At 46.6% G+C, this 71,720-nt stretch overlaps 1 protein-coding gene across 1 annotated transcript; it reads right to left on the bottom strand.

Annotated features, from left to right (window-relative positions):
* Positions 1-17,388: 17,388 nt before the first annotated feature.
* On the bottom strand, positions 17,389-53,203 carry Gypc (glycophorin C (Gerbich blood group)). The gene is made up of 3 exons (XM_060377503.1): positions 52,864-53,203; positions 22,432-22,482; positions 17,389-19,233 (listed from the first exon to the last, which is right to left on the bottom strand). Exons 1-3 carry the CDS (start codon positions 52,901-52,903, stop codon positions 19,040-19,042), a joined length of 285 nt encoding a protein of 94 aa, XP_060233486.1. The 5' UTR covers positions 52,904-53,203; the 3' UTR covers positions 17,389-19,039.
* Between the last annotated feature and the right edge of the window lie 18,517 nt (positions 53,204-71,720).

The raw sequence follows: 71,720 nt of genomic DNA, 5'->3' as shown, positions 1-71,720 counted from the left end.
TTTGCATTTCTCTGATGATTAATGATGTTGAGCATTTCTTTAAGTGTTTTTCTCTTAATGGTGACACCTTGCTCCCTACATGCTTCCCACAGCTCCAGTGTCCTGCTGGTAAGTGCTTCTTATTCTCATGATTCACTCACTCAACAGCTGCTGAGCTCTTTCCTAGCAGTCGCCATAGGTCAAGCACTGCAGAAACAGAGGACCCAGTTTAAGGCCCAAGGAGAAACACACTAATGTTGACCTCCATCTTGGGAACAGAGTCCAAAGATGAAGGGGGCCACATTGGAGTCATAGGCAGAGCACACTCAACCAAGCAAGGATCGAGAAGCCAGGGAATCTTCTCACAGTTCATCTCATTGAGTCCAGAATGGAAGTGAAGGGAGGTGGCTGGAGAGATGGCTTAGGGGTAAATGGGCTTGCTACCAAACGTGGCAACCTGAGTTAAACCTCCAGGATTCACACTGTGAAAGGAGAAGCAGATTTTTGCAAGTTGTCCTCTGACCTCCACCTGTAAGTGCATGTGAGCACACACACACACACACACACGCACACAAATATAATAACCCCTTAAAGCAGGGAAAAGGAAAACAGTTCCCCTTGCTCTGGAAGGCACAAAGCTGGCCTGTGGCTTCATGTCATTTTTGGTGGGCTCTGTAGGTGCTGTGGCTGGACCTGCAGTTTATTCTCCCTGCTAGCCCTCCTGCCTTATGAACATCCACAATTCATTACCCATTCTGGATCCAGGGACCCAGGGTTGTTCCCAGTTTGTAGTGAACACGTTTGGAGACAGCATTTGGCACGTGTGTGCACACACTTCTGTTGAGAGGGTACTGGGGGACAGAGTGAGCATTGGCAGCTTCCAGAGGTGCCCCCAAGCCATGGTCCCAAATATTTCACTTATTCGTCTGTCTGTGCTAGTGGGGAAGGAAGACAAATTTCTCCAATAAACTGTGCTTTCGCTGGCACTGTGGCACAATCTCAACCCTCTGATGGTCTCTGGGATGCTCCCTGCCAGTTTGCGTTTGCTACTTACGGATTGTGAAGCCCTAAGTGTGTGATTGCCGATGCTGTTTCAACATGTTACCTGGAGCTAGCACTGTCACGCCAAGCAACCCAATGAAGTAGTGTGCCCAGCACATACCGGTGTGCATGGTGCTGTCAGTAATGTAATGATTTATGCAGGTGGTGACAGGGCATAAGAAGGATTCAGTTCAGAGTCAGAGCTATAAGCTTGCATGCAGACAAAGCTTCTTTTGCAGTGCTGCGCACTAATTCGCTTGCGGGTTGCACGTGGTTGCAAAGATTTGGCGCAAGCCTGTGAAAGGAACACCTGTGGCGTGGGCTCTAAGTGTCTCAACTCTCTATCCACTCAACTAACTGTTGTGGCTTTAATAAACAACAGATGGAAATGGCCGCTTCTCATCAACATCTGTCTAAACACGAGCGGCTCTTTGAAGCAACCAGCCAGTCTTCACACCAATGCCCGGGGCAGGCACCCAGCGTGTGGCATCTGGCTTGTTATGTTTCCAAAGATCTTCTGGGAAAAGAAGCTTGCATCCTGCTAGAGATGGCGCAGTCAACCCACAGACATGAGCTATGCTCTGTACAGGAGAACCCAGGCAGCCCAGCTATGATGGGCCAAGCTGGAGCCTTTCTTGCAAGCATTTGCCAATGCCTAGCGTGCTCCCCACATGCAGTTCCTACGGACAAGGTGGGTGGAGACGGAAAATGCTGCAGTAGTTCTGGAGGCCACTGAGGATGGGCATTTTAGGGCTCTGCTCAGGCAGAGAAAAAAAGGTGATTTTATCGGAGGAGAGGGGAATGGAATCTGTCTTTGTCCCTGTGTGGAGAAATGACGTCTTGATTGGTCTTAAAGCTTACAGAATTGTATACTTATTGTTGCCTCTTTTTGAAAGAGTTGACTTATGGGGCTGGAGAAATGGCTCAGTGGTCAAGGTCCCTTCCTGCTCTTGCAGAGATTTGGTTCCCACCACCCACAGAGCAACACATACCTTCCTATAACTCCAATTCCAGGGGAGCCCATGTTCTCTCCTGGCCTCAACAGGCACTGCCTACACATGGCATAAATACACACATGTGGATAAAACATTCATACACTTAAACAAAAATAGACATCTTTAACAAGGAGTTAACTTAGTTGGACCTGTCTACCACTCAGCCAAGAGAGCATCCCTTAAGAAGGCTGATTTACCTAAAGCCATGTTAAAGACACAGGAGAAATAGTTATCTCCTTAATGAGACAATATACTTTTCTGTCATTTTTTCAGTCCTGCTTCCCCGTCAGCTGGAGTTTTGGGTGGGATTTCCAGAGACTGATGTCATAGTCAAAGCCCAAAGGGACTTCATGAGCGCAGGAGCCAGTCAACATTGGGGTGTTACTTCCTATAGAAGAATGACAGACATGGCCCAAGACTACCAGCACGGGGGACCGTGTGAGGGCTGAAAGGAGGCAGCTTCCCCTCCCCTCTCCTCCAGGTTCAGTCCTGGAAGAGGCTTCCAGGAAGAGTCTTCAAGCCTTCACCTAGGGGAGGCAGCTCCTGGAAAACCATCTACCACAGCTTTCGAGAGACTCTTGGTGAGACCCAAGACCCAGTGGTTTCGTTAAAGGGGCCAGTTGGGGAACCCCAGGATTCACCTGTATGCATCTCACAGTGTTGTGATCACAAGCACGTGGCACCATACTTGACTTTTTTTTTTTTTTTTTCACGTGGGTTATAAGGAATTAAACTCAGGTCCCCATGCATGTGTGGCGCGCCCTGTTTTAACTGAGCTATCTCATAGCCCCAAGGCACACTGTTTCTTAAGGAACTGCTTCCGTCCTGCCATTATATGCCTGTCTCTGGTCCAATTCCTAGTTCTAGGACACAAGAGTCTGAAAGTCCCAGCGGGAGTCTTTTTATAACACTGAGCCTGGGGAGGGAATGATGCTTGTCAGCCTGGCTTCTACCCTTGGTGTTTCTCATGCTTCTGGGCCATTGTGGGCTTGCCAGGGCCCCAAATCCAGTGAACTGCAAAGGCAGTTCACTAGGTAGCTTCTTTGAGAAAGCAGTGATGCTGGGCGCATATGCTAAACATTTTCACACTCCAGAGAGGGGGGGAACCAGGGTCTTTCTTTAATCATATGACACTGAGCTGACTGCTGGGCATCCTGGCAGGAATGCGGAGCCTCCCTACTGGCTTGCTGATCACGTTTTCTGAGGAAGCAGAAGCCTTTCAAGTCATTTCTGTGAATGGCCTGGGTGAGGGTGACTCAAGACACTGATGTAACAAGGGAAGTGCAATCAGGCCTCACGTGGCAGATCCTCTGTCCATCCACATGCCTGGGGGACGCGATCCCTCTTTATCAGAATTCTTGGATGCTCAAGTGCTTGTACAGCATGGCATATAACCTGAATACATTCTCCCATGTGCCTGGTATACTCAATAAAACACGAGCGCGATCCCTCTTTATCAGAATTCTTGGATGCTCAAGTGCTTGTACAGCATGGCATATAACCTGAATACATTCTCCCATGTGCCTGGTATACTCAATAAAACACGAGCATCAGGTAGATAGTTGTCAGGCCACGTTACTGAGGGAATCACGACAAGAGAAGGTGTTCATTTTCAGCACAGATGGCCCCATCTTTGGATGCTGCATGGTCCATGGCAAGTCCTGATGTGACTAACACTGCAACAATGGGTACTGAGGAGAGCTGAAACATGGGTGACTTAGTGGGACAGTGGTAAAAATCCTCTGTCCCACTTCCTTTAGTGGGCTGCTTGGAACAAGGACTCTCTGTGGCAATGCTTATTGAGCTTGATCCTGTGTGCGTGCATATGTGTGTGTGTGTGTGTGTGTGTATGTGTGTGTTCATATGTGTGTATGCGTGTGAGCAGGCTCAGACACTAACAGTGTGTGTTTTCCTCAGTTGCTGTCCATCTTAATGTTCGAGACAGGGTCTCTCACTGACCGTGGAGCACTCTGATTTCACCAGGACTGGGTGGTCAGCGAGCCTCAGGGATCTACCTGCCTCTACTTTCCCAGTCCTGGGGAAGTGCAGGGCACCCAGGCTTTTAGTGTATTTTTTGAGGCTCAGTCTCAGGTCCTCGTGTTTACATGGTGAGGATTTTACCAACGGAGCCACCTCCCCACCTGCACTTGACCTTGAAGATACTTTGTTAGTTAGAGGAGCAGAAAGTTATGTGAAGATCCAGATACCGGATGAAAGGGTCAACAGCCATTCAGCAATGATGATTTGCTAGCTTTAAAAAGAAGTATCTAGGTGTCCTGAGAGGAAAGGAGAGACAAGTGATACTCCCAGCATACCTGTGGGAGAACTCTAGACCGAGGAGGAACCAGTGTTGGAGGATGAGGGAGAACAGCCAGAGATGGCAGATGCAAAGGTCCCGAGACAGAAAGGAGATTTATGTCTGTGGGAAGAGAAGAACAAAGGTGTCCCATGGCCTCTGTGAGCTAGTGTCTACTCACTTACTAAAGGAGGAAATGACATATCCTACACAGTTAATATTAGGCTTAAAGAAATGGCATATTTTTAGCTCACACTATGATATGCAATTTATTCTTTGCTTGCACTGAACATGAGATGAAGATCCATTATCACATTTCTCTGTCTTCTGGAATCTCAACCACCTCTACGTCCTCTGCTCCCAGGCAGTGAGTGGAATGTACCAGGCTGCATGAGAGGGAAAGGTTATAAGACTTTTTATAAAATGGCTTGCTTGGAACAGAAAGACACAGGATGGCAGATGAAAACTGAGCTACTAAATTCCATTTTTCTTTTCTTTGGTTAGATACCATGAGAAGTCATGTTTAAGACACCAGCCCAATACTGTCAGGTAACTAACACACAGGATTTACCTTTCATGTTCTCCCAGACTCTGCCAGCGAAAACATGCATTTTGGGCTCTTTCTGGAGAAATTACATTTCTATTAGTTGGAGTATTCAGCTATTGGAAGAGTGAGGAATCTGACACTGCTGTGGCTGGACAGTACCCTGACAAAAGAACTCCAGGGAGCCTTGAAGGGTTTGGAGTGGCTCCCGTTTAAGAAGAGATCCAGTATCTACATGTAGAAAAATGCAAATAGAGCCACACTTATCACCTTGCACAAAAGCAAAGTCCAAGTGGATCAAAGATCTCAACATAAAAAAAGACACACCAAACCTCGTAGAAGAAAAAGTGGGGAAGAGCCTTGAACTCATTGGCACAGAATACAACTTTCTGAACAGAACACCAACAGCACAGGCTCTAAGATCAACAATCAATAAATGGGACCTCATGAAACTGAAAAGCTTCTGTAAAGCAAAGGACACTGTCGTCAGAACACTCTGCACTCTGCCCAAAGTTTGGCTTTGAGTCTTAGCATCTGCCTTGATACCCTGCAGGGTAGAGCCTTTCAGAGGCCCTCTGTGGTAGGCTCCTGTCCTGTTCCCTGTTTTCTTTCTCCTCCGACATCCATCCTCTTTGTCTTTCTGAATGGGGATTGAGTATTTTAGCCAGAGTCCTCTTTCTTGATTAGCTTCCTTAGGTGTACAGATTTTAGTATGTTTATCCTATATTATATGTCTAATATCCACTTATGAGTGAGTATATACCCTGTGTGTCTTTCTGCTTCTGGGATAGCTCACTCAGGATGATCTTTTCCAGTTCCCACCATGTACCTGCAAATTTCATGATTTCCTTGTTTTTTTATTGCTGAGTAGTATTCCATTGTGTAAATGTACCACAATTTCTGTATCCACTCCTCAACTGAGGGGCATCTGGGTTGTTTCCAGCTTCTGGCTATTACAAATAAAGCTGCTACAAACATGGTTGGGCAAATGTCCTTGTTGTGTACTTGAGCATCTTTTGGATATATGCCTAGGAGTGGTATGGCTGGATCTTGAGGAAGTGCTATTCCTAATTTTCTGAGAAAGTGCCAGATTGATTTCCAAAGTGGTTGTACAAGTTTATATTCTTTTAAGGAGCAACTTAACCATGCCTGGTAGGTGGAACACCTGGCAGGCTACACATGATGACATCATAGTTGCTAGGTAACCCAGAAGCAGGATGCCTAAATACTAATATCCCTCCCTTTTTCCATAATTAAAAAATGAGGAGCTTGGGCTGCTTCTCATGTAAGGCAAGTTAAAGTATATAATGTAGGTTCATTGGAAGCAGCTCTTGGTTGCCATGCAAGGGGGTAACAACAAAATGTTCAGATTACATGGTCAAGAGGAAGAGGGGAAGTCCCTGCCCTGGAAAGTTCAGAGTAGAGGGTTGCTGTTAGAGCATTGCCAGCCACACAAGGCAGCAGGTAGGGACTGAGGATTGCTGGGAGAACCTGGAACTACTTGTCCTGGGCCTGAAGCACACCATTCCAGCCTTTTGTTAATAATAAGTGAATAAAAGGCGTAGATTCTCTTCTGGTTACTTCCTGCTGGCACTGGGGGTGCTGTAGGGAGGTCAAAGGCTGAAATGCTGGGCCAAGTCCAGGAAGAACAGGCTGTTTCAATGCTATCCAGGGACTGTAAGAACATCCATGGTTGTGAGGGAAAGTGCAGGTCCAGCTTGATGGAAGTCTGTGAGGTCAGACTGGAACACTTGTGGTTTGGTGCTGTTGTGGATATAGGAAACACCTGGGTCTGGCAGGATACTGGAACATGTTTATGGCAGAAGACAAAGTTAAGTAGATTATGGAGAGAATTCTTTTATGTGTACATTTAAAACTTTTGGGAGAACAAACAGAGGTGAAAGGGTGTAGGAATGTAACAATCGGTAGCCAGGAATTGATGCCAACCAGAAGCGAAGACTCACCAGTCATCTGGTGTTGGATATAGGCATGTAGCAATCAGTAGCCAAGAAAGGGAAGTCAACAAAACCAGGGAAAAGGGAGTATCTCTCACCCTCTGAGATAGTCAATAGGTGCAGTATTTATCTGGAGCCCAATTGACCTGAGAGGTGAATTCAGGTGGATTTCCTGCAGCTTACAAGAACTACTTTTAAGTTTTACAAAGGAGATAAAACTTTAGACATGTTAGCATCACAATTGTAATCTGCACTGAAATATAAATTGTAGAAAAGGCAGTAGACACACACATTTGTGTTAACAGCATGAACATTCTTTTAAGGTGAGCTCTGAAAAGGCAGAAGCCTTTCATGAAGTAGAAGGTACAAAAGCTTATTTGACCTTAACCTTTAGTATGATTACACATTACAGAGACTTAAAGGAGATTTAAAATCTTGAGCTTGGAACCAGGATAGTGGGTGGTATAGTGGAATGTTTTTGTATTAGAGTTAGATTAATAAATCAGAGCTCTGTTGATAAAGGTCAAAGCTCTGGATAGTCAATATAATAGTAGCGTAGCAACTGGAGGAAAAATTAAGCATTTTTACCCATTTAAAATACCTTAAATCACCTTAGACCTTGCCACCTTTTTACCAACCTTAAAACACTTTCTTAGATCCTCAAACAACATTTTTATTAGGCCTTTGTATCTAGTTATTTACCATGAGACATAGGTGAGACTGCTATGAACATTTATTGTCCTTTAGCTAAAGTGATGGTAAAAGGTTACACCTGAGGCCTATTTCTTGAGTCTGGCAACAAGGAATATTGTTTTGTTCCTGTTAAGTTGGAGTCTTAACATAGTCCATAAACATAGTCCATAGCTTATAAAAGTCTAAGGCTATACTATAGATTAATAATGTTATTATGTTTAGAAAATAAGACTAAGCGTGTTTTAACCTTTTGATAGTGAAGATATAGCACAATGACCAAGTTTTAACATAAATAAATGCCTCTAAAATTAATAGATCTTAATTTAGTGTATTAGTAAAAACTTGTACGTAGTAACCCCTGAGTTATGAGTTTTAAAACCAAAATTAGAGTAGAACAATATAAAGCAATTTTAAAATTACATTTGAATTTATTATAGCAAACCTATTAGCCAGAAAGCCTAGTGGTGAATCTGGATCATAGGTAGCTCATGGCAGGAGAAACAGCATTTATTAATTTAGGAATTGATAAAGACATAGGCAGTTAGATGTACATTTTAAATTAGCTAATTTGAATAGACCTTTATAATTTTGAAATCTTAGCATTATATCAAAATTATTTTGAACCAGGGCTGAATCATATATATTGTAAAATGTAACTTTGAATATTTATAAAAATCCATACCAACTTAAAATGAGGCTTGTTGCTGTCCTAGTCTAAAAGGGGATGAAATAAACAGAATTAATTATGATTAAAATTGTTCATACCACATGGTCACCTTAAGGTTTACAGCTTAATTTTAAGTATAAAAAAGAAACCACAGAGCATATTTAGTGAGACAGCAGGCAGAGAGAAACAGACAAGACTTTGAAAAAAGAGAAACAGGAAATTGTTTTTCACTTCACGGATCTCTCAGTGTTACTGGATATTACTGGATATTAGACATTTGAGTAGGGTAAATATAGGTGTAGAAGCCAGAGGTTTCCCTAAGAGGAGAGAATATGAAGAAGCCATTCCTGCAAAGGAGAAACGGGAAATGGAAATGGACCATGTGGCTAGAGGTTCATCAACTAAATAGCACGGCAGGTCATGGCCTTAGGCCAGCTAAGCCTGAGAACCTTGATGCCTGGTACCAGGGCTTTATTAACAGTAAGGCCAAGTTCTCATAGAGGGAAAGGACAGGGACAGATAGGCAGCTTTAGAATAGAGGTAGGAAGAAGAGCAGTGGCCTATTAGGGTCTGCAAGAGACTGCAGTTTTGCAGCTCCGAAAAGAGCGGGACAGAAACAAAGTAGTAAAAGCAGATGACAAGAGGGGGAAACCACAGAGTTTTTGTTTTGTTTTGTTTTTATAATCAAGATAGCTGCCAATCATGTGACTGCCCTTGATAGCCCTATGTTAAGACAGTGGTGAAACCATGTGCTTGCCCTTAGTGGAAATGGCAGTGAAGCCATGGCTCAACCCTCCTTATCCCAAATCAACATGGCAGCTAGCCATATGCTGTGCGTGGCCATAGTTGCATAGCGAGACCAGGTGCTTGCTGGTGGGATGGCTGTCCCGGCCCAGTTTGAAACTCTTTGCATGTGTGTGTCCAGAAGTCTGCACAACTGAATACCCTCCTCTGCAAGCCAGCCTCTTGTGGCAGGCTTTCAGGAGATTTAAAACCTCGCCATGGGGCCTGAGGCAGTGGTGCAATCTAAAGTCATCTGTGTGTGTGCAGGGTCTCCAGCAATTGCTTACCTGACAGCAATAGTTTAGAAACAGGCTGTGTCAGTGTCTGAAGTGGCAGTTTCAGCATCTGTCATAAGTGTTTTAGTTTCCCTTAGCTGATTTTGGTCCAGTGTGAGTGTCTGCCATGTCCCCAGTTCTCAGAGCATGTGGCAGGATACTGAGTCTGAGCAGCCATGAGCAGAGGGACAGGTGTGCACAGTAAAGGTAGGGAAGTTGAGAGAAAGTGCAGGTTTTAAGGCAGAGTAGAGTGGTTGAGTGGTGGTTAGGGATAGGTAGAACAGAAAAAAAATCTGTTGTAGGCATCAGATCAGGTGCTACCAGGAGAGCCCTTCCCGGCCAATGCACCAATGTTAGAACCAATGAAATGATGATGCACACAACAGATTTTATATGAAAGAGGTTTATTAGATGGGGATGAAGACAGAGACAGAAGGAGAGAGAGAGACATGATGGGGGAGTAAAGAGGGTACCCCAACAGAGAAAGGGGAGAGAGCAAGAGAGTAAGAGCAGAAGAGGGCAAGAGAGCAAGAGGGCAAGAGAGCAAGAGAGTAAGAGGGCAAAAGAGTGACAAAGTGATGTGCTGATCCTTTTAAGGAGCAAGTTAACCATGCCTGCCTGGTGTGACACTTGAAGGGTGACATATGATGACATCATAGGTTGCTAGGCAACCAAGAAGCAGGCTGCTCAAATAATAACAGCAAGTCCACTGTTTTTTGTCCAGATACCAGCAGTCCAGTCCAAATGCCAACACCAAACAGCAACATGATTCAGCAGAAACTGTAAGTCTCCACTGAATTGGAATGAGTCAGTGAAAGCTAAGATACTCAGTTGGATTTCCCCAAGAAGTTCTCTGGAATGTTTCTCTTTGTGAAGTGAAGTGTAGAAGAACCAAGATGATGTTGATCCAAAAAGTGTTGTTTCACTGTCTGTGGGCTTCTATATATCTCCTCTCCTCAGAGTCTACCCACAGATGTTTTCAGCTGGCCAAAATCACACCCCTTGTGCGAGACAGCTCACAGCAAAACATCTCATGTCCTCTCACAAGACAGCTTCTAGCAAAACATCACATGACACATCTGAGTCTTCAAAGAAACCAGAAACTTCCACTTCATTGGTGTACTTAAACAATTCCGAGTCTGGCAGTGGTGGCACACACCTTTAATCCCAACACTTAGGAGGCAGAGAAAGGTAGATCTCTGTGAGTTTAAGGCCAGCCTGGTCTACAACGTAAGTTCCGGGATAACCAGGTCTACACAAACCTGTCTTGAAGAAAAGAAAAGAAAAGAAAAGAAAAGAAAAGAAAAGAAAAGAAAAGAAAAGAAAAGAAAAGAAAAGAAAAGAAAAGAAAAGAAAAAGCAATTTTGGCAATGTTTTTGCTGTGTAAATCTCTCACCTTGGCCAGACTTGCAGTCTCCTTTCTCTGTTTAAATTATTTAAAATGTAACCTGGGCCTGGGACTTGCAGGGGATTTAAGGATGATACTGAATACCATTTTGGAAGTAGAGACCATGTCCTTAGCAGACACCAAACCCGGCAGTGTTTGGATTGACACTGGAGTCCCCAGGTACCAGAACTGTGATCAATTTCTGTTCCTGTTTAATTTATTTCATTATACCAGCAGAAACAAAAGTACAGCCATAAAAGACAAATCTTAAGGTTGGCATTCTGTGGAGAACATGGCCTGTCCTGAGAAAAATGAATTCAAGGTAGAACTTCTAGCTATCTATCTGCTGCCTTCTGGCTTCTTTGGCTGCAATGGGAAGTCATCCTTCAGGTCCATGTCTTTTCTTCAGGACCTTGCTGTGTTCCTCAGTGGTTTCTCTAGGCTTCATGGGGAGGTGTCGGTGTGGAGGTGTGGGCGGGAGGAATGGAGGTGTGAGTGTAATCTTGTTCTGTTCTCAGGAGGTCTAATTTCTCTGAGAATCGGGCTTTCTCAGTCAACTTTCTCCCCTTCCAGAAGGACACTCTAGCTTCCTGTTTCTGCTCATTGAGCTGGTGCCTCTTTGCCTTTTGGCTCTTTTTTCTGTCTCTGTATAAATGCCCACCTGGTGTTTGCAGCTTCCTCTTTAATCTTATAGCCATGTATCTAGGACAAAAAGGATGTATCTGAGACAGAATTTGCCTGGAGCCATTGTTTCTGAAAGAATATATAATAGCATAAAGTAAATGACAGGAGATTTCCTCCGAGACGGGATCTTTGGGCCTACCTTTGGTTTGTAAGCACCTGAGAGAAAGGATCGGCTGTGGGTGTTTCTGTGTGTGGATGCTGGTGTACTGTAGTTGAGTGGTTAAGGAGTCACTCGGGGCGATGAGTGTGAAGTATTGCTCTCTCTCTCAATCACAAGGTGATCTTGGACACAGAGGTTGAGTCTTCTCAACTTCGCTGACATTTTCCCAGTTGCATGCTTCTACATGTTCTGGTGATAGAAAACCAGTTAAAGCAACTGAAACCATGGTCATATTCCTCACACACTAGTAAGAGATGGAGAAGGCTTTGCTGGGAGGGAATTCTCCATGAGGTCTCACATTTTTGACACGTGGTAAGTGAAACAGGAAGTGCCCTTTGTTCTGGACCATCTTTCATATTTTCATGTATTTATATTTGCATATTCTCTTTGTCTCTGTCTCTATCTCTCTGACTGTCTGTCTCTCCGTGTGTGTGTGTGGGGGGGGTGTTCATGCATGTATGTGAATGTGCAAGTTTGTGTTGCTACATGTCTGTGCATATTCGTAGACAGGCCAGAGGTTTCACTGGCCTGGAGCTCTGCAAACAGGCTAGTGTGGGTGTTCAGAATTGCCCAGGGATCCTTTCTTCCGCATCCTCAATGCTAGATCTACGGGCATGTACCACCTTGTACAGTTTTTTTTTACGTGGGTTCCAGCGGTGGAACTCAGGTACTCACTCCAGCATGGCAAGTGCTTTAGTGACTGGGCTAACTCCCCAGCCCTCCAAATGGAAGGCAGAGCCAGTGCTTCCTCACGGGCAGAGGGCAGGTGTGCTTCCAGCCCAGCATACGGGACCTACCTTTCACGGTATTCCATTTCTGTGGTAGAGCCCAACCTCCTGTATGGGTGAACATTGTCTGGAATCACTTATGCCAGCCACAGGGGACATCCGATGACAGTCTGCTGATGCTCCTCTTACTGGGCTGCTGGTCAACTCTTTATCTTTGTCTCCTGTCACCTACCAATTTCCGTGAGGCCGTGCCAGGCTAACTGTAAACACTGACCTGAAGACAGGTAAAAATTCAGACCCATCACCATTCTTGACACACTTACATCCTTGTGCACAGAAACTATTAGGCTGGGGACGTGCCCCAGTCCATAAAAACACTTGCTGTGCAGACAGAAGGACCTGGATTGGATTCCCCATCACCCATATCAAAAGCCGGGCCCAGTGACACACATTGTCAACACAGGTGCTTGTGAGGTGAAGACAGGGGATCCAGAGGGTCCTAGCCTGACGGCCTCAAGCCAAAGGCAAACTTTCCTCAACAAAACAAGGATGACGTCTCAGCTTGTCTGACTTCTGACCTCCACACACACCTGTACACTTGTGCATGTACCTTCCTCACGCATGTACCTCACCCCTCCACCCCCACAGATGACATGTTCATGACCCCTAAAGTTCCAACACTTTGCTTTATTCTGGTTTGTCAGGAGAACCTGGAGTGTGTATGTGGTGGTGGGGAGGTCGGTCAAGTAATTCTTCCTCATCGTCGTAAAGAGTCAGAGCTTGAGGTGAGATATTTTTGTTGGACTCTGGCCTATACCAGGGCGATTCTCCTGCTTCAACACTACACTGATAAGCTAGTTCGCAAACTTGCAGATGCCTGCAGTTCTGTTCGTGGCACGGAGCCACCTAAAATCCCGTAGGCCCTGAGGCATTCCGATGCCCTGATGAGGAAATGTTCAGGAAAGGAGTGGAAAAACAACCAAGCAGCTTAAATAAGATAAAAGCGTCAGGAGTTCTTTCCAAGGAGATAAAGTTCTCCTCTGGGATTTACACAGGGCCTGGCTCTGAGCCCTGACCTACTGCCCTGCCTTTTGGAGAGGCTGAAATCCACACCTCACTTGACAGGATGGAATGAATACTGTGGAATCCAGCCCCAGCAATGGGATCATGGGAGCAGAGTGTGAGCCTGGTTCAGATCCCCCTGTCCCCACTGTGTGTGTGTGTGTGTGTGTGTGTGTGTGTGTGTGCGCACACACGTGCGTGCACGCAGGTGTAAGTATATAGTATGTGAGTGCGGCCAGAGGTGAACCTGCAGTGTCTCCTTCCTGGGGCGTTTTGTTTTTAACTCCTGAATAGGCAAGGAGGAGAAAGAGCTGAGAATGGCTGCTCTTTGGACAGCTGACTGGTTCAATCCTGCGTGGGCTCAACTTCCCCACTTCTGCACCTTCTACGTAAGCCTGGCGGTGCAGTTCTGGACCCTCTAGAATCTACACTGAAGAGTAGATTTCCTGTCATTCAGGAAGGAGGTGGTGGCAAGGGAATGAGAAGTATAAACTCGTGTAGGGTTGGCAGGAAAAGTTGCCCGAGTTCAGCCTTCACGCGGTTTCAGTTAATGCCTTTGGTTTTAGCACCAGCCTCACTCCTTTTCTGTGCTGTTCTGACATATCAAATCTGCGTCTTTCTAGGGTCCACAAGGTTACAGCTGAGATTTTTTAACAATGCCTTCCCTCCCAGGCCCTTCTGCTCATAATTCATCTCATCTATCACGTCTGTCCTCTTGATCCCTGTCTTTAAAAACCTCTCTAAGTTTGTAGAGAGCGATGGATTAAGCTCTGGACTCTTATCTCCTAAATACAAATTGAGGAGTGAGAAAGGATGAGCTACAGAGGGGGGACAGGACGGGATGCCTTGTGTTTTTGAGACTGGGTCTCTTGCTAGCTTACCACTCAGGCCATCCCAGGGATCTTTGTGTCCTTCACCCACCCTTAAAATACAAGTGCACTTACTACTGTGTCCGGCTTTGTCTTTTAAAGGTTCTTTCATTTCTTCTTTGAGAAATGCTTACATGTATACACTGTGTTTTGATTGTGTACAACTTTATGTTCTTTTTTTTTTATAAGCCCTGAGTTCAACTAGTGCTGCCTGTATGTGTGCAGAGCATGAACCCATCCACCTGGAGAATGCCCTGAAAAACAAAACAACAACCACAGAAAACTAACTCCCCCTCTCCCAGCAGCCTTCAACTGTGACTTGCTCCTCAGTTAGGGGCAGGGCCTCCCGAGCCCCTCCCCAACCTCTGCTGCAGAGCTGCCTGGCTTGGTCTTGTGCAGGTTTTGTTCACACAGCCACAGAGGCCGTAAAGGTCCAGAAGGCGCTGTTTTTGCAGCAGTCCTCTGCAAACGCTGCCTCTGTCAGTCTTTCAGCCCATCTTTTCCCCATGGTTTATTGAGCCCTGGGGGTTGAGGGGGACGGTGCAGATGCTCCATTTAGGGTTGCAAAATGAAGCTTTGTCCAGCCATCTAAGTAGGTTCTGGGGGTCCATGATTTTGCCCAGCCCTGCTGGCAAGAGATGAAAGTGTTCTGAGCACCTGAAAGATACAGTAGGCTCAGCTGAGTTTGAGACCAGGTGTCTAAAACACGCCTGTGCTTGCGTGCGTGTACTGTGGTAACAAAGGAATGGAGAGAAAATCAGTAGGTTTGATGGAAGGAAGTGAGACCAGCTGCCCTTCAGAATGAGCTTCATGAGGAGAAGCTCTTAGCAACCAAGGGGCCAGGGTGAGGCCTTGAGGTGGGAGAGACTAATGACCACTATGAGAGACAGCTTAAGATAAAAGAAAGGGTAAGGAAGACACCTGTCATGGAAGACATGATGGGGGCTTGAGAGAGACAGAAAAGGGAGAGGGGGGAAAAGAGAGAGATGGAGAGAGAACTACCTCACAGAAATCCTTCCCAGAGCTAAGGGGATACATGACTTTTGTAAGGTTTTAGGGACTATCAGGGGTTTTACCCCATGTGACCCCTGGCAAATATGGAGCCAGGTACTTGATGGGACCATAAATTTATCTTGTGGCCACTAAAGGGAGGAGCTTCAAGGCCACAGCACAATTTCTTAACTCTTTGTCTCAGAGGAAAGAAGAGAAGCTATGTGGGACGTGGCCTAATTTCTGAGGTGGGGGGGAAGATGTGATGGTAAGTCATTTAAAGAGCCTCTGATATCACATGTGTTCACACACATACTTGCATGCATGCATGCTTTCTCTATGTGCTTGTGTACATGTGTTTGGAGACCAGAAGACAATGTTGAGTGTTGTCCATTGGTTGCTGGCCAGGTTGCTTTTTTTGGAGACACAGTTTCTTATTAGCTTGGGGTCCATCCAAGTAGGCTAAGGTTGGTGGTGAGCAAGCTCACCTCTCTGCCTTGCCCATCCCTAGGGTTATAAATGTATGCCATCATGTGTGGATTTTTAAAATGTGAGTTGTGGGGAATGAACTCAGGTCTTCATGCCTGCAGGACAAGCATTTTACTAACTTGTGGGATTCTGCTGGACAAAGTTGATGTTTGACATATCTGAATAGCCAGACTGAGCTTGCTCTATTACCGTGGACTCCCTTTTCTCAGCAGGTTCTATAGCCTTCCCCCACCCCATCTGAGACAGATCACAGGCCCGACCCTTTCCTGATAAGAAGACCCCGTTCAACCAAGGATTCCTGGAGATACCCACCAAGATGCCTTGGTGTCTTGACTTTCCAAGTGACCTTTGACTTTACCTGGAGATTTTCTCTCACCCATAGGATAATTAAATACTGTGTTCTCCTTCTTTTGATAGGACCATGCTACTGCATATAAAATTAGGCCCTGTACCACTACATGTAAATCAAGTATTCCTGACCCTTTGACCTCTTTTAATCAAACACATTCACTCTCTAAACCCTTCCCTCTGCCCAAGGTTTATATTGCCCTTTATTTCACACAAATAGAGGCATGCGCTCTCTCTCTTCAAGACTGTCTTAGACTCCTTTATTGGGAGAAGGATCACTGCTGGACATCACCCACTGAAAAATTCAGTAGCACTGTGCATGTATTCCCAGCATCATCGCCTGCAGGCATGATGCATCACTTTCGAACACTGCTGAAGGCAAGAGAAAAAGCTTCTCCCTGATTTATGGAGTGTGTGTGTATGTGTGTGTGTTCGCCTACATGTTCACACATGCTCACACATGTGTGTATGCACTATTTCATTTATTTACTTTGATCTTTGGCATGGCCCTCTGGCTTCTGTAGTCGCCAGAGAGAGATAGCGTCTTTCTTGGTGGCCCCTGGCTGAGCCATCTTCAGTGAGCCAGCCCCGCAGCTTGAGTCATCTCTGCTGCTATTTGAACTGATCCACAGTTGGGCATTGGGCTGTCCTGGTAGGTTTTCGGGCACTGGACAGATAATGAGGTTGAGAGGAGGAGAAGACATACATATGAACACAGGTCACTGCTTCTCAAAGTGCCTCTGAGCCTGCTAGGGAAAGGAAAGACAGATGACCAGACAGGAAAGTCAGCTCTCTTGGAGGCCCAGGAGGCTCTAGGACCATCCTATGCAGGGAGGGATATGTTGGTGATGGCGTGGGTGTCTCTTCTGTGCCTACTGAACAACCGCTTGTGCTTGCATCCATGAAGACAAAGCTCTGAGCCAAGTGCACTGATGTCAGTTCTATGGAACTGACGTCACCATAGAGAAGGAAATTAGAAGTCCTTCAGTGTTTCCTAGACGCACTCAGGAACACACGTAATAAGAGAGAGCTGACTCCTTTAAGTGTTCCTCTGGCTGACACATGTGTACAACAGCTCCATACACACACAATAAATATTAAGAAAACCCACAAATATTCTGCGAAGACACAGTTGGTCTCTGGCTAAGCCCATTTGAACATATAACATTTCTTAGCTCCCTCCCTCAGGAACCACAGTCTACCTGGCCTTGTAGAGACATTGAGATCAATTCAGCTTTGCTCATTGACACCTGACTATGCCTTTTGTTTGTTCTGTTCTACGGTTATTTTTCGAGGCTGTTGTTGTGTGGCCCAGCCTCAGGGCAGATACAGCAGCAGCCCCGTCCATAGGTGCTTTCTGAAGTTACTAGTTACTCTTGCTAATTACTCATGGCCAACTGTCAGCTGAGAAAGTTAAATAAAGAATTCCAGAAAGAAACAATCCATAGTTTAAAAAATCTTTTATTACAACTTAGTTATAATTATGCCATTTTACTGTTACTGCAGTTAATTTCTTACTGTGCCTAATTTATAAATTAAATCTTAACATAAGTGTGTGAGAAAAAGCTAAATACAAGAGGTTCAATACTGCCTTGGGTTCAAGGGTTTTAGACCAGGCTTCTCTAGATGAATGGGTGACAGCTGTAGTTAGCGTTTTACTTCATAGATGACAACACAGATATCCTCTAATCTGGGGTTGTCCAGCACTTGACAATGATAGCATCTTGTTATAATTAAATTCCTGCTTCTCTTCCCCACAACAGTCCCAGAACGTCATGCTACCTTGGCTGGTGGCCAGGCTTGACTGAGCTTGTATTCTCATTAGTCTCCTGGGGAACATGATGTGGGTCTTTTTTTTCCCTCTAGCTCGTAGGTGGAGATAGCCCAGCTGAGGGGGCTCTTGAGAGAACCTGAGTACTTCAAGGGGAAGTCTTTAAACTCAGCAATGCTGGCCTTAGAGTGTCTGCAGAGCCACTGGCAATCTTACCCGGAAGGGGTCAGTTAATTAGTTCATTTTCTTCCTGTTATTCGTTTTAAGTTAGTGACTGCCCAGGAGGTTTTTAGAGGTTGGTGCAAAGATGAATTCTCATTAGCCGACACAGGCAAGCGATGCATCTGGTCTGTTAGTGACGCTAGAACACAGCGTTTGCCTAGTATCGGATAACTCAGTTCCTGCTGGGAGTTAGGAACCAGAGGTAACACAATTTAGCATCATTTTGACTTGAAGAAATGCCAGCATTAAGGCCGGAGAGGTTAAATGCATGGCTTAAAGTCCTAGGACCAGTACAGAGGAGCTAGGACCTAAGCCCAGGACTGGAGATCTGCAATCTCTTCTTACACAAGAACATTTTCTTTAGGACTGTGGCATGATGGAGCTCATGGTTGCTGAACACAACTAAAAATTTTATTAAGAAATCAGTGCTTCAGCCAGTGGCCAGATGGCTATGTTTCCTTCTTCCATATGTTTCATATGGCTGGTGCTAGTGAGGGAAAAGGTTACTCCTTCTCCTGTTCTCTTGCCAGAACTGGACAAGCTTCACCCCACGCACACAGACACAATGTCGCACCAGCCATGGGTGGCACGTACTGTTTCCCAGACACTTAGAGTAGTGACGTCTGATACAGGATGCTCAGTTACATTGCAGATTTATTTGTAATCATTTTGAGCTGGGTTGATGGGAGACGAAGGTGCCTTTTAGTTCTGGCACTTGCTGTTCCCCCCAAATGTCAATGACTGACATCTGATGCCATCATACCCAGTCAGCTTACAGATGCCCTGCCTCTCTACTCCCGCTCCCAGGTCCGACGCCCCGTGCACACTGAGGAGGACTCTCGTGCTGGTGAGAGATGACACCCGCATTGCCCAGGAGGTTCAGCATATCCAGATGTTCTCTCTTCCTTGCAGAGTCAGTGCCAGCCTCCGGGTGGCCATTGAGTCCCTGGAAGAGCTGCTCCTGGCAGGCACCCAGTGTTCTGCTCCCCAGGAGTCTTGGGGTGCCTCCGAGGACCTCCTGGTGCTGATAATGGTGGCACACAGCGGGGGTACTGTCTCTCCTGCAGCCGGAAGCATCCTGCAGATGAAGTCTTCTACCCCTCAGATAAAGTACTCCTTGCTGTTGTCCCCGGTGTCCTGGAGGGCGGGGTCACTCTGCAGGGCTGCATCTGCGCTCTCTGCAAACTCCGTGCCTTTGGCCTCGTTGGTGTGGTAGGTGCCCTTGTGTCGGTACAGGTAGCGAAGCATGAGAAAGAGGAGGCAGACCAGGACTAAGGCCACAGCGGTGATCACAGCTGCAAGAGAGAGGCAGGACGCAGGTCAGACTGGGGCAGGGTTGCATGATGAGAGCTTCCTCTGGGCAGAGCATCACGCAGTCTTGGAGTAGAGTACCCCTGGGCACGTAGCCATGGCCAATCAGCAAAAGAATACAGGGATATCTAGGTCTATGGAACTGCTGACTTTTCCTGGTTGAGACGGGGAGAGAGGATCACAAGACTCTCACTGGGGGTAAAGAATTTCTATTGACTATCTTATGTCTATGCATGACGGAACATGCATATGATTGAAATCAGATGCATCACAGGGAAGGACATGCCTAGTACACAAAGGCTCACATAACCAGTGCCCGTCACTTAACACGAACATCCACCCAATTACTGCCCAAATGTAAGCTGAACAGGGATGACACCAGTGAACTTGCCAAACTTGACTAAAAGAAGATTTCCATGAGGCCTGAACCCCACACAAAAATCTATAGGCGACTGAAGAAAGTCAGGAGTGGGAGAGTTGGCTTTCGAGGAGGAGTACGACAACTGGCTGACTAGTGCCAGACATCCCTGCAAAAATGCACGCCGGAAGCATTATATGGACCGAACAGGTTATATTTAGGAATATATATGTATATGGAAATGTACATATGCATGAAATGAAAATTAGTAAAAATAGGAGCCATGAGTTTAAAGGATAGCGAAGAAGAGGGGTATATAGAAGGGTTTGGAGGTGGAAAAGGGGAGGGGAAAATGTTGTAATTAAATTATAATCTCAAAAAAAATTCATCCATACGACATCCCTAGCATCTAATTCCTGTTCCTCCTATATCCACAGAAGGAAGAGTCTGGCAGCAGCCAGGCCTTGTGTAAGTACTGCCCAGGGCCAACTGCTCTCTCATGGCATTCATACTCTTTCGCCCTTGTTGCTTTGCTGTTTGTGGGTGATTATTCAGTTCTTTAAACAAAAACCTGGAAATGCCCTGTCTCTACAGAGACCGGCAGTCACACAAGTACTTGTATCGTTTTGAAGCTGAAGGGCTCATAGAATGTAGGACTTCACTTTTTCAGGCAATGTTGTAATTAAATTATAATCTCTATGCCCAAATGACAAAAGTCCCAGAAAATTAGGAAGAGCTGGTTGTCCACATCGCGAAAAGACAAGGGTGACTGGGTATGCTATGATATGAGTGGGAGAGGGGCTTTCTGGAGAGCCACCTCTATCCAGCCTGCACCATTTCTTCTTTGGGAATGGGTGGTGGAGGGGGAGGATCCCTAGGTCTCCAGGAAGAGGTAGGCTTGGCCATTCAGTGGGCCATGTGCCCAGGTTCTTGCCAAGGATGTGTTAGGTCCCAGGAATCAGAGAAATAGAGCAGAAGGTCGGATTGGAGGAGTCAGACTCTTGGGGTCTGGAGAGGGAAATTCAGAAGGTTCAGCAGCAATAATCCCGTGGGAGTTGTTTCAAGTTCAGCCACTAGGTTTGCAGCTGTAGAGTCAAGCTATGCTTACTTAGCATGCGGGGTCACTAGGGAAACAACGGTGGGGAGGTAGCTTCCGTGCCTCCCTTGTACGGAACAATTTCCTAAGCGCCCTACAACTGTGGCAGGAACACGTGTGCCTGTTGATAATACTCCCTGAGAGAAGCAAGGGCTCAGGGCCCAAATGAGCGAGAGAAGGGTCAGCTGGATGAGAGCGACAGGTGTCTCTGACGGCTTCCTGTTGCTCCTTTATTTTTAGCTGAAGATGATCTCTGAGCTATGCATCAGTGATTGGGAAGACTGGATCACAAGGAAGGGAGAAGAGCAAGACACCTCCCAGGCTTGGTTGCTCTTGATCCACAAGAGGGAAGCCACTCAGGGTCCAACCTTTAGGATGGAGGTGTGAGCCAGGGTAGGGACCACCATATGAGACGAGGGAACTGTGACATCCCAGAGGTCTGGGTTAGCTTATCTACTTGTACCCCAAACCTGCTCTACACAGTTAGGTCACAGATCGGTTAGCTGCTGCTCTCCTGTTTCTAAAAATCAGGCAGCTCTCCTGCCATCTCTCCCAAATCCGGCCATGGAGAGTGGCTGAGACCCTGCTGTTCTCACAAGCAGTTGAATCTCCCCCTCCCTTTTCATCTGGGAGCAAGGCTAGCTGGTGCCTAGAACTCTCATAACCTTGGATTATAACCCTGCTTTTATCAAATACCTTCCTGCTTGGTGACTCCTAGCAGAGACTAGGTCATATGGGGTGGGACTTATCCCTACCACCTACCACACCCCACAAACCACCCTACCACCCACCACCACCCCAAACCACCCACAAACCACCTACCACCACCCCAAACTATAAAAGTCAGAAACGGCCTTTGTTTTCTAGAACTGAAGGATCTCTCGCTTCAGAATCCCTCTCGTGCAATGCAGGGCATCTCCCACCTACGTCAGGGCCTCATCATGGCTGCCGGTAACCACGGTCCTGTGACCCCCTGACCCCTGCTGTAAAGCTGCTCTGTATGGACCTTGTCCCAATTTTCTTTTCTACTAAGCTGATTTTTTAAATCATTTTTTAAAATGAATTTATAGCACAGATGACTCATTCTCCAGCCTGAGCCACTGGGGTCAGAGAGAAAGGATGTCTTGACATGTGTGTGTGGCTAGCCCCTCTTGCCCTTACTCCACCAGGCACCATATGGGACACTATCTGACAGGACTGGAGTGTTCCTTTCCGTCCTCAAGGCTCCCTCTGGGGGCAGTGAAATTGTTTTTCTTAACTTGGCATGAATCTACACACACCTCGAAGGAGGAGTCTCAGTGGAGGACTTGCCTTAACCAGACTGGCCTATGGACATATCTATGGAGCATTTTCTTGATTGCTGCTAATACTGTGGGCGGTTCCATCCCGTGGTAGGTGGGCCTGGGCTCTAGAAGAAACACAGCCTCGGAAGCTGGAAGAAGGTGCTGGTCAGGAGCTTTCATCCATACTTCCTGCCTCGGCCCCTGCTTGAGTTCATACCCTGACTTTCCTCAACAATGGACTGTGACATGGAAAAATAAGCTAAATAAACTCTTTTTTTTTTTCCTCCCCAGAGCGGCTGTTGGTCGAGGTGTTTACAGCATCAGAAGGCAAACCAGAAGAGAAGGGAAGCAGCCACGGCCGCCTCTCTTTCCACTCAGATCCTCGAGCCGGTTCTGCCTGGGACCTTTCTTGGCTGCTTAGAAGGGCACTGCCGTGCCAGCTCACCTGCAGTGATGGCAATCTCCATGATGCCGTAGGACGACCCTGGGTGAGGCTCTGTGGACAAAAGCAGAAGCCTACGGTGAGAAAGGAAGCGCACAGTCGGAAGCCCCTCTGCCCGCCCGTCCCCCGGCCACTGGTAAGCAGCCTGGTGAACTGCCCGTGAAGAGAACAGCACGGTGCACGTAGACTTCTGCCGAAGGAGGCTCACACCCAGCTCTGCCTGCTTCCTGAACCAGGCCGAGAACAGCCCACAAAGCCCAGGACACTCCAGAACCATGCCAGCCCCCCACTGAAGCCCAGTACCAAAGCCCATGCCAACGCCTTGTAGATTCCGGCTGTAGCGTAGACATCCCCCTGTCCCTGGTATAATATGGTCGCCATCTTGGAGCGGAAACTACTTTGGCTAGGTATCCAAGGTAGCTCTATGAGCAGAACAACACAGAGGTGGCTGTATTCATGTTATCAGCAATGGCACTTTTGACATCCACTAACAGGAGGGAGGGGGAAGCAGAGGTCTTAGGATCGACTGAGGTTGGAGCCTTTACTCTCTTCTGGCTCCTCCCAGCTATGAGCGATCTTTGGAGACACTAGAGTACACAGGGCACAGAAGGTTAGCGACAAGACGACTTCATGATACAGCTTCTGTGAGTTCAGCATACGAGATGAGATGTGGAACCCTGTGGTGATGCAATTGTGTGTGTGTGTGTGTCTGTGTGCATGTCTGTGTGTGGAGGCCAGAGCTCACTCTGGATGACTTTAATTCTTAGTTTTGAGACTGCATCTCTGCCTCACAGAACCTGGAGCTCACTGGACCGGCGCTGACCACTTGGCTACACGGTTCCTCTCTACTCTGCCTTCTGGAGTCAGGATTGCAGATGAACCCCACCACACCTGTTTCACATGGCTTCTATGGGTGCAAACGCAGGTCCCCATGCTTGCACAGCAGGCGCTTGGCCAGCTGAGCCATCTCCCCAGCCTCTGATGTGCTGATTTTGGGTTATTCACACTCCTGTAAGTAAGATTTCGCCCTAAGTGAGCCCTCCAGACTCTAGGTGAGCCCCCCAAAGTTCCAGCTTGGCCAAGTTGGACTTTGATGCAACCATTACTTGCCTGCCGTCGGAGCCATGTCTGGGGCAAACGGACAATTGTTCATGTCCTCCGGGAAAATAAATGCAACACTACTGTACCAAGCACAGAGGCGCACACTGGCTAGACACTCTCTGGGTTATCTGTGGTGGAATGAAGCCTGCACCACTGTGTTTGACACGGGCCATCTGACGGTCTGCTCATGCCAAGTGTGGCTTTGCTATCGCCTCACACCCACAACAGTCTTCCTGAGAGATGCGGCTGAATGCTGGCGCTCAGGCAGGTGAGGTGCCTGTGGCCACACAGCTTGTTCAGTGGCAGGCTGGGGCTTCATTATTTATTTCAGGTGCGCTTTCTTTCAACCTTTCCCTGAGCACTCTACTCTCCCCAAGCTTTGTATTAATTGTAGTACAGTACAGTACAGTATGGCATAGTATACAGTTATCATTAACTGTAGTATAGTATAGTACACAATTAACTTGTATAGTCTTTGTATTAACTGTCCAGTGGGCAAGGCCCATCTTACGGAGCTAGCCAAGTTACTGAAGTTGCCGTGAGCAGCTTTTCTGCAGCTTTTAGATCTGGAGCAAGGGAACTTCCTTTAGTTGTACCTCCGATATCTCCTCTCCTCCGAGACACAGTACAATGAGATCTTTCTTCCCAGGGCAGTAACCGTGTCTGTGCCTCGATCTGATAAGACACTGGCTGCTGGAGTCTGGAGGAGGCAGTGGGTAGGAGAGAGTCAGGAGATAGCAGCCTGGGGTCAGCAGTGAACTCCAGTGTGGGAGCATAAAACCAGGCACCACAGATATTAAGTTAGCAGATGGACACAGTAGGTACCCACCCAGGCAATAGGGCAGGGCTTACTGGAACCAGTATCTGGGCTTTAGGTTTGCTTCCAAGCTCCATGGCTCACAAGCAAGAAGAGGCAAGTTCAACTGGAGGCTTATGGTTGAATACAGAGCACAGAGTAGGTTCTGAATAAATATCCACCCAACACATGAACAAATCCATCTACACACGAGCGAATGGTATTAGTAGCTGGATTTTGGACCATTCCTGACCACCAGTGCCTTATAGATTAGTAAGAAAGAAGAGCAGCATTTGCTTAAGGCAGCACAGTTGGTTAAGAAGCTCAAAGACCCAGGGCATCTTCAACGCTAGGCAAATGCCCTAACACCGAGAGGTGTCTCCTGGCTAACTTCCTCTTAAGAAAGAATTAGGGGTCAGGTGTGGTGGCACACCTTCGATTGCAGCACTCTGGCAGCAGAGGCAGGTAACTCAGTGAGTTCAAGGCCCCAGGTTTAAGGTCACCCAGGTTTAAGAGTTGCATAGTGAGACTTGTCTCAAAAAGAAAAAAAAGAATTAGTAATTTATTTTTTTCTGTGTAGGAAGGGATCACTGTTCTCAGCACTTAGCAGGCTTTAACTCATGTCAGTCCCAGTGAGTGCTTATTACTTTCATTTAATGGATTTGGAAGTCTGCCCCCCCACCCCAAGTGTGTCTACCCTGGGTCAAACAGCTTACTCATGAGAGGCAGAAGTTGTTAATTTCAGGATGGCTCAATGGCTAACAATGCTTTTTGCATAAGCATAGGGACGTGAGTTCAAATCCTCAGTACCTATTTGAAAAGCTGGGTGGGGCTGCACGAATGTGTAACCCCAGTGCTGGGGGAGGGGTAGAAGCTGGAACATTGCTGGATTTGCTGGCTACTAGCCTAGCCCCAGATTCAGTGAGAGATTCTGTCTTAAGAGAATAAGACAGTGATGTTTCAGGGTATTTGATCCCATTGTGAACCCTGAGATATTGTGAACTGTAACAACCTTTTTCTTGCATGGCATGGCTCAGCCCTAGCACATACCTTTAATCCAAGAGCTAAATAAAGTCAACTGTGGGTCAAGAGTCAGAGCAACCAACCAGCTGACAGGGATTAAACAGAAAGGAGAGGCATTGAGAGAAGGGTATTTAAGACAGTGAGGAGAAGAAGGGACTTTCTGGATTTTGGCTTTTAGCTTTTGGTTTTTTTCTCTGGGATATGAGCTGAGTAGGAGGGGATTTTTCCTTCTGGGATGTTGGCTGAGTAGGAAGGTCAGCTGGGTGCTTTCTCTGCCTCTCTGAGCTAGAAGACTTTCACCCCAACAGCTGACTCCTGAGTCTTCATTGGTATAATTGAACAACTGGGACTTTCTTTCTTTCTCTCTCTCTCCCTTCCTCCCTCCCTCCCTCCCTCCTTTCTTTCTTTCTTTCTTTCCTTTTCTGTATTTAAAACAATGCAGTGATACAGCAGGAACCCAAAGACATACTCTGGCCACACACACACACACACACACACACACTCACACACACACACACACTTTAGTCTCGGGAAAGCCTGGAGCCCATTGTAGGACACTGGCCAGTGGAAAGCCTTGGTATTCTGGCTTTCAGATGAGGTGTGTGGTGCTTTGAATGAGTTGGTCCCTGTCTTAGGGTTTCTATCCCTGTAATAAGGCATCACAACTAAAAGCAACTTGAGGAGGAAAGGGGTTCTTTGGCTTCCACAGCGCTAGTCATAGTCCACTGAGGAAAGTCCAGGCGGGAACTCAAGACAGGTACCTGAGGAATACTGCTGAAAGAACACTGCTTACTGGCTTGCACATCATGGCTTTCTCAGCCTGCTTTCCTGTACAGTTCAGAGTCATCTGCCCAAAGGTGGCACTGAGGACAATGACTTAGACCCCTTCGCATCAATTACTAATCAAGAAATGTTCTACAGACTTGCCCACAGGTAATCTGATGGCGGTGTCTTGTCAGTTGGAGTTAGATCAACAGCCCACTGCTTGTGCTTGCCTACTCTAACTTGAGCAGCTTGGCACATCTGTGAGGTATTTTCTTAATCAGATCAGGCAGGAAGACCCACATTAAATCTGCTCTACACTATGTAGTGGCTGCCCAGACAAAAGGACACAGAAGAAGGAAATTAAGCCTTTCACTGGCTTGCCACCACTGCTGTTTATCCTTTGCTCCAAGTCTATCCTGTTGCTGCAGCATCCTTCGTCCATACTAGGACCTTCTTCTTTGGGACTACAATATAAACACCAGCAGCTCTACAGGGATAGTCCAGCTCTCCAGCGCCAGACTGGAACTTCCAAGATACTTGGTCCCATGGATTGACAACTACAGGACTCTCAGCCTCTTCAGTGTGAGGCAGTGAGTACTGGGATTACCTGGACCACATCCTATGAGACAATCTAAAAAATCCCCTTTTAATATGCATATTCATTCTATCAGTCCAGTTCTTTTAGAGAGCCCTGACTGATACAGACAGCTAATGCTACAAAAATTAATTGTGACCCTCTCTTGAGGGATGTGAGAGACTTGGGAATAGTCTTACTTTCTGTGCATCTTTGAGAAGCCCCGCACTCAGGCTCGCAGGCATGCCTTCTTTCTCCATGAGCACCCCTTTTCCTTTAACCTCTATGCTCAAGCCTATACTGAGATGTCTTTAATGAATTCTCCTCTTCGTTATCCCAGCTGCTCTTGAAATTCTTTTCAGTGTCAATGCTGTGAACACTGATTTGACCTTAATCAAGGAGCAGAAAAATCTAGGGGATCTCCTTAGGTGGTCAAGGGGGGACAGTGTGAAACTATGTCGCTGTTCCTCACTGTTTCACCAGGACAGTCTGTTGGGTTATAGACAGGAAAGGAAGAGAGTAGTGTTTTCATCATCTATGAAGGGAAAGAGTTACATACTCTTGGATCTTGGTGTCCTTCTTCAGTGCCCACTGGAGGTAGAATCCACACCCTGGGGCAGTATGAAACATTGTTCCTGTCAGCGTTCTTTTCTTTCCTTCTCTGCAGGGCAGAGGTAGAAGGTCCTGAACAGCAGGTAGTCATGAGACTGAGGGAGATACTTCTCACTCTCAAATTCAAGAGTGCAGGCATAAAAATGACCTGGGGGCAGGGCTGGAGAGCCACAGATCACTGCTGGCAGGATCCTTACTTGGGTCTGCTGTTGGTTTCTTATTTGAGATAAGTATTCATGTCCTCCCAAGAGAGTGTCACACAATCACATGCATGTATGCGCACCTTCCACATGAACATACACATATGCACAGACACACAAAAATAAAGTGTGTGTGTGTGTGTGTGTGTGTGTGTGTGTGTGAATGCATGAGACTGTAGGTACTTGCAGAGGCTGTGAAGACAGCTCTCCTGGAGCTGGAGCTATAGGTGGTTGTGAGCTAAAGGGGTCCTGGAAACCAAACTCAGGTCTTCTGCAAGGGCAATACATGTTCCAGATCCCCAGGTCACCATGTGCTACTTTTAAGGTAGCACATGAAATGGGGATAAATTCTTGGAACTGGCTATCATAACAGGATCTTGAAAGCTGCTGACTAAAGATCCCAGCCTACCTTCCTCTGTGGCCCCGTATCACCTCATCCAGTGCCTCCAGACCATGGCCAACTACTGTTGGACAGCGGGTGCTTGGCCACCACCTCTAATGGCCCCTCCATGTGTTCATACAGCCTTGGTACATCAGTGTAAGGAGCTGCTTAGAACAGACATTCTCCCTTCCCATGGGGAAACAGTGAAGGAATGTTGGGTTGCTCCTTTTACCCTTTCCTTGGCTTCAGGTGTGGACTGAAGAGCATGAACTATGGCTGGTGTCCAAACACACATGGATACAACCTTCCTCGGGGGAAGAAAGGTCAGCTGTGCTCTCTCAAGGAAGCACGTTTGGATTTACAAGCTGCTGCCTCCCAGGCTCTCTGTCTGTGGAACCTTGAGATTATCACTGGTGTCACATTCAGCTGGTTTCTCAGTGATCTTGGCTTTGCTATCTCTCTAGAGGCTCTGGAAATGTTCCCTCACTCCTGGATTAGTTAGTAGACCTCTGTCTACAACTCTAAGAGGGAAGGTCCAGCTGACTCTCTTATTTAAGGCTCAGAGCAGAAAACTTGGTGCTGAAGCTTATAAATGCAGTGTTTCCTTTTGACTTCTTGCCTAATCTTTTCCCTTTATCGCCATCTGTGAGGCCATCTTCAAACTTTCCATCTTTATCTGTATCTCTTGCTTCCTCTTCCAAAGTCACTAACTCTTCAGTGACTTTGTCTCACTTTTTGGTCGGCATGCTTTTCTTCTTCTTTTCTTTCTTTCTTTCTTTCTTTCTTTCTTTCTTTCTTTCTTTCTTTCTTTCTTTCTTTCTTTCTTCTTCTTGCTCTTCTTCTTCTTGTTGTTCTTCTTCATCTTCTTCTTCTGCATGTGTATGTGTGTGCACTGTGCATGTATGTGGGTATGGTGCCTGCAGTGGCACCTGCCCCTCCCCCGTGTATGTGTGTGTGTGTATTTAGAGGACCGTTCAGTCTCCATTTTAATTATAGAGGCAGAGTACATTACAGAACCCAGAGCTTTCTGAGTCCAACTACTCTAAGTAACCACCTAGCCACCAGTGCATCCAAGATGCTGGGATTACAGGTGCTCAGCTACCTACCTGCTCAGCTTTTGTGTGAGTTCTGGGGATCCAAATTCCCTACTGCTTGCTCAGCAAGCACTTTATCAACGGAGCCATCTCCTCAGTTCATGACCTCCAAACTTTTTACTGTATGATAGAATTAGGGCCCTAGGAAAGCGGCTTTCTGGGAGTTCCTCCATGATGAGATTCTGTGACGATAGCCCCTAGACCCTAAGCTACATGCGATAGAAGTGAGAAAACAGAAGGTATGGCAGTGACCTGGGGCCAGGTTGGCTGTGTCACTGGGCTGGAGGTGCCTATGGGACCAAGGAGGAGGATAAGGTAGAGTTAGCTGAGTGGTTGAAGTCAAATAGAAGGTGTCTTGTGATGAAGTAATGCTGCCTGTGTGTGCTTACGGGGGTCACATGTGGAAGAGACAACAGCCTTAGGGAGCCACTTTGTGCTTGGTGGAAGGATGGCACCAAACTTCAAAGATACCAGGAAGAGCTAGAAGGGGTCCCGGCGCTGTCAAGAGATGTAAGTATGGGGGTGGTCACATGACCACTTGTGTCCTTATAAGAGTCCAGGATTCCTTGGGCAGAATCAGGGAAAGTTATGCTGAAGGAGAGGCTGAGTTAAGACTTAGATGTGGCCACAGTGGTGCCCGTGGGCAGGATACTGGGGGTATATGAGTCACTGGGCATGGAACTGCATAAAACCACATGAAGACGTGTAGGTATAGGAGGTAGCCTGGGGGGTGGTACCTGGATATTTCTAGCGACTGTTCAGGAAGCTTGCTCTGCCCTTGCCCCTCAGCTTCCTCACCACACCCCACTCAGGTGCAGGACCAGACCCTTTGTTTCTTCAGGGGCGAAAGTCAAGTGTCTTCCAGAGGAGTCCAGATGTTGTCTGAGAAGCTAGCTGTTCATCCCTGGCCTCGCTACCTTCTGATGAGTGACAGGCCAAATTTGGATGGATGAGTGACTGTGTCTTTTGCTGAAGACATAGTCCAAGTTCTACTGCCAGCCTTTGGAGTGGTTTGTACCCCTTGTTCCTCCTTTTAGGTAAGAATCCTCTGCTTTTGCCTTTCCGCCCCATCTTCTGTGGGTGGCAACTGAGCTAGGTGGTCTGACTGTAAGTGAGCCCTGGGCAGGCAAGAGTCCCTGTGTCATCTATGAAGACCCTGCCCCCAATGTTTCATGGTATTTTTATGTGTTAACTTTCAGCTGAAAAGTCAAAATTTTAAATAACCTAACAATAATCACGACCCAAAGAGGTCAGCGAGGCAATAAATCTATGTGACAGATCAGAAACTGAACTAGACGACTGATAATCTCAGCTGACTTGACATTAAGTAGAGGGTATGTGCTGATAATGAAGGAGAAACCAAATGATGTGCAGCAGGGGAAGAAAACGCTCACAGCTAAAAGACTCCCGTGAAGTCCCTGTTATAAACATGCAGCTGAAAATAAGGAAGAAGAGTGAACCACAATTGGTTTAGAAAGCAAATTTAAACTTTTATCTAATAAGAATTCAGAATCTATATGAAGAAAATTATACTGACAAACACCAAAGAATCACATGGATAGACAAACTCGCTTGTGGCCAGGCTGAATGTTTAAAACAGAGCATTCTTCTAATATTAATTTTTGAGTTTTGACAAAATTCCCCACCAGAATTTCAAGGGAGATTTTGCTCCCATCCTAGCAGTGACCTCCAAGTGGCATCTCACCTCTTCAGAGATAATAAGATTCTGGATAAAGTCAAGGGTAATTCTCAGTGGTGAAATAGATAAAGCAGATTTTTTAAGGAAAGCTTTCACAAAAAGAAACCACTCGAGTTGGTTTTCCATTTCTTACAGCTTCTATCCTGAGGAAAGACCAAAAGCATAGTTGAACCGCTGCAGAAACTGTGGTGCAGTCAGTTCTAGCACACATAACCACCAGAAAGGAGATATTCAAAGAGGGAGAACCCTAAATTCTGTTTTAAAGTTCTGTCTGAATCACTGGCTGGTCACCACACCATCCTTCTGTGGGACAAACTGGCCATGGCTTGCAGTGGTTTGAATGAGAATGTCCCCTTCGGCTCATATGTTTGAACACTCAGGCCCTGGTTGGTGGAACTGTTTGGGAAGGGTTCGGAGGTGTGGTTTTGTTGGATGAGGTGTGTTACAGGGGGCAGGCTTTGAGGCTTAAAAATTCTCATGCCATTCCCAGTGTGTTTCTCCCTCTGCGTCCTATTTGCGGATCAAGATGTAAGCTCTCAGCTGTTCCTGCCACTATGGTTCTGCTCTGAAACTGTCCGTCCTAAACTAAACATCTTTTATAAGTTGCCTTGGACATGATGCTTTATTACAATAATGGAAACGTAACTGAGACAAGGCTGGTAGTGATAAAAGAGGTGAAGCAAAATAGGAAGTTAAAGGCTTACGTGGGAATGGAGAAGAGTTGGGGTGAGTTCACCAAAGCTACAGATGTGTGAAAAAGTCGTATGGGAACTCACTACTTTGTAAGCTAATCTATATGCAAATGGACTGAAGATACCCTGCACGAGTGAACAGTGCTGCTTCCAGAAGACATGGGTTATTAAAAGAAACTTCAGTGTCGGTCGTGAGATATTTGTCTGACTGTTCATCAGGAAAGCTACAGAGCTCCACAAGCTGACACAGAATACTGGAATTTTTCTGGGTGGCCCGCCACAACCAGATGGTAAGAGGCCACGAGAGGGTGGGAATCACTGGGTCCCTGTGTCTCTCATCACAGAAATTACCATTTTCCGCTCTTACCATTAATTTGCCTTCAAATTGGCTTATTGAGGGCGGGCAGAGCCTGGCTTATTAGAACTGTCAGGACACAGTCTCTGATCCCAGTAACTACTGCAGCAAGCCTTTGAAGGTTATGGCCAGCACTTATTCCCCTCTATCCTCAAGTTCCTTAACCTCTACCTCACTTGTTTGCTGCTACCCTGCCTCACGACCATGGACTGCTCCCTCTGAAACCATGTGGGGAAATAAACCTTGCACCCCTTAAGTTGTGTCTGTCTGACATTTTGTCACGGGGAGAGGTGAGAGTAATGAATACACAGACATTTAAGAAGGGAAAGCCCTTGGTGAGCTTCCTGTGCAAACCCGGGCCACAAACCACAGCTTGCAGTGACTCGTTTCTATCAAACCCTTTGCAGGGGTGGAGGAGGTGACTTAGTTGGTAAAACTTGCCTGGCAAATGTAAGGACCTAAGTTCAAGCACCAGAATCTATGTTTAAAAGAACAAAGAGAAGAGATCCATACGCACACCTGTAACTTTGACACAGGGATCCCTGGGGTTCACTGGCCAGCCAGCCTAGCCTACTGGTTAGGTTCCAGGCCAGTAAGACCCATTCGTAAACAAAGCTGCTTCCTGCAGAATGACACCTGCTGTATAACTTCTACTACGTATCTAGATTCTCTAAACCGTGGGTCCACAGAGGTACAGTAAGCTTCCAGTCACACAAGAGGCTATTGTTTATTAAGTTTCTGGCCTGAACCCATGGACAGAGGCTGAGGGTTATGTCCTCCTCACACATGTGTATCCATGTGTACTTTGCATGTGCTCATGTATATGACTCAAGTGCAGATTGGCAGGCCCTGTGCAGCCCCGAGTCGCATCACACAGATGCCTAAGTCCCTGCTTCCCCACTGGCCCTTGCGTCCACATGCTGGCCACCTCTCTAAAGGACTTAATTCACTTAAGAATATAATTGCCACATTTGGCTAAGGCCGAGGATCTGGCTTGCTTCCATGTATGTGGACCTATCTGCATTGCCCACATGGCATGCTGGGGTTGGCTACCCAGAGGCTATTTAAGCTGTGAGCTGGCTTTCCCCAGGGTCAGATGATTGTTCAAGGTTCCTGAATAAACTGCATTGAAAAAAAAAAGAATATAATTGCCTTTTCAGTATAATTAGGTACCTAACTATGAGACTCGATGTCCTCAATCAGATTACAAGTGTCAATAATAATGACTTGGTTAGCCATGCTAACTCCAGGAGGCTCACTTGTCTCCACACGGATGGGAAGGTGTTCTTTCCTTCCTGGAGAGCAAGAGATTCCGCATCCATAACAAGCAGGACAGTTGGGTAGGAGGAGGTGGAAAGGAGTTTTACAACCTTCTCTTGGATAGTCTCTTTGTGTGTAGGTGTGGGCGTGCATGTGTGTGGGTTACAGGCCAGCGGTCACTCTCTGGTTTTATTCCTCAGGACACTGTCCATCTTGACTTCTAAGGCAAGGTCTCTCACTGATATGTAGGGCTCTCCAATGAGCTAGGAATCCTCAGGTATTCTACTGTCTCTACTCCCCCATGCTGGACTTTTAAGAGCAAACTAATCCTGCTGGTTTTTCTATGTGGGTTGTGGGGATCAGACTCAGGTCCTCAAGCCCCCATAGTGAGCACTTGGCTAACTGTTACCTCCCTTGTCATTGGATGGCATCATGATTTGCGGCTGAGTTTCCACAGTCCAAGGCAAACAGCAGAGTTCTGACAGGTGACAGGTGGGGTGAGCAAAGGCGGGGGGGGCGGGGTGCCCAGACAGCTGAATGCAGAGTGTGGCCCAAAAGAGGAAAGTGTATGGGGAAAGCATCCTGGAGGGAAGGGAAGGCAGGGGAGCAGGAAGTGGGTGTCCTTCCTGTCCTTTCTGCAACATTGCTCTTCCTCTCGATACCGGGAAGCTCTGCACGAGTTTCAGGGCTACAGAACTGGTGCCGACTACACAGAGGAGAACCTTTCTTTTAAGGCTGTGGCCAGACTTGCAGAAAACCATAGTGATAAGGATCAGGTGGGAGTGATACACAGTTCCTGACTCCACAAACTTCTTAGATCTCCACACACTGGATGTAAATTTCTCAGATAACTAAAGTTCCTAAATTGAGCTTAACTTTCTTAAAAGATGCTAGGGAAAGCCTCCAGAACCTTAGGGTATTTTAGAGCCAAATTTTCAAGCTGGACATTCTTTCTGCAAAATCCCAATGCTCTCTATCACATAGGCTTCTCTGAGCGACACTGCAGTTTGACTCCTTGAATGCTGGACTTGTATTTGAAAAGGGTATGCTGTAAGGCAGAGTGCATTTGCGTTTAAATATTGGGAACATACTGCCTGGGAAAAGGTAATATGCAAATGATGCAACATACAAATAAAACAAAACTACTCTTTCCTAAAGTAACCTCACAGCTCAAGAGGTCACCGAAGCGGGTGACACAGGGGCCCTGGAATTCGGTGTCAGAGATTTGGCAGGAGTCCTGACTCCCTAACCATCCCCAGCTACATGGGCTCTGCTCTGTACAGAAGGACATGGGAATATCCTGGATGGCTCCCTAGGGTGACGCTTCCTACATGAGAGCTCTCTGTTATTATCCTCGTGTGTGCACATGTGGTCATAAGCATATCCACACGTGTGTGCACACGGAGCCTCAGAAAGCAGAAGCCTGGACCTCTGCTGTGGAGGAGGATGGGCTGCAGAAGGCTCAGGACAAGTGCTTACTTATCATCAGGACCAGTTGGGTTTCCTGAGTGTTTCCCATGGTGCTGCTTACCATTCGTTGCCCCCTCCAAATCCTGTTGGCTAGGTATCAGGGCAGGAAAAGCACTCCAGTGAGTCACCAGTTCATTTCCTCTTTGTATTTGGGATGGAATCAGGGAGCTACCAGCCTATGGCCCCAACCCTGTCGTGTCTTTTGTCTGTGCTCATGGAAGGATAGGCCATTTTTTTTCTCCACTATTTCTCTCCCACTATTTTTTCCCTCCCTCCTCCCACTGTTTTCCTAGCTGATAGAATGCTCTAGGAACTTCCCATTCTAGCACTCTGGCAAGCTGCTACTCCACCTTTCCCATTCCTTATCTAGGTCTTGTGATTTATATTTGCCTACTTTTTTTTAAGGCCAAGAAGCCACAAACGCACACATATATATGTGCATATATATGTGTGTGTGTGTGTGTGTGTGTGTATGTATGAATATTTTCCTCTTGTCAGCTGAAGTCCCATGACACAAACCACTTGCCATTTAAATGAAGTGTTTCTTTCATAGAGAGTGATACATGCCCAGTGACAAAAGCCAACAGATGTAGACCCAGTTTCACTTCGGGAATTCAGAGGAGGTGTGGCTGAAGCCTGAACCTTAGTAAGTGGGCAGACTGACGGTTTCCTGCTGCGATGATATGATCCCCTCACCACTTAGCAGGGCGTCTGTTCTTCAAAAGCAGCTTTGAATTCCGGCACGTTTGCTCTGGGAAACACTGTGTCCAGACAGGCGGCTGTGATTATTTCTTTATGAAAGGTGTGGAGATTTTGTTTCACCAAACCAACTAACAGAATAAAATCAGTTACCCCAGAAAACCGCCAGGAAGTAACAGGACTAGGCCGTTGTTCAATCAAGTCACCCAGGAGACAGCCTAAAAAGAGGACAGATCTCACATTCTTGCATTCTTTTAATGTATGGATGTTTTCACATGGAAAAAAATAGTTTTTCTATCTTATACTTTACGAATTATTACTTTTGAGTTCTGTTTTGGGAATTAAAAAGATGAGACCTTGGAAGAGAAGAACAAGAAAATATGAATGGCTAAACCCCTAACTATCATGAGCTCATTCTCTTCCCTTCTTTCCCCTTGTCCTATTATTTACTCCATTATCGCTATCATGATAAGTTTTTATCATTTGGCTGCCTGGGTGAATGATGGACAATGAAAGATCCTAAAGACGAGGGTGTGAAAGCGGAGTCTTTTCATGCGAGCACTGACTAGGTACTGTAGGACAGGGGTTCCAGAAAGAAGGTGCAATGGTTTGAATAAGAATGGCTCCCATAGACTAGTATTTGCATGCTTAGGGAGTGGCATTAGGGGTATGACCTTGTTGGAGGAAGTGTGTCACCGGGGATGTGACCTGAGGTTTCAGATGCTCAAGCCAGGCCCAGTGTTACTCTCTTTTCCTGCTGCCTGCTGATTGAACTGTAGCACTCGCAGCTACCTCTCCAACGCCATGCCTGCCTCGTGCCATCATGCTTCCCACGGTGACAATAATGAACTAAATCTCTGAACCTGTAAGCTAGCTCCAATTAAATGTTTTCCTTGATAAGGCTTACCATGGGCATGGTGTCTCTTTACAGCAACAGAAACCCTCACTAAGACAGAGATATTCCTTATAAGTGCTGGAGAAGGGGCAACTACAATTAGGAAAAATATTTCCAGGGTTAAGCGAGATGGCTCAGCAGGTAACGGTACTGCCACCGAGCCCGACAGCCTGATTTCAACCCTCAGGATGAACACGGTGAGATCAAGGCCACAGGAAGGAAAACCTTAATACCACTGAAAGGCCAGGAGTCTGAGGCCAAAGGCTGTAGCAGGACTGTGATTAGAAGTTAACGAAGGGAATGTCCATGAGAAGGGAAAGCAAACAGGATCATGAGTTAGTTTATTCTATATTTCTCTAAATGGAATTGTTAAATCACAATAATCAGTTCAAGTATTAAAAATAAAGGTGTATTTCAGACTTTCAAATTTACATAAAACACGTTATTATAGATAGGAGTGTAAGTGAGAGTTCTGGCGAGGCACATGTGAGGCCCTGGGCTCCATCCATTGCACGGATATAGAAAAACATATTGCTGACCGTTGTGGGAGGCATCCCGGAAATGGACTAAACAGACAGTGAGAAGCACTCCCCTGAGACTTGCTTTGGAGTATTGGGGATGCCCCCCGACCTGCAGCTCTGTGCCTAGCGGCCTGGTCTGGGGTCCATGGAGTACACACTCAGAGGGCCAGCTTCTTACTCCTGCCTCTCAACTCTGGCTTCACCTGTCACCTAGAACTCTTTCAAAAACAGCGGTGCTAGGCTGAGGATGTAGCTTAGTGGTACGGCACGTGCTGGGCTCTAAGTTCAATCCCTGGCACTACCACAACAGAAACAAAATAAAACAGCTTTTATTTCTAGGTCCTACCCTGTTAGGATGACTGGATAGAACTGCAAGGTCCCTGATAAGCTTCCCTTTTAAATAAACAACAAGAATGTTTCAGTGTAAGCACATCCCAAATGCTGTCTGCTGGACGCTCAGAAATCCCTAGATGTGCTAAGTCAGAGACTAACGTGGAATTTAAAGGTAGAGTATGAGGTTGTCAAGCAGGGTGTGTGTGTGCGTGTATGAAGGTCCAGTTAAAAATCTAGTTGGCCCTCTAGGAGAGAAGAAGGCAGCCTGGGAACTAGCCAACATGGCTTCTAATCTGTTTATATCTTAGGAGAAACACCGTGACACCTCTGCGGGAATCTCATTGTCCAAGCACTTAAAACAGGACTTGCACTGCCAGCCTAACACAGAAAAGATATCGACAGTTCACACTTTGCAAACTGAGTCCTCATCTGCAGTTCCATGCTGGTAGCCGAAGGCCCTTCGGTAATTCTGCTCCAGGAAGGCTCCTGCCCAAAGTCTCTGTATGTTCCTGAACATGCTCTGCAGCCAAGGCCACCGGCAGCCTGCCCTCGGTGGTATGCAGGAAATGGATGAGGTTTCCTGGGTCTTGGTCTTCTCTTCTTGAGAACTGAGGCTCTAGGGACAGGTCCAAGACAGCAGCTGCCGGGTGTCTGGCCCAGGCCCACTTTATCAGCACCAACTGCGCAGCGCAAAGTCCCCAGATCCCTCTGCAGCTGCTTGATAAGAGGCTCAGCTACTGTTTCAGCCTTATCAGAGGCAGAGCTGGGTGGAGGGGTTGCTTCCATCAGCCCAAGGAAGGAGGGAAAGGAGGCCCTCTGAAGAAATATAAAGCTGTCACGCTCTCACACAGCCACAGTAGCTGTCTGTCCTTCCAGCTATCCTCTGTACCTGGCTGGCGTAAATGGTCCACCTCAGTTTTCACTCAGATATGCGTGCCTCCGGATCCTTTTATGATAAAGTGGCAAAATGCCACCTGCATCCCTACTCAAGTAGTAGCTGGGGTTCCGAGCTGCTTGGGATCTAAAGCAGAGCAGAGGCTGGGCATGGCATCCAGGAGGCCAAGCCCTGTAGGTGGGGCCAGCTGTGTCTCCTTAGCAGCTCGCACGCGCGCGTGTGCGTGTGTGTGTGTGTGTGTGTGTGTGTGTGTGTGTGTGTGTGTGTTTGGCGGGGGTGTGTGTATGCATGCATGTGTATTCATGTGCATGTGGAGGTCACAGTATAACCTTAGTTGTCATTCCTCAGGCACAGTTCACCGCGGGTTTTGGTTTGGTTGGGTAGGGCAAGGTCTCTCACTGACCTGGATCTCACCTGGTCTTAGCTGCCTGACCAGGGAGCCCAAGGGATCCGCTTGTCTCCTCCCCAAACACTGAGATCACAGAAACACCACAATCCTTTCGGTTAACTGTGAGTTCCAGGGATCCGACTCAGATCCTCAGGCTTGGAAGGTAAACACTATATCAACTGAGCCCTCTTCCCAGCCTTAGGCAGTGCCACTTTACAGAGTATGGCCAGAGGATATGTCACCAGAGAGGTGATGCCTGGGAAAGGCAAAAGGGCCGAGAACCAGGTCCCTGAGAGACAGAGCCCCCAAGGGTTACAAGAATTATTGTACAGGGCAGCACACTGCCTCGGCACAGGCACGGCGCCGGGAGATGAGTATCAAGGACTAAATTACAATCCTTTCCTATTCATCAATCTGCGACAGGGATGATCTACTTCCTCCACAGGTACTTGTAAATTTGGTAGCACATGGGAGAAGCGGAGAGTAACTGTGACAGGGCCGCTAGCAGTACTGAACAGCAGACCCAAGATAAGAATGTGGATGTTTTCCACATGGGTCACCAATAGGTTGACCACACTCTCTGTCATCTTTCCCTTGGGTCACAGTGTGCTTTAATAAGGTGACCTCTTAGGAAGGGGCAAATGGCTTCATGGCAAGTACCACACACATATCCTCACTGTATATACTTGGACACACACACACACACACGCACGCACGCACGCACGCACGCACGCACGCATCTCTTCTCTTCTCCAGCTTCCTCATATTTTTTGGATTGACTGTTCTCCCTAAGAACTAGCCTGATGGTCTAACTGAGCCTTCTGCTGTGGCTCTATCCACTCTCACTAGAACGTCAGCTCTTCTTGAGGATCACTGCTGTTTTGTTCATGGTCATATCCTCAGGGCCTGGCACATGGCTGGTGCTTAGTACATAACTTCTGGGCCATATGCTTACTGGTGCTGGTTGAAGAGGCAAAAAGGGAAACTGAGGGCAAACCTGTCCTTTCTTCCTAAGCCATTCCTCTGCATGAAACCCACTAGTCAACTGCTCACAGGTGACTAGAAAATTTTAAATAAACTCATTTATTTATTATTTGTGCATGTATGTGTGTGTGCACGCATGCAGGTATGCACATGCTATGGGACACGTATGGAGGGTGGAGGGACATTTGAGGGAGTTGGTCCTCTTCCTCTACCACGTGGGTCCCAGGGACTGAACTCAGGTTATCAAGCTTTACTTCACGGTAACTGCCTTTACCCACTGCGTCATCTTATCAGTCCTCGTGTGACTTTAAAACCAGCCATTCCGAGAGCTGGGGGAGATGGATCAGTGGCAGGAGCGCTTACTGTGCAAGCATTTAGACCTGAGGTTGGAGCACAGTCCATGTTGAGAGTAACTGTGGCTGCTTCTGCACCTGCCCCCTCAGTTACACTGCTGTCCTCCAGTGTAACTCCAGGCTTACTGACAGACCCGGCCTCAAGGAATTAAGGCAGAGAGAGACAGAACAGGAACCTGCCATTTTTTCCCTAGGCTACAGGCATGCACAGGTACACACACCTGCATACAAACGTACATTACACCCACACATTTCAGACGTACAGTGAACAGCTCTGGTGTGTGGGCCGGGGTAGTACCTGTCAGTGAAGTTCCATGACATATGCACAGACCGCCACTGACTTCCTAACCCCCAATGTCCCCCCCGCAACTCCTCTCTCAGCCCCATAGCATGGCTCCCCTCTACCCTTGGGAGTCACAGTTCGGACTGCTCTTCTGTCTTCATGCCTGGGCCTCATGAATAAACTCCTTGTGAACTTGTCCCATCAGTGGTGACACACTGTCACAGGCGGGGAGGCTGCTGCTTGTGTCCGGGAGCATCATTTTATAACTGGCGGATTCGGGCACCCTTAGCCCCAGAGTCTCCACTTCCAAGGATGAGGGCTGCTTCCCTCAGCAAGAAAGGTGAAGTAAGCCTAGTCTGGCCCACCCCACGTGGAAAGTTTGACCTCACTGGGATGACAAGTACCATTTTATGGACATGGGAGAGGGATGGCAGAACCCCAGCTTTAGGGTTGGGGGAGCCTGCCTGGCAGGCAATATACCTGCTCCAGAATTCCTTCTGAACCTGCTGAGGTGAGGCTTCTATGAAGGACAATGGCAGAGCCTACAGTGCTTTTGGGGAGGGTGATAGGATGGCCAGGGTCGACTATAAAAAGGCCCTTGCCTGGCAACTGGGTGATGAAGATCAGGGAGGGGCACCATTGTGCTTTTGGGGACCAGTTAGTCAGTGGCCTGGGCTGCTTTATGCTGCTGTTGGTACCCTGATCTCAGCTGGAGAGCTCCCTTCCATGGCTATCCATCCCCGATGCTGGTCTCTGTGGGGAGCTGTAATGGGCTAGGCTGAATCTGGACTTGGAAGATATATCGCTCTGTTGGTTTAAGTGAGGAGTTGACAGATTTTTTTTTCTACAGAGCCAGAGAATAAACAGTTTAGGCTAGGTCAGTCTGTGGCAATGGTTCAACTCAGCCATCATAGTGAAACAGTGCAACCATGTTCTAATAATACTTTACAAAAACAGGCAGCCTGGCTAGGAGGAGGTCTTTGCTGGTAAATGCTTACCTTGCACACACAAGGGCCTGAGTTTAATCCTAGAGCCTGTGCAAAAAAATGGTAGCACATGCTTGTAATCCCAGGTGGAGAAGGGGCAGGGGCAGATCCCTGGGGCTCTCTGGCTGGCCAGCTAGCCTACTACTCGCTGAGTGCCAGGCCAGGGAGAGACCCTGTTTCAAAGGAGGGACATGGTATTGCCAAGGATGAAACCCAAGATTGTTCTCCAGTCTATTCATGCATGCTCACACAAATCTACTCTCACACAGGAACACGCACACTAACCTGCCCACACACATTTTACATAAAAAAAAAACAAAGAAACAAAAGAAACCAGTCCATGGCTTGAATGTCATGTAGCCTGCTGTATACAGAGGGGAAACTTCAGAAGAAGAAGAAGGAGGAGGAGGAGAAGGAGGAAGAGGAGGAGAAGAAAGAGAAGGAGAAGGAGGAGGAGGAGAAGGAGGAAGAGGAGGAGAAGAAAGAGAAGGAGGAGGAGGAGAAGGAGAAGGAGAAGGAAGGAGAAGGAAAAGGAGAAGGAAGGAGAAGGAGAAGAAGAAGAAAGAAGAAGAAGAAGAAGAAGAAGAAGAAGAAGAAGAAGAAGGAAGAAGAAGAAGGAAGAAGAAGAAAGAAGAAGAAGAAGAAGAAGAAGAAGAAGAAGAAGAAGAAGAAGAAGAAGAAGAAGAAGAAGAAGAAGAAGAAGAAGAAGAAGAAGGAGAAAACAGACTGGATACAGAGGGATTGAAGAATATTAGCCATTTCTAAGGAAATAATAAACTCTAATGTGAAGGGTCTGGGGTGCTCGTGAGCTGGAAACATGGGCTCTCAGGGCGTCTGCATGTTTAAGAACAGCATCGGCCTTTGACTGTGGTGTCTTCAAAGACGCTTCACTTTCTTCAGCCTCGTCTGTTTTCTCTGTGGGCAACAAGCATCATTTCATTCACAGGCTTAAAAATAGATTGTTTCAAGCCGGCTCTAATGGATCTGGGATTCTTAAGTAGGAAATGACCCAAGGGTAATTACCGAAGCCTGACACAAACAAAAGTTCTTAGCTTAAGTGAAGGAACTTTCTTTCAGTCTTGTGAATGAAAACTATTTTTCCAGAACTCCTCATTTCCTGCACATTTGAGGGCTGGTGTTATGGAGGGGTTCAGAGACAGCCAGGGAGTTATGCTAAGTTGAGTTCAGACCATAACTCCCCAATCACAGGGGGTTTCTGGTCACGGCATAAGTGACCACCCACTGCATAGAAGAGGCCAGGCTGAGTCCTCACAGTGCAAGGATTGTGCCTGAACCCATCCCCCCCTTTTCTGTTTGGCATCCTTCCAACTCATCCTGACCCAAGTCATTCTCCAAGTTACACCATCAACCAACATCAAAACACTGATAGCTTGCTTCTTCAAACACAAGATCTGTTTGTGTGTTCATTCACATGTGTGTGGTTGTGTGTGTGAGTATTAGGGCATGCGTTCAGTCCAGAGGCAAACAGCCCTAGAGATCTGCTTGCCTCTGCCTCCCAGAGTACTGGGATTACAGGTGTGCACCACCCAGCCAGCTTCATGCCATGCTTGTCTAAGGATTAATTACAAACCCGTACCCTCATGCCGTGCTTTCCTAAGGATTAAACTCAGCACTGCAATCGCTTAACCACTGAACCATCTTGCCAGCCCCACGATTTCCAAATTATCTTCATGGTATCAACCTAGGATTGCTGAGGTTAGGTTGAGAACATTCTTCATAAGCCAGCTGGTGGTGGCACACACCTTTAAGCCCAGCACTAGGGAGGCAGGAGTAAGCAGATCTCTGAGTCTGAGGCCAGTCTGGTCTACAAAGCGAGTTCCAAGGCAGCCAGGGCTACACGGAGAAAACAAACAAACAAACAAAAACAAACCAATAAACAAAAATAATTTTCTTCATGTGATTAGTTGGCAAAATGATACACTGGGGTGTGGCCAAAGGTGAACAATGACCGAGATGGAAACACTTTACGACTTCCTTTGGTAGAAATCAGTTACCTAGAAGGCTCCACTTGAGATCCAAGCACATGGCATCTTCACGGGGAGCAAAGCAAACAGTGGGTAACTTCCCTGGCTCTGAGAGTCACTGGGCCACACGTTTTACGCCTGTCTCAAGATCCATGGTAAGAGGCGTGGTTCCCAGTCCTCTCACTTCCTACTCTGCTGCCTCACGTGGAGATTCCGACTTTTGTTATTTTTGTACTTCAACTAAGAATGTTTTTTTTTTTTTTTAAATTGTTACTGTTGATGCTGAAAAAAAATAACTAAAAATAAAACTAATTGCAGCGGAGATTTCTGGGAGTGTGACTTTAGACTGTGATGAAGAACAGGGGCCCCTCATTCTAATAAGGCAGGTGAGGACCGGCACCTAAGGCTGTCCCTTGATTCACACTGCATGCCCTCACACACATGTACACATGCACACAGTATCACACACAGTGGCTCCGGGCTGGAGGCATTCTAGGAACAAGCACAGGGCATTAGTCTTCCCTGACAGTAATGCTATCAGGCAGCTGCCTCCTGCCTCCCCTTGGGGGAACAGGGGTTGGACTCACAGCTAGGACCCACACAGCTACAAGCTAGCCCAGCCAAATCGTTGAGTCCAAGTTCAACGAGAGACACTGCCTCAAAAAGTAACGAGGGAAGTGACTGAGGAGAACAGAAAGCATTGACCTCTGGCTCCCACAGGCACATGGAAGTACACCCATGCCCCTCCCCAACAAATACATAAAGATACATATACCACACTCTCATCCAAAGAAAAGAAAAGAAAGGACAAGAAGAAATAAAGGCCTTTCTTTCTGGGGATGCCCAAATGGCCTTGGGTCTTACTAGGGTCGAGCAGAAGGTCCCAGCGTGGCAGCTGACCTCTTCTGAGGAAGAGGAGACACATCTGGCATGGAGGAAGGCTGCAGTGTTGATCATACTTGGGGGTAGAAGTGGGGTGGGTGGATATGGCCTTTTTGAACCTCACGTGCCACATTTGGAACCTGGAATTAATAACCTCTACGTAGACAGCATGGTGGTTGAATGAAGGGCGGCGTGTGATTCCTGGAAGGTGTGGGCTTGCCATGGGCTAATTGCTGCCTTCCCCTGTCTGCCTTGGCTGAGGTCCTGGCCTTGGGCTTTGCCCATTTCTGGTTGTGGTGGTTAAAATGTGAACGTCCCCTATAGGCCCGCATGTTTGAAGACTCTTGGTCCCTCACTGGTGCTGTTTGAGAAGGTTGTGGACCCTTGAAAGAAGTAGGTTGCTGAAGGACTGCCTTAAGGTTTATAGCCCCTTTTCTCTTCCTGTTTTTACCCTGCTTCCTGACGACAGTAACAATGTGACTAGTCTGCTCATGCCTCACGCCTTTCCATGACGGATTCAATCGCTGTGAGCCAAAATAAACTCCTCCTTTAGTAAGCGGCTTCTTGTCAGATACAACCACAATAAAAAAATAACAATAAAAGCAAGCAACACACTAGACCACTACTAGATGAATGCAAACCACTAGATCAGTGAGTGGTTCTCAATGTGTGGGTCTCGACCCTTCTGGGAGTCACACAGCCGATATTATAACAAATCTGCTATTAACATATCAGATATTTACATTATGATTCATAACATCAGCAAAATTACAGTTATGAAGTAAAAATGAAACAATTTTTGGGCTGGGAGTCATTCCAACATGAGGAACTGTATTAAAGCACTAGGAAGGCTGAGAACCACTGTCCTCAACTGTCCATCAGGACCCTCTACTAGTCCTTAGCTGAAGAGCGTCCTCTGACATGCCACCGTCCATCCCTGGATCTACAACACCTCACTAAGTACCATGGCTTCTGGAACAACGAGCCACAATTCTCAGACTTTCAGACGACGAGTAACCCTATTTCATGGTTTAAGAAGCCAAAGGAAGGGCTGGTGAGACGGCTCTGCAGGCAAAAGTGCTTGTCAAATTGGGAAGATGAGGAAAGTCTAGATCACCAGGACCCACAAAAGGACAGATGTGGTGGTTCCCATCTGTAATCCCAGTACTCTTATGATGATAGAGGAGGCAGAGTAGTGACGTCCCTGGAGGCTTGTGGACCAGCTAGCCTGGACTAATACACAGAGAGGCAGAAATAAGAGAGTCCGTGCCTCACTGCAGTATAAGGACAGAACTGACTCTTGAGGGTTGTCCTCTGACCTCCACATACGTGAGGTAGCATGTTCTCCCTCCATTCAGTAGTAACAAACAAAGTGTTTACAAAAGAAGCCAGAAATGTAAGAGAATGAGATAGAGACAGCAGTACAGAGGTAGGTATACAGGCAGACAGGCAGACAGATAGCTAGGTATGGGATGGATGAGCCTTTGGGTCACAGGCCCCAATTCTTTGCTCTTGGGGATACCTTCTTTCTGAAAAATATTTAATATTATATTTTGCAGCTGTAAAGACAAGTTACCCTTTATCTTTAATGTATCATTTTCATCCTTCTGTTTTGTTTTTTCCCTCTAGCAGCACTGTGAACTCTAATTCCTGTGTCCTGGGATGGGCGGGCCTGGCTGAACCCCCCTTCTAAGCTCTCATGAAGTGGGAAGTGGGCGAGGGAGACAGGAAAAGAGAAGGAGGGGCCAGACAGAGCTGTCTGTAAAGTCCCCCGTCACCTCGCTGGTTTCAATGCCATCACAGGCAAAGGGAGATAAAAATAGGCTGCTGAGGGGTGAAATGAGATAACTTAGGCTGCACACAGGCGCTATCTCCGCTCTGCTTTGAGTCATGGTTAGAGGAGGAGGAGGAAGGGTCATGAAAAGTACAGCATTTATGAGGGGAAAAAAAGAGAGAGATTGAGAAACTGACAAGAGAAAAAAGGACACACATGACTTTCAGTCATAGCTGAGATTAATTTTCGTAAAATGAGAGGTTGTTCAGAAATGAAAGGAGAGCAATTTAGAGGATAAATCAGCCCCAGGGCAGGAATCCAATAAAGCAATGGCCTGGCTCTCCTCACAGGGCCCCTCAGGAGCCTGCTGTGTGGGCACCAAGAGGAGGACAGAGAAGAGAATGAAGAGGGAGAGGAGGGACGGCGAAGGAGGGAGAGGGGAAAAGTGTCATTCCTCAGGAGGAGGAAGAAGGGAAAGAGGAAGAGTCATTCTTCAGGAAGAGAGAGAACAGAACGGTCATTCCCAAAAGGAGGAGGAGGGAGAAGAAGGGTAGAAGGGGAAAGAAGGAGAGGAAAGGAGGGGAGGAAGAGGCCTGCCTTTTGAGAAATGGAAGTCAAAGCCTGGGCCATAACTGTGGACTGCTCAGAGGGTAGCACAGAGGAACAGAGAAAAGAGAAATGCTGGTTGAGAAGACACTGAAGGGCAGAGGGCCTTGAGGTCAGGAACAGGGAGGAGCCTTTACTGAGCACAGGCTAGGAGGTACCCTAAATACCAGAGGCGGGTTAAGAGGCAGAGCCAACAGTTGCTCACAGTCCACTCTGGCCAATGAGGGGCGGGGTGACAGCCTCCTGAGGAATGACAGTTACTCCCCACTGAGCTGACTGTTGAAAACATAAAGGAGCATGCTGGGATGCTTCTCCCCTTGCTTAGAGGGAGTGCTGTGCTATGCTGTGGTGTGCTACAGGAGGGGGACACTGTGGGGAGGCTGCACTCCTGGCTTAGAGGAATGCCATGCCAGGTCATGCCATGCCTATGGTATGCCACTGTGAGGAGGCCCTCCCTGTCCTGGGCTCTGCAGGACCCAATAGTCTGTACTCTTTTCTTGAAGGCAAGTTACAGTAAATTGACAAATAGAGGAACACTGGGAAGGAAAGATAAAGTGGGGTGGTGGGGAGTGAGTAGGCACCCATTGAGAACAATCGTGACCTTGTATCTGGCGTCGTATTATGAGAAATTATTTGTGTGTGTGGCTGCGTACAGGTACACATGTGCACACATGCACATCGAGGCCATAGTTGGCTTTGACTATTGTCTCTCTGGTGCCATCCACTTTGCTTTTTGAGACAGGGTTTCCCATTGATCTAGAACTTTCCAGCAGGCTAGGCCATCTGGCCAGTGAGCCCCACCTCCCCAGTCTAAGCCACCATGTATTACCTTTTCTTTTCTTTTCTTGACATGACCACTGGGGGGATGAAGCTTACAATTTTTGTGCTTTCAGGGCAAACATTTTAACTGACTGGTTTATCACCCCAGTCCAGGAACTATGTTACCTATTGATACTCAGAATATATCCTTCATATACAGATCATTATTATTCCCTAGTGTAGCGAGAACTTTGTCGTTTTGGCTTCTTTGAAAAACACTGGACTATTATAAGAATGTGTTTTTGTTTTAAGTACCGGGTGTGGGATACGGGACTGCCTCAGAGCAGCTGACTATGATTTGCCTCATGCTCTAGCAGAGGCATGGTTTTGCCAGCTGCAGATGGTTTCTGCAATTGTGTGACATTTGGAATTCTGAGGACTCTTCAGAGGGTGTATAAATGCTAGCACCCTCAAGAGGGGTGGTGGGCTGCTGGTAGGCTGTTGGTTGCTGTTGGTTGTGGTTTGTTAAATAGTTGTGAGCAAAGAAGAACCAACAAGAAGAAACCAGATATCCTGATGGTGAAGATCAAACTTGCCCCAAGGAGCTTGATGCCCCCAATCAGCGGGAAGTATTCTAATGATAATGACTCCCCCTTTCCAATCCTTGATTTTATTCAGGAATATCTTTCTTCTCGATCCTTTTCCCCCCTCATATCTAGTGTTAGGGGGTTGAAGGGGTGGGAAAAGGGTGGAGAAAGGTGGCAGAAAGAAGACCCCACAAAGCTAAAACTGTCAGCTATCCCCTTAACTAAAAGGCTAGCTATAAAATTTTGGGACTCAATACAACTTGTCAATGTCGACCCCTTGTTAATACATGAACAAAACAGCAATCACTGAGCAGGAAAAAAGTACAATACATTCAGGTCCTTGCGGGGCAGTCAAGGTTACATCAAAAGGCCCAGCGACGTGCCCGAGATCATCGCTGGTTTGTAACAGGTCCAGATTCCAAACCCTACTCACTCTCCTGCCAACCTCTTCATCACTAGCACGCTAACAAAATCTATTTGTGCTACATGGTGCTTTAGAGATGAGTGAAGAGGGCTTGAGAGATGGCCCAGTAGCTTGCTCAAGCACGAGGGCCTCAGTTTGAATGTCGCAACCCATGCAAAGAAAAAAAAATAGGGCATGGTGGCAGGTACTTGTGATTCCAGCCCTAGGGAGGCAGTTAAGAGGATTCCTAGGGCTCCCTGGTCAGCATAGACTAAGTGGTGAGCTCTTGGTCAATGAGAGATCTTGTCTCCACAAACAAGGGGGGGGGCAGCTAGTTGGCTCAGTGGGTAAAGGCATTTGCTTCCCAGCTTGATGGCATGAGAGTTTAAACTTGGAGCCTCATAGAACCCACATGGCAAAAGGAGAGAACTGATTCCCTCAAATTGTCTTCCAACCTCCACACACACACACACACACACACACACACACACACACAGACAGACAGGGAGAGAGGCACACAGAAAGAGAGAGGGGTGAATGAGAGGTGACAGAGGTGAGGGTGTGGGATATTGAGGCAAGAGAAAGAGCAAGGACCTCAGGGTTAGAGGTCAAAGGGATAGTAGGCCCTTTCCCACGCTCTGGGCTCCCTGTGACATGGAATTAGCCGTGTTCAGGGCTTTCCAGCAGCTGGTGTGTGGTCTTGTCCAGTTCCCACCTACCCCCAGATGGAATCCAGAACCTTGGTCTGGGCTCTAGCCAGCAGGCGGGAAAGAGGCCATTGTCTGTCTCTACCATGGGTTAAAGGGCTGTACAAAAAACATTGTTTTAGAAGAATGTACGAAAATTAAAATTTATAAAACTGAGGGCAGCGGCCAGCACTCCCCCAGAAGGTCAGACTATATAAGGCTCTAAAGGGAGCACTAGGCCAAACGAAGAGGTGGTGGGGGAGGGGGAGATAAGCGTGCAGCTCAGCTGCTGTGTTCTTAGCATGTCATGCCTTTGGTGGTGTCTCTGCTTGTTTCGAAGTCATATTTGCCGGCCTTTCAGGATTCGCCAAGTTCTGGCCTAGGAGCTGTCAGGGTAACTTCTCAAAGACCCGTGAAGGGGCTTTTGGCCTTGGAGTGGTGCCACCTTTGAGCTTTAGCGTGGTCTACACAGTCACCACCTGTTTCTGAGTGGCTCACTTGACAGCTCTTTGTGCTAGGCCCTAAGCAGGAGGGTGTGGGCACAGAGCCACTCAGGAGGTCAGATTCCTTAGAAGGGGCAGATGCAGGGCCCGCTGGGGCTGCAAAGTCTTCCCTTTGTAGCTTTGGTGGATGACTTCCAAGGCTGGGTTTTTTTTTTTTTTCTTTTTTAATGAGTTGGACTACACAAACAAGCCCTTGACAGACAAGCAGATGTGTTCGGGGGAGGGTATCCAGACATCTAGGAACTGGTTACAGGTTGTTAGGAAGGGTGAAGCTGGAAAGGCAGACAGCATGGGCAGATGGCATGAGGGCCATCAGGGAAGGGTGCAGGCAGAGTGGGGCAGGCCTGACCACAGGAAAAAGAGAGAGGGTGTTGGTGAGTGCTCACGGACCGTGGCTGGAGCGCAGGCCTGCCTGAGGAGCTGAGGAATGGAAGGCAGCAGTCACACAGGCCTTTGGTTAGGCTAGTCAGATGCAGTTCTTTCAGTGAGCAGAACCCTTTGCCTTACACATGCTCACTAGCAACAGGCCTTTCTGTGCACCGACACCCACTCAGGTGGACCTCAGCGGTCTCAGAGGTCTCACGGCCTCTGACCCCAGCCTGGCTTTGTACGTAGTAGATTGGAAGCCTGAGCCAGGCAGTTCTCCCTGAGCCTCCAGCCTTTCTTCGGCCAAATTCCTGTTACTTCAAGCATGCTGGGGTGATCCAGGCAAGGTCCATACCAGGGCTTGACTGAAAAGCACTAATACTGTTGTTACACTATCAAAAGCAAGAAATACTAGCCACCGCTGCTGGGGGACAGCTGAGAGTACCCACATCTGCCAGCCATCTTCTCTCTTTCTCCGAAACCGGCACTGCTGGGCACGGCTCCAGGACCCTTCTGTTCCCCAAGTGAATACTCTGAAGTTGGTGGCTATTGCCTCCAAGGGAGGAGAAAGCTGAGGCACTGAGATATTGTGATTCCTCCTAAAGCTCAGTGAACGCCCAGGTCTGACACCACACATGGACAGATAGACGGAGAGATGGATGGCCTGAGCTCTGGCAGGCTCGTCCCCCAAAAGTAACAGCGTGTCTTATCAGAGTCATAAAACACGCGTAGACTTTCTCCTAACTAGAGAGAGACATATTTCAAAGTGACCACATTTCCTGCCCACCAGCTTAGCCGAGATGGTGAGAGTGAGCAAGCGCGCAGGTGATTTGCTATAATCATAAACAGTCATGGACATTAGTAACTGGTGTAGGACTGGAGAGATGGCTCAGTCCATAAACTGCTTGCTACACAAGAGAGAACCAAGGTCCACATGCAAATTCTGGGTGTGCTAGTACATATTTGTAACCCCAGCACTGATGGTAGATTCTGGCAGCTCACTAGTAAGTCAGTCTAGCCTGCTCGGTGAGTTCGGGACTGAGAGGCCTGTCTCAAGCTAAATGTGCACAGCACCTGAGGAATGGATAGCAGAGGCTACCCACTGGCTTGCATGCATGCCTGCACAAATAGATGCACATGCAAAAACATGAACACACACACACACACACACACACACTGGCATGACCTTCAGGACAGTTTCTGAGTAATTAACATTTTAAACATATAAAATATTCACCTCATAGATTAAACCCTGGAACAGGGCACTTTACCCTGAAAGCTTACAATCACACAGAGGTCACATTCCACTTACAAAGATGGCTGCATCAGCCACCCAGAGATAAACCCACTCAGCTTACTTTCCCTCTCCCCACTCACTGTGGAAGCAGTTACCCACTTCCACTGCGCACGCAGACACACACACACACACACACACACACGGAATGCCTCTTACCCCATAGACCTCTGCTTCCCAGAGTGTTTTGCAAGCCTCTAAAACGCTTGCCCAACCAAGGGTACCCTGGGAAAGGTCCAGCGCTTGCTGTGCCAGCCCCACGAGACTCCCAATGTCCCCAGCATCTAGAGGGATTGCACAAGGGTTGGGTTGTAATGTCACTTGGCACTTCTCGTCACCTTCTCTGCCTCTGCCAGCGACAGCAGATTCTATATAAAAGCTGCCAAACCTGGCATCTCTACATTGAGCCGTGACCCCTTCATCGAAGGGCAAGGCACCAGACTGCCGGTGATAACGGTGGCAATCAGGCCTAGCAGAAGCCCTGAACCCTGCTGGGTCAGGGCAGACCTGACACGGGGAAGTGAATTCTCTCTGCTCCGACCTCAGGCTCTGAGTAGCTATGGCTTCATCATGGAGACAGGATACAGACACATCCTGTCTGAGTTAGCGGCAAGAAATAGGGCCCCAGGGGTCTCCCGGCAGGGACCCTGCCACAAAAGCAATGGGGAAAGTAATCCGGAGAACTATATAAACAAAGGTTGCAACCCCGACAGCCCTGGAAGAGAGGTGTCTTCCCCTATTGGCCAAGCAAGATCTGAACCGGGAATCTCAGAAAACTGTTGGGTAGGGGGTCAGGTGACCCTGTCCAGGCCCCCCGGCGACTGCAGCCTGGACTTCCTTGGGGCCTGAGATGAAATGAATGCAGCAGTCCTGACTTCCTGTCTCTTAACCCAGGCCCTAACTAAGCATGTGCTCACACACGTGCCTGGCATCCACACACAGGAACTCAGGTCAGGCACATGTTGAAATTAATGCCCGAGAACCCTGGGATCCACACTCGCTGGTACAGTTCGCCTCGGGGCGCTAGACATTTGTAAACACCTGGCATACCTCTGCCTGGACTTTTCTGGTATTTACATGCGTCTCATTCTTACAGCCCAGGGAGAAGTATTCTAAGACGATTCTCACTTTGTGGATGCTGAGCCTGGGGCTAAGAGACGTCATAGAGATGACCCCAGTACACACAACCTACAGGATAGCGTGGACTGGTGACACGCGTGGGCACACAGTCACAGACCACACGGCATCAACACAAGGTGCTTGTCCCCAAGTTACACAAGACAGGGGTCCCAAGAGCCCCCTCACCTATGTTTATAAGACCTGTCAAAGTGGGAGCCGAGTAGGGGTGTAGCTCAGTGTTTGCCTCACATGCATGGGGCCCTGAGTTCCCTCTCTGGTACGGCATAGGCTCGCTGTGTGGTGCCCTGTCCCTACGGTCACAGTACCTTGGAGGTGGAGGTAGGACGATCAGAAGTTTAAAGTCATCTTTGGACATGGCCTGGCCCATTCTATGGACTAGCGCCCGGATTACATAAAACCATGTCTCAAACAAAAATAAAAAAATAAAAAAGGGTCTCTGTTATCCTCTATTATCTTATTATTGTGTTAGCGAACACCACGTAGGCTCTGAGTAATGACTCTCCGAGGTGAGGGGCAAAATGGATAAACGGTGGTCGTGTTCTTTTAAAAACAAAACTTTAGATTGCAAAAGCCCCAAAGCAGAGAGGCAGGCAGTTCGGACGGGGAGGCCCATCAGTGCTTCCTACATCCGGAGACTCTTCACTGCTCCTGTTACCAAGTTAAAGCGTTTAAAAAAAAAAAAGACAGTCTTGTTTGTTTGTTTGTCGTTTCATACTCCCAGAGAGTCCAGGAGAGCGGACTCCGCAAGGTCTGTGCCCGTCCCACGGCCAACGGGCCTGAAAGAACTGCTGGAATTTCTAGGAGTCTTCCCCGAGTTGGCCCAGGCTCCCTGGTGCGAACTTGACCGACCGTGGCGACTTGCCTTGCTGGGGGGATGGGGGTGCCTGCCTGGTTGCTAAAGGCTCGGCCTCTCCCTCCCTGGGGTCCCGGACCCTCCCCAAGCCCCACACAAAGAAACCGCGCGCCACCGCAGGGCTGGTGGCCTCCCTGGACTCGGGGACACCCACCCGGCCGGAGCCCCAGGCTGGGACCCCCGCGCGCTCGGTACCGCCCGGCTCAGGCCAGAATCCCGGGCAGCCCCGGTACTCACCGAGGCGCTCCGGGGGCGGCGTGCTGGCGGGGCCGCTCATCGCCACGCGGTAGGGCGCACTGCGGCGGCGGGGGTCCCCAGTTTCTGGACCGTGAACCCGGCCTCTCGCTGGCACCTGGGGCTCCCACTCCGCGCGCGGCCAGCAGAAGGGAGGGGCTCCGCCCCAAGATAGGCACACTTCAAACTATTTTTTTCTACAACTTGGCCATGAGGTTTCCACCCATTTTTTTTTTTTTTAAACACACACCCGCCCACTTCCGAACGTTTTTCTTTTGCGCTCTAACTTTCCGCTCAGGGCTCACAGCTCTCCGCGTTTCTGTTTCCAGCTGCCACTCTCAGATAGACAGAGGGCATGCAGTTATAACTACCCTCGTGTGAGCACCGAAAAAGTCTCACAGGAGACCTAGTGGCCTGGCTGGGCACTGTCCAAATAGGGACAGACAGGCCTTTCAAGCCTGGCTTAGATGCCTTGTAAGCAGAACCAGTCTAAACATTTCTTCTTTTTAAAACAATTCCTCTTAATTAGCATTCACTGCTGCGTATATTTACAGGGTACGGCAAAATATTTGACATAACGTAGGCTGTGTAAGGATGGTGTCAGTTAACATTCTTAACTCTTTACCGCCCTTTACTTTTGGGGATAACCAGCTCTCTCTCTCTCTCTCTCTCTCTCTCTCTCTCTCTCTCTCTCTCTCCCCCCCCCCCGTGTGTGTGTGTGTGTGTGTGTGTGTGTGTACACCAATCTGTTTTAGTACCACCTACCCAATCTCTATTTTCTGCTCAGTCACTAGTCACTAATAATTGCTACTGGACTGCTCTACTTTGAGATGACATTTTTGATTGTACAAGACGGATAATTTTGTATTTGTTTCTCTGGCCTAGTTAACTATACAAAAATGTCTTCTGCGTCTACCCTTTCTATGGCACCTGAAATGGTTGCTAACTTGTATCACTGTCTAAACGGTGCTGTCACCTTGCAAGCATGAAGACCAGAGTTCAGTTTCAGTGTCTTGGTTACTTTTCCTGGTGCTGTGATAAAGTAGGATTTTTGCTGACTTGTAACTTGAGGGCACAGTCTGTTGTCTCAGGGAAGGAACCTACACTGGGGAAGCAGAAAGGGAGCAGGAGAGGGATGCCATTCTCACCAGATGCTAACCTAAATAATTATAAAAAAAAAAAAAATAAAAGAGCCAGATGCACTGGCTCACGCATAACCTGAGCACTGGCCAAGTAGAGGTAAGTAGATTCCTTCAGTCAGCTGGCTGGCAGGCCTGAGTTCCAGGTTACTAAGAACTCTCTCTTAAAAATCAAGGTGGATGGTACCTAAGGAACAGCAGCGAAGGCTGACCTCTGACCTCCTCGTACCCAAGTACCATGTGAGGGTAAGTATCCTCATCTCACGTTTCCCCCTGTTTTGTCATCCCACAGGTGGCATCGCTGCAGCAAGGTTAGAGGTAAGTTCAAGGCTTTTGACATGCTCAGGAATTGTTGTAGCCATTTCCAAGGGTTAGTCAAATTGACCTGTGTCGACCTTGGGATTTAGGCACTAAATTTCATACTGGTATTAATTGTGTCATGGGGAATCTTGGTAGTTGCATTGGTTTATAGTCCTGTTGCTGTTATAGGACTCCTGACAAGAGCAACTAAGGAAGGAAGGAAGGAAGGAAGGAAAGAAAGAAAGAAGGAAGGAAAGGAAAGGAGGGAGGAGGGAGGGAGGAAGGAAGGGAGGAGGAAAGAAGGGAGGGAGGAAAGGAGGGAGGAAAATAGAAGGAAAGGAAGGAAGGAAGAGAAGGAAGAAGGGAAATAGGGGAAGGAAGGAAGGAAGGAAGGAAGGAAGAGAAGGAGGGAGGGAAATGGGGGAAGGAAGAAAGGAAGGAAGGAAGAAAGGAAGGAAGGAAGGAAGGAAGGAAGGAAGGAAGGAAGGAAGGAAGGAAGGAAGGAAGGGTTTACTTTGGCTCCCTCTCTGAGAAAGTGTTGGTGGCAGGAGCATGAGGCCCCTGGGTAATTGCATCAGCAGTCAGGATGCAGGGAGCAACGAGCCCTAGCACTAAGCTCGCTGGCTGTCTCCTTTCTGTGCAGTTCTGGACCTTTGCCCACAGAATGCCGCCACCCATATATAAGGTGAGTCTTCTCGCTCAAATTAACCTCTAGACACTCTATCACAGGCTTAGAAGCCCATCTCCAGGTGGTTGTATATTCGATCACGTTGATAATCAACACTAAACATCGTATACAAGAACTCATCAATAGTACACAATGCTAGATCCCAACAAATAATACTCTCAAAGTGATGGCAGGGGACGGCAGCGGCGGCAGGTAGAGATGAGGTTGAACCTTAACTCTTACCTCTGACTAAGGGATAACTTGACTAGGACAGGAGGAGAAAGGCACCACTGGAGATGTGAAGACAGTGTCTGCCTCTTGCACAAAGCAAGTTATAGACTAGCGTGCTGTACAGAGAGTGGGAAGGGGGTAGAACCCCAGGATGCGGGCCGCAGTGGCCAGGCCTGCAGACGCTCCAAGAAGACTTCAGGGCTTTAATTTAGTACCAGAGTCTGGTTAACTACAGGACCAATAAAATGCTACGAGAAAGTAAAAGAAGAACACTGCAGAGATGAGCTGGATGATCATGAGGCAGGACATGCCTGAAAAACACATGATGTCTATATTACTTTTCTACAAGAAAAAAAAAATGAAAAAAGAAAAGAAGCAAATAACCGGAAAGATGCACACAGGCTGGGGTTAGTGCTCGCTAACTATGAAAACACATATGGACTTATGAATTTGGATCCCAGGTCTCATATAACAACCCTGGCATGATCCTGAATGCACCTGTGACCCCAGCTACAACCCAGGTACAGGATGCTAGGAGCATAGGCCTGAACAACTGTGACAGACAGACGTGAAGAGGGCCCTTTCTTCTTCCTTCCATCTGTCCTTCCTTCCCCCTCCATCCCTTCATCCCTCCCTTACTCCCTTTTTCCTCCCTTCCTTCCTCCCTTCTTTCTTTCCTTCCTCCATGCAGATGTGAATGAAGGGCAGAGGTCATCACTTCAGACACTTTGAGACAGGATTTTTCTGTGAATCTCACTGAGCCAGAATATTGCTGATTGGATTAGACTAACTGGATGATAAGCCCCGATGAGCCGCTCAGTGTTGGATTACCAGCGTGTGGCACCGCACCCAGCGTTCATGCGGGTGCTGGGTACTGAACTCAGGCCCTTCTGCCTTTATGGCAAGGCAAGCACTTTACTGACGAAACTCTCTCCCCAACCCCAGAAGAGCCTTTCTGAAGGGGATTTCCACCATTGTTATTTTTGGAGGCAGTGAATTGTCTGGGAAGAAATCCTAAATTTCAACCCTGTTTTGATGAATGAGTTCATTAGGGTAATTCCAGCTCAGAGATGTTGCTGTAGATACAGCCAAGGCCACTGGAATTTATCAGATACCATCAGACTATTTTCCAAAATGCATCCGTTGCTGTTGCCATTAGAAGTGCCTGAGGCTCTCAGGACTTCTGTCTTTCAAATGTTTGGTGCTTTGGTTCTTTTACATTTGCTGACCATGCTGGGTATTGGTCTAAACTTGGCATAAGTTGATGCATGTCAGATCACACGGCTAATGAGCTGAAGTACTTGAAATCAAGATGGGATCCTGGGCAATTAGATGGGCTGGGAAATCTGGGCTAGTTTACTTGTCAACTTGCTATGACCTAGAATCAACTGGGAAGCAAGTTTCAATGAGCCATCTTGATCAGGTTGCCTTGTACAGACATCTATAGAGTGTTGTCTTGATTGCCTTAATTCACGTAGGCAGCATCCGTCCGTGGACAGGGGACCTGGACTGTATCAGTGGAGAGGCCTAGCTTAGTCCCAAGCATGAATACCTTCACCCTCTCACTGCTCTCGGATGTAATCTGAGTAAACCTTAAGCTCATTTTTCTGTCAGGTTGTTTTAATCACAGCAACAGGAATGAAAACAGTACAAGAATAGACTCAGGTGATAATGCTGGATTTCCCTTCTCTCTCTTCTGTATACAGTTTTCTTTTATGGAGTGTATCACATAGAAAGTGGCTTGGAGACAGTAGGTACTCAATAAGTGGGAGAAGATGATGAAGGTGATGATGGTAATGGTGATAAAGGTGGTGGTGGTAGTGACGGTGCTGATTTTGCGTGGCGTTATCACTTGTTGATGGTAAAAGCTGCCACGTTAGACCAGTCTGGCAGATTTCTGGGGAGGTTAACTTGAGAGTTTACCCCTGTGCTAGTTTGTTATATCATCTAACAAATATGTGCTCTTCCTGACCTCGGCATGAGACAGCCCCGGCTGCCCGAGATCAGGTGTGCTTCGAGGGATGTTAGTGGACTTCCCTGCGCTGCACTCAGCAGAGGCTGGAATGTTTTACGTGTGCATGTGTGTGAGTGTGTGGGGGGTGTTGTCTTCTGCTTCAGCCCTCCCCCATGTGCAGAGCACACTCAGGTGGCCAGTGCTTCCCTAGTCCTTTAGGTTGTGAGTGGCTCAATTCTGATTTATGTATAGCTGGGTCAGAACCTGTTGGGGATGCCACTGAGACATACCAGAATTTTATTGTCTACAGTGGTAGTAAAAACAAATGAACATGAAGTGGATTTTGTTTTAGTGTAAGGATGAACACGGCAGCGGGCAAATTCTCAGGCACTCAACACTGAAGCACGAAGCAATTAATACAAGAGAGAAAAGATAAAGTGGTACTTAAAGGAGACAGACCCTTTATAAGTCTTAGTTTTTTTCACTACACTTGAAATGTGAAAACTAGACTAGCATCTTGGTGTATGGAAGCAAGCTGGATGTGAATATAGAAATATTTACAAAGCAGTAAGCGATAGACAACATCCTTTGCACATATAAAGAGAAGGTTTATACCAGCTATGAAGTATTTTGTTCGTTTTCCTCCCTCCCACCCTCTCACTCACTTACTCATTCAACTACCCATACACTTATCCAACCAGTCGTTTGTTCAATAGCTAGTCATGGGTGACCCAGGGAGCTCATTACGGGGACAAGGCATGCACAATCTAAAGTTGGCTTGAACAAGGACAGAGTCAGGACTAGAGACTTCAGAAAAAGAGAGCTTATCCTGATTATCCAAGTGGGAATATCCACCCTAATGTGGGCTGTATAATTCCATGGGCTGGGATTGTAGAATTAGAGAGGAAAGAGTGCTAGCCAAACCCCAGCATTCATTTTTTTTTCTGTTTCTGGCTGTGCATGCAACGTGACCAGCCGCCATACCTCCTGCTGCCTTGATGGGCCCTAGTCCATGACCATCAGCCAGGCTAAGCCCTTTCCCTTACATTGCTTCTGTTGGGTATTTTGTTGCAGCAACAAATTAACTAAGAATTAACTAAGACACCAGTTCTCTGAAACTATGTCTGGTCTGCATCCAACTTTTACCTAAAAAAAAAAAGAAAAGAAAAAAAGAAAGCAGTCTCTACTAACAAATACATGAAGCAGTGAATTGTCCCACAGCCTAGTGTCGGACTAGGTCCACTGTCTCCATGTCATTGTGAGAACTAATGAGGTAATCTCAGCCAATGTTCCCAATAGCTGCACGTCTTCATGTGCTCCTGTGGAGACTTCAGAAAGGCAGTGAGACATGGAACTGCCGGGTAGATGATTTCCAAATAACTGGGTGCTTTCAGATAACTGGTAATTTTCAACTGGACTTTCCCAGCATATAGCAGTCCCAATTTGAAGGCCCGGGGAAGTTGGCTCAGTGGGTAAAACACTTCGTCACACCGTGTGAGGACTTGTGTGCATTTTCTCAGAACCCACATAAAGCTGGATGTAACAGTAGCAGCAAATGTGACTGTAATCCACGAACTCCTGCGGTGAGAAGGAAGGGAGGGACAGGAGAGGCCCCAGAAACTCGTGAGCCAGCTAACCTGGTGTGGCAGAACTTGTGTCAAGGGAGATAGGAGGTGAAGAACAATGCCTGAGGTTGCCCCTGGCCTCTAGGCATGTGCTATGGAATATGTGTCCTGCACACACACCAGCACATCCAGCATGAGCATACATCACACACAAACATAGAGGGTAAAACCTTATGAAATTCAGGCACTGCATTAAGAAAATTGGCTTGAGGTTATAGGGAATCATTAAAGCAGGCAATTTTGAGTGGTCCAGAATTCTGCAGAAAGAAGGGAATGGAGGTAGATTTGACAGTTGGCATCAGTTTTCCCACTGAGGCTTTTGCTTGGGGGAAGTTATGGCTGAGAAACCTGAAAAGAGTTAACAGTGTTCTTTTGGACTCATGTAGTTTGAATATTATAGACCTTTATGTGTGTGCAATGTATCTATTTTGTCTTGGCGTGGTCCCCCTTTACTAGTACAAGTCCATAAGTTTGAAAATTTCTCAGGCACCATCATTCCATATGACTCCTCAATTCATCTCCAAAGAATATTTCATCTATTAACACTGCACTGGATTTTAATTAATTTTTTTCTTAAGTATTTAACTATTTGTGGATAAAGTTTTAATTTTCCTCTTTTCTAATTACTTATTGCTAATCACAGAAAGCCAAATTATTCTTGGGTATGCCCTTGTAGCTTGCAAACTGTCTTGTTCAATTACTTATTAGATATGCAAATTCACTGTAATTTTGATCCTGTGGGTTCATTACAATTTTTTTTTGTTTTTGATTTTTTAAAATATTCATTGTGTAGATGTGTAGATATGTGTCTGTGCATGTTTGTGTGCGTGAGCGTGTGTGTCCACATGGCTGTGTATATGCATGCATGTGGAGGTCAGAGAGCATCTCAGGTGTCTCCCTCAGGAATGCTATCCACTTCCTTTGAGATAGGTTTTCTGGTTTAGAGTTTGTCAGATAGCCTGGCTGGTTGGTAAATCCTAGGGACCCACCAGTCTCCCCCTTTCTACTGCTGAGGTTACAAGCACCAGTATGCCTAACTTGTCTGTATAAGTGTTCTGGGGGAATGAGCTTGGGACCTTGTGCTCCAACGTCAAACATTTGTTGACTGAGCCATCTTCCCAGCCTTACTAGGGTTTTCTGTGCAAGTCATCATATTTGTGAATGTCTGTAGAGTGTTTTGTTTTTTTAAATCAAATGTTTATAAAATCATTTCATAACAGAAACAAGTGAAGATGTTAGTCCATCCAAAAATTCCTCTGTTGCCCATTGCAGTTGTCTTAACTTTATCTGCCCTACTTGCACAAGTCTGCATATAAGAAGAACACTATGGATAGGTATTCTGTAAATGGTACTTCCTAGAGCAAATGTGGAGACAACAGTGAAACTGCTACTAACAAAAAAGAGGGTCCTTGCAGTCTGCTGTGGCCTGGGGAGCTCAGCAATTTCTGTCTTGTTGGTCTGTCAGGTTTGTCCATTGGCTGGTTATGCTTGATGCTAAAATGAATACAGCAAGCAAACCTGGCTGCAGCCACCTACTTGGCTGGCTGAAACAGGAAGTATTGAAGTTTTGCAGGTTCAAAGCCTTCTTGGGCTACAGAACAAATTCAAAGCTACTGTGGGCAACTTTACTGATACTCTGTTCAAAATAAAAATTGAAAGTAGGACTGAGGATACAGTGCAGTGGTAAAGGGATTGCTTGGTGTGTTTGGGTACACACACACACACACCTAACAATAGTAATCAACAAAAAAGAGACCATCAATTTCCCAGGAAAAGTAAGAGGATATCATGGGAGGAGGAAAGAGAGGAAAAGGGGAAATAATGTAATTACATTTTTAAAAACACTAAAGTTGAAATCTAGAAATTAGGTGTGTTCATCTCGTTCATTCCCTGCTTCTGCAAGTTGGGAAGGATTGTGATGGTGATGGTGTTGGTGGTGATGTATTATAGCTGTTGTGGTGTTAGTGATGGTGGTGGGGGTATAGATGTCCCCTTTGTAGCTGAGCCCTCCAGTGGCTCTGGCTCTCTACTACTCTCTCCATTTGGTCAGTTGAGCTTCTGCACTAACCATCACTCACTGCACAAAGAAAGGTCCCGGATGGAGTCAGAGAGCTGCACTAAACTCTAAGCAGAGAGTTACAAGTTTAGATACAGTTTGACATTGTGTCCATTTAGCAGAATAATGGCAGTAGGTTCACTCCTGCGCCTCAGAATATTTACTTCTTATAGTTGTGCAGCTGGTGAATATAAGGGAGGGAAGGATTGTTCGGGCTACGGTTCAAGGAGATTATTTCATCATAACCGGAGACATGGTAGCAGGGGCAGGGGGCAGGGTTTTTATGTTGCAACTGGATTCAGGAAGCAAGCAGGGACCAGACTGTGAAGCCCCAATGCCTGTCCCCCGTAATTCACTCCAGTGTAGCTCTACCTCCAAGAGGTTCCGCTGCCTTCTCAAGCAGTGCCACCGATAGTATAATATAATGCAAATCATATAGAGTATCTAGGGCTAACTCTAACCAAGGAAGTCAAAGACCTGTATGACAAGAACTTTATGTCTCTGAAGAAAGAAACGGAATAAAATACCAGAAGATAGAAAGATCTCCCGTACTCACGAAGCAGTAGGATTAGCATAGTAAAAGTGGCCATTTATCAAAGGCAATGTAAGGATTTAATGCAATCTACACCAAACTACAAACACATTTTTTCACAGACCTTGAAAGAAAAATTCTAAACTTCATATGGAAAAATATAAAAAAAAAAACCCAGAATAGTGAAAACAATCCTATACAATAGAAGAATTTCTGGAAGTTTCTTCATAGCTGACCTCAAGCTATACTACAGAGCAACAGTAATAAAAACTTCATGGTACTGGCATAGAAATAGGCTGGTTGATCAATGGACTCTAATCTAAAACCCAGAAATAAACCCATACTCCTATGCACACCTGATTTTTCACGAAGGAGTCAAAACCACACAATGGAAAAAAAAAGATAGCATCTTCAACAAATGGTACTGGTCTAACTGGATGTCTACAAACAGATCCATATTTATCACTCTGCACACAACTCAAGTCTACATGGATCAAAGACCTTAACACAAAACCAGATACACTAAATCTGCTAAAAGAGAAAGTGGGTAAGATCCTTGAACTCATTGGCACAGGAGATAACTTCCTGAACAGAACACCAACAACTCAAGGGGCAAGGGGACCTCTTGAAACTGAAAAGCTTCTGTAAAGCAAAGGACACCATCAATAGAATGAAATGGCAGTCTACAGATTAGGAAAAGATGTAGGAATCCTACATCTGACAAAGGGCTAATATCCAGAATACCAGACTCCAGAAATTAAACACTAACACAACCAAATAATCCAGTAAAAAAATGGGATACATGGTCAAGCAGAAAATTCTCAACAGAGGAATCTCAAATGATGGAGAAGCGCTTAAAGAAATGCTCAATGTCCTTGTCATCAGGGAAATGCAAATCAAAACTACTCTGAGATTCCATCTTACACCAATCAAAAGATGAAAAACTCAAGGGGCAACACATGTTGGTGAGGATGTGGAGAAAGGGGAACCCTCCTCCATTGCTGGTGGGAGTGCAAACGTGTACAACCACTTTGGAAATCAGTCTGGCGCTTTCTCAGACAATTAGGAATAGTGCTACCTCAAGATACAGCTATACCACTCCTAGGCATACATCCAAAAGATGCTCCACCATACAACAGGGACATTTGCTAATAGCCAGAAACTGGGAACAACCTAGATGTCCCTCAACCGAATACTGGATAAAGAAACTATGGTACATTTACACAATGGAATGAAATTTGCAGGCAAACGGGTGGAACTAGAAAAGATCATCCTGAGTGAGGAAACCCAGAGCAGAAAGACACATATGGTATATACTCACTTATAAGTGGATATCAAACATATTACATAGGATGAACATACTAAAATCCACAGTCCGAAAGAAGCTAAACAACAAGAAGGACCCTAGGGAAGATGATTAATCCTCATTCAGAAGGGCAAACAGGATAGACATTGGAGGTAGGAGAAAACAGGAAACAGGACAGGAGCCTACCACAGAGGTCTTCTGAAAGACTCTGTCCAGTAGGGTATTGAAGCAGATGCTGACACTCATAGCCAAACTTTGGGCAGAGTGTAGGGAATCTTACGGCAGAAGGGGGAGGAAGAAAGACCTGGAGGGGACAGGAACTCCACAAGGAGACCAATAGAGTAAAAAAAATCTGGGCTCAAGGTTGCCTGCAGAGAATGATGAATCAACCAAGCTCTATGCATGGAGAGGACCTAGACCCCCTGCTCAGATGTAGCCCACGGGCAGCTTAGTCTCCATGGGAGTACCCTAGTAAGGGGAGCAGGGGCCGTCACTGGCATGAATTTGGTTGCCTGCTATTCAGTCACCTCCCCCTGGTGAGGTGGCCTTACGAGGCCACAGAGAAAGAGGACCCAGACAGTCCTGATGAGACCTGAAAGGCTAGGGTAAGATAGTAGGGGAGGAGGACCTCCTCTATCAGTGCACTAGGGGATGGACATGGGGTAGAGGAAAGGGAGGAAGGGTGCGACCCAGAGGAGATGAGGGAGTGGGATACAGCCAGGATACAAAGTGAATAAATTGTATTAATGATGATGATGAAAAAACAATAGATGAAAAGCAAAAAAAAGTTGATATTCAAAGCAATATAAAAGAGAAAAATATGAATTTATATGTAAATATTTAAAGTGGCCATGTATGATCAAAATATCAAAAGAAAAACCAACAAGGAGAGAGATTACTTAGTTTTAAAAGTCATTCATAATTAACCAATTAATTTTTATAGTTATATGATAGATGTGATTTTGTTTTGCATATACATTGCAATTTGATTTAAAAAAAATAGTTAACACATCTGTCACTGCATGCTTATTTTTTGTACTAAGAATATATGAAATTTACGTTCAGTTTTGAGGTTCACAGTGGTTTCTCTGAAGTGTAATTAAGTTACCCAGTTTATCTAGTTATTCATTGTACAATCTTATGAGGCAGGAATTGCGCCTGCCTTTGTGCTTGGTCATTTTGTACATTGCCTTTTAATTTCCTCCTCTAAGGACCACTTTAATATAAAATGTATCGTGATAATGTCACGATTATCTTGATGCTAGTGTATCTATCTACACCTGGCAAAAAATGCCCAGCAGGGCTGTGCAACATTTGACAGTTGTGACAGATCTTATCATCTACAGTTGTGCAGTTAAGAACACTTGCTCTTGCAGAGCATCAGTACTCATACTGGTGAACTTACAACCGCCTATAACTCCAGGAATCTTACACCCTCTTCTGGCCTCTTCCGGCACTGCATGCACTTACTCTAGAAACTTCTCCTTCCCCTAAGTGTCTAAGAAATGGCTTTGGTAGTTGTATCACTCTATGCAGGTCCCCCTAGGCCCAGATTTGTTGTTTTTGTTTATCTCCTTGTGAAGCTCCTGTCCCCTCCGGGTCCTTCTATCCCCGTCCCCCAACTCTTCCATAAGACTCCCTGTGCTCTACCCAAAGTTAGTCTCAGCATCTGCCTCAGTCCCCTTCTGGGTGGAGACTTTCAGAGGACATCTATGGTAGGCTCCCATCCTGTTCTCTCTCTTCAGCCACTTCTGGTGTCTGTTCTTTTTGACATTCTGAATGAGAATAAAGCGTCCTCCTTAGAGCCCTCCTTGTTATTTAGCTTCTTTAGGTCTGTGGATTTTAATATGTATCATATGGCTAATATCCGCTTATAAATGAGTACATACCATACATGTCTTTCTGGTTCTGGGTTACTTCACTAGGATGATATTTTCAGTTTTATCCATTTGCTTGCAAATTTCTTGATTTCCTTGTGTAAATGGACCACAGATTCTTTGTCCATTTTTTGGTCGAGGGACATCTAGTTTGTTTCCAGATTCTGGTTATTACGAATAAAGCTCCTATGAACATAGTTGAGCAAATGACCTTGCTGTATGGTGGGGCATCTTTCAGATGTTTGCCCAGGAGTGGGATAGCTGGGTCTTGAAGTAGAGCTGTTCCCAATTTTTGTAATTTCCAAAGTGGTTGTACAAGTTTGTATTCCCGCCAGCAATGGAGGAGGGTTTTCTTTCCTCCACATCCTCACCAGCATGTGCTATCTCTTGAGGTTATTTATTGTTTGTTTGTTTTGTTTTTTGTTTTTTTTTTATTTTAGCCATTCTATGTAAGATAGAATCTCAGAGTTTTGATTTGCATTTTCCTGATTAACTAGAAGATTGAGCATTTCTTTTTATTTTAATTCTTTATTAATTACACTTTATTCACTTTGTATTCCCCCTGTGGTTCCCTCCCTCCTCCCGTCCCAATCCCTCCTTTCCTCCACTCTCTGCATGCATGCCCCTCCCCAAGTCCACTGATAGGGGAGGTCTTCTTTTCCTTCCTTCTGATCCTAGTCTATCAGGTCTCATCAGGAGTGGCTGCATTGTCTTCTTCTGTGGCCTGGTAATGCTGCTTCCCCCTCAGGGGGAGGTAATGAAAGGGCAGGACAATCAGTTCATGTCAGAGACAGTCCCTGTTCCTATCACAATGGAACCCACTTGGATACTGAACTGCCATGGGCTACATCTGTGCAGGGGTCTTAGATTATCTCCATGCATAGTCCTTGGTTGGAGTATCAGTCTCAGGAAAGACCCCTGTGCTCAGAATTTTTGGTTCTGTTGCAATTGAGCATTTCTTTAAGCACTTCTCAGCCATTCAGTATTCCTCTTTGAGAAGTCTTTGTTTAGCTCTGTACTTCATTTTTATTGGATCATTTGGTTTGTTGGTGTTAAATTTCTTGGGTTCTTTATATATTTTAGCTATTAGCCCTCTGTCGGATGTAGGGTTGGTGAAGATCTTTTCCCAGTGTGTAGGTTGTTGTTTTGCATTGTTGACAGCCAAGGATCATGCATGGAGAGGACCTAGACCTCCTACTTAGATGTAGCTGATAGGCAGCTCAGTCTCTGGGTGGGTTCCTGAGTAAGGGGAACAGGGCCTGCCAATGTCGTGGACTCTGTTGCCTGCTCTTTGATCACTTCCCACTCGTGGGGCGTCCTTGCCAAAGCACAGAGGAAGAGGATACAGGCAGTCCTGATGAGACTTGATAGGCTAGGGTCAAATAGCAGGGGATAGTCCCCATTTCTGTGGACTAGGGGAATGGGATAGGGGGAAGAGGGAGAGAGGGTGGGACCAGGAGGAGATGAGGAAGGGAGCTACAATTAGGATATAAAGTGAAGAAATTATTAAATAAATAAAGCAGAGAGAGAGAGAGAGAGAGAGAGAGAGAGAGAGAGAGAGAGAAGCCAATAAAATTCCAAATAGAAGCAAAAGAGGAGGAGGAGAAAAAAAAAGAAGTTTTGGGATATGTGCTGGGCTGTGGAATGATATGGGCTTGACACTTCTCTGTATTTACTCTGCTCAGTGAATATTGACATCCTGCCTGAAAAATAGCTCAGCAATGATCGTGCCTACCACCTGAGTGCCACTTTTTGTAGTGGATGGTGCTTTGATGAGCAATCTCTGTGTGTACATGAGTGTGAAGGTTCATATTTCTTTCCTCCATGGCATTCTTCAGCTTCCCCCATTCTGTTCCATCTTCCTTCCTACCTGCCTCTTCTTTCTTTCCCAATCACCTTGGTCTTTGCTATCTCCTTCCATGGCCATTTCACCCTTAACAGGCATCTGAAACCAATTTTGATGCTGGCGTCTTGTCGGGAAATTAAAATGTCTGGTGTCTTTGACTGTGGCTGCAGCTCAGGCCAGGCTGACAAGCTGCTAACCACAGCTTCAGAGCTAAACAACAGACTGTCCTGCAGTCAGGGCTGGAATCATGGGTGGTAGGTTCTTTCTCAGTTTTCTGATGCCAACAAGGAAAATGAGAAGTCTTGGTTCTTTCTCACCGCCTTTCCTCCTCCCTCCTGCCTTTCATCTGTTTGCGGCCCTTTCGTTGCGCAGTCGTGGAGAGAGCTTCTAGGAGAGAGCAGGAAGATATTAGCTTTTATGTTATTTTTGGAAAGAAGAAGCAGGCAAACTGTGGGTTCTTCTGTCCTCTTCCCACCTTCCCTGCATCTACTGCACCCTTGCTTCTTATGAATGATCTCACTCTCTACTGGGTGTGCGCCTGGGCTCTGTCTGCTCTGGAAGATGCTTTGAGCAGGCAAAAAAACTACACACATATGAGTCTTGGAGACATGACTATGATACCGCTGGTCATTGAGTGACCCACTGGTTTTCTAACAGAAGTCTTTACTCTTGGAAAGAAGCAAAACTTGGCTGATAGCTGGGTTTCTGTCAGGCAACAGGGATGAATTTGGATGCGTGTCTCAACACAGGGCTGCGACTAGAGTGTTTAGGTAATGGCCTGGGTCCTGGCATGCCTAACACAAACTTGGCCACTCATCCACAATAGACCAATTGTAGACCAATTATTAGTGAAGAGAAGAGAACAATTTATTCAGTGTGGACACCCTGGGAAGAAAAATGGATTCAGTGAATTGCCTGAGTCCTTCTTCTGGGTTCTAACGTGGTTTATATCATATGAAGTATGATTCTGCTCTGCCTGAGATATCAGTGGTGTTTCGGTCTGGTGTGCCCACTCTGCATACATGACCTGCCTCTTATCCACTTAGAGCCCTTTTAGTTATGAAGTTGATTGTTCCAGGTGTCAGAGCTGTGCCCGAGTGACTCCACAGTATGGTGTCAGAGAGAAACTGTAGAGTGCAAGTTATTGACTTAACGAGGAAAGACAAAAACCATGGGCTGCAGCTTCTAAGATTCACTGCAGGAATGATTGTCCATCCAAGAAACAGTGAAGGAAAAAAAAAAAAAAACCTTTGACTAGTTTAGCCATTTCACTGGAAATGTTACTATGACAAGGTGCCAAGAACAACAACAAAAAGGCTTTAAATTTGTGTGAGTGTGTGTGTATGCACAAGTAAGCACATCAAATGTGGAATTCAGCACTGACTGTGGCTTTAAGCATTCTGGGGATGGTTGACATGTTTTAAAAACCTATTTTACTGGGTTCTTATACCTCTCTCTCCCTTCCAACCCTTATCCACTCTAATGCTTTTCAACCCCCCAACACCAGATAGGAGAGAAAGAAGGTTAGAAAAGGGGATGTAGACCTTTATAGGCTATTTCCTGCTGAAGAGGTTCATTGGTTTCCTTGGAACAATTTCAGTCTTCACAGTTAGGATATCTACAACTCTTTTTGTTGTCAAACCACCACCACCACAACAACCAGAAGGAGGGGAGAAACAGTAGTCAGCTGCTGCTTCTTCTTCTTCTTCTTCTTCTTCTTCTTCTTCTTCTTCTTCTTCTTCTTCTTCTTCTTCTTCTTCTTCTTCTTCTTCTCCTTCTCCCTCTCCCTCTCCCTCTCCCTCTCCCTCTCCCTCTCCCTCTCCCTCTCCCTCTCCCTCTCCCTCTCCCTCTCCCTCTCCCTCTCCCTCTCCCTCTCCCTCTCCCTCTCCCTCTCCCTCTCCCTCTCCCTCTCCCTCTCCCTCTCCCTCTCCCTCTCCGTCTCTTCTCCTCCTCCTCCTCCTCCTCCTCCTCCTCCTTCTTTGGTATGCCCTCATCCCGCTCTGGCCTCTGGCATTCATCTCCTCTCAAAAGTTCCCAGAATTTCAAATATCAACCATCCTTAGCTGGAAAAATCATGCCTGTGCTAGTGCTCAAGACAATCAGAGTTAACGGCTGTGGACAATCTGAAGCAGCCGTGTATGCCACACCTGGGAATAAAACAAAAATATATTCACATAGCATAAATGAAATTTTAAAGAACCAAAATTCTCACTACAGGTGGGGGTCTTAGAACCTGTCAGTTGCAGACAGGAGGACTGCTACAAGTTCTAAGTGTGTTTGTATATTTTGGTTGTCCTCTTTGATAAAACCTTCCAAAGGATAGGAACTTCAGCTTGTTTCTGTATATTTAGTATTGAAAAGGTTCCTGACACATAGTAGGTACTCACAAAATGTTTACTAAATACTTCAGGTTATAAACCGCTTCAGGGAATGGGGATGGAACCCGATCAGTAGAGTGGTTGCCTAGCATTCACAGAGACCTGGGACCACCCGCCAGCGTGGAATAACCTGGATGTGGTGGCCCGTGTCTATGACCTCATAACTTGGGATTGGAAGTGGAGGATCAAAAGTTCAAGGTCATCTTCAACTAGGGCTGTGCTTCTAAGACAACACTGTGCTGACACCCTCTACTCACTGGGCTCAGGGGAACCAGTGTCTGCCTCCACATTTCATTGGCTCTCCAAGTGCCCAAGTGTCCCTAGAGAGAATAAAGAGCGAATTGGTTGTTAGAAAACAGAACCATGTGAGCAGGAGCATTAGAATTTTTAGAATTTGAGTGTGGTGCAGGGGTTGGGAAATTGGTTTAATTGCATAGCCAGTCCTCTAACAGATCATGCTACACAATGATACCCAGCAAAAGCTCTGGACACTGAGGCTAGGGGAAACTGTCTGGTTGGTGGTTGTATATGTGTGTGGGGAGTGTGTATACCTGATTCTGTAGGAAGATAATGGATGCTCTCCCCACACCCAACTTCCAGGTCATACCCTTTACCATCCAGATCCAGATCCATTATAATAAAAGGCTAATGGGAAATTCAGGAGGTTCCATGAGTTCTTCAAGCCATCAGAGTGAATTAGAAGACCGAAGAATGGAGTAGAAACCTGGAATTGATAGAGGGCCGGTCAGAAGTGCAAAGGAGGCTCTGGAGACTTGCTAGCTGCTGTCACTGTTGTGAAAGGCTCTGTCTGGGTGGTTAGTCCAAGATGTCTGTGGTCATCCCAGTGCAGAAAGAGTAGTCAGAGATTTTTAGGTAGACAGGGAGGAAGAAGAGCACGGGTGACATTTAAAACTTGAGGTTGTCATCTCAAATGAGATGTGCAGGCGTTGTCCTTGGCCCCATCACTGTAGTGCTGCGATTGTAGGTGCATGTCCACATGCCCACATGGATTTGGGTGACTGAATTCAGGTCCTTATGTGACAAGCACTTTACAAACTCTCCCCCAAGCCACAGCAGTGTGTCTTTATTTTGAGATATTTCCCGGTAGAGAATCACCTTCAGAGGTCCTCGGGCTTTTGAACACACACCTGGAGGCCAGTTGCTCACTCCTTCTCTTCCAGCACCAATGCAGAGCGAGAACTTATACCTTTCTCGAGAGCAGCCTTGGAGCACCTCCTGAGAGCAGCCTTGGAGCACCTCCTTGGAGCACCTTGGGGAAGATGTAGCGTCTCCTCAGAATGTTGGAGCCTCGTGAATTCCTCGGGTCTAGAGGCAAAACTTGCCCAAGAGGTCAAGAGGCTCACTCAGCCCATAAGGACATTTGTAATGTTTTCCACCTGCTCCACTGAAGTGTTGTAGGAGACCTAAAAGGCCAGGGTTAGCATTTAACACACGAGGAAAGGGATGAGCCACCCAGGTGGGCCACACCTGAGACCTCCAGCTTTATTTTGCCCCTGGTATTTCCTCCTGTGTGTTTCATGAGAGACTCTGGATGTGAGGGTTACCCCACACCAGGTGACTTTTCTATACTTCTCAGCCATGGATGGATCTCCACGCCACCTGCACATGGGCAGCATTACTTGGGGATGTTCGAAAGGTCAAGAGGGAAAAAAAAATCTGGAGTTAAGTCTAAAGAGTTGAACTTTATTAAGACCGGAATGGACCACGGGCGCACTTGTATACTGTTTGTTGGTTGTCTGAAATTCAATGTAAACTGGATGTTCTAGATCTTATCTGTTAGCTCTATTTGTAGAGTGTCTGTGTTCTACAAGACTTTTCATGGGGTGGCATAAAATTAGTGTACTAATCCTCTACAGGGAAAGGATGACACACCAAAGGCACAATTTCACCAGACTCTAACTGCACAGTTTGAAAGCAACACCTTAAGTCAGAGCGTCTTCTCCAGGCAAGTGGCCAAAGATGAGTCTCCCATTCCCAGCAATATCATACTGATTTATGACTACAAGGAGGGACATTATGACTCTTGTTCATGCTAGCTGTCCTGAAATTGTGAGATTAATTTACTTAGTCTCACAGGCCTCCACAAACCTTCCAGGAAGAAATGTTTCAATTTGGATGAAGTGAAAATCCTTCAGTTCTCATGAGTTCTGTTCCTCTGTGTCATAGTGTTTCTGAGTCTGTGGAATACAGACGTAGCCTCATAATCTATTGTTAATATCACACTCCTCAAGTTGAGTGAGTTATGGAGCCAAGAGCCTTGTTTGAGCTCATGGCTCTTGTCCAAAGTCAAGACGCCATGTCTGGTGACTTTCTACTTACTGACCAAGGCACAAGGTGGCTTCTAGAACCCCATGGTAGAGAGTGAAGTACGTGAGAAGACAGTCCAGTTGGGTGTGACTGATAACAGACCCACTCTTGAGATAGCCCCTTAACCCATTTATCCATTAAATCATAGATTAACCTGCTCATGTTGGCAGAGCCCTAGCCACATCTTAAAGGTTCCACCTGGTGCTACGCCATGCTATTTTATAGTGCGGAGTAAAGTTCAACATGAGCTTCGGCAAATTAGATCCACGTACAAGTGAGAACACGTGAATGTCTAGAGTCAGTATGGAGGAATGTTCTCTTAGATTCTTACATTCTAGAGAATGACTCCAGCATCCCTAAGAACCACTACTGAGTTATCAGGATAGACTGCATTATCACCCTTGCCTATCTGGAGCACCAGATGGTTGGTTGTGTCATCCCAAATTGAGGAACATCTTGGGCTTGCCTCATCCCCTCCTGTTCTAATAGGATGTTCTTTTGTGCCTCAGTGCTTTTCTAACTGTTGTGTAGGATTGTCCCAGATGTATGAGATAGCCTGGTTAGATTTTTGCATAGGATATGAATCACTTTTTTCATTGCTGTGACTGAATACCTGAGTTT

This window comes from Meriones unguiculatus, chromosome 2 (assembly GCF_030254825.1).
Source record: "Meriones unguiculatus strain TT.TT164.6M chromosome 2, Bangor_MerUng_6.1, whole genome shotgun sequence".
NCBI lineage: Eukaryota > Metazoa > Chordata > Mammalia > Rodentia > Muridae > Meriones > Meriones unguiculatus.
The sequence above is the reverse complement of the archived record's forward strand: the minus strand, read 5'-3'. Positions and strand labels throughout refer to the sequence as shown.

Excerpts from the sequence above, each read along its gene's own strand:
- Gypc (XM_060377503.1), bottom strand. The coding sequence starts at position 52,903 with ATGAGCGGCCCCGCCAGCACGCCGCCCCCGGAGCGCCTCG. Across the intron at positions 22,483-52,863 it reads GCCGCCCCCGGAGCGCCTCG|AGCCTCACCCAGGGTCGTCC; the intron begins GTGAGTACCGGG and ends TTTTGTCCACAG. Across the intron at positions 19,234-22,431 it reads GGAGATTGCCATCACTGCAG|CTGTGATCACCGCTGTGGCC; the intron begins GTGAGCTGGCAC and ends TCTCTCTTGCAG.